Here is a 71,309-nt window from a genome sequence, read left to right as displayed (position 1 = left end):
ATCACACAATCTCTCCTCTCTCTCTCTCTCTCTCTCTCTCTCACACACTCACTATGAATTGAAAATGGGGGACCCTGATGTAAACAGACGAAAGTCTTTCTCTGGTCTGCATCCCCTTAATAATTGTGTGTATTGAGCCGTACTGTATTGTACCCATTCTGCAATCTGTTCAATAACATTTTCATTCATTCATTCATTCATTCACAGACACACAATCTCTACTCTCTCGCTCTTGGTTCAGTTCAAAGCGCCGTATTGAGGTGAGGCTCAAACTCATGCATCGGCGTTACACTGAGAGACACCTCGTCTCAATAACCTGGAGTCAGGCCCGTCCAGCTGCAGAACCCAGGAGCCCGGGTTATGAGTGGCTGCACGCTGTAATCCTATCCTCTTCTCAAAAGGTGTTAGAGCCTTAATGTATAATAGTGGCACCCGCAGGCCACGGCCGGTACTGCCACTGTGTTTTCAATGCATTTCCTGTGAGCGTCTCTGCTCTGTCGCATGTGTCTGCAATCTGCATGTGTCTGCTTTGCATACAGACTCTTTTTTTCAGCATTTTTACAGCTTTTTCTGATCACGCAGGACCGACAGAGGAGAGGGCAAACGGGGGGAGATGTGGGGAAGACATGCGACAAATATCGCCGGGAGCGGGAGGCGAACCCGGGACGGCCGCGTATAGGTGTGCGAGGCACTATGCAGTGTGCCACAAGACTTTCTGAGTGAATGATTGGTTTCTTGGAGGTTGAGGTGGTAGGGGTGGGCAATTCATCTATATATATATATATTAAGGCTGTCAACGTCGTTTAACGTAATTGTGCATTAACGTGCGCGTTAACGCACAATTATTTTAACGCCACTATTTTTTTTAATGCACGATTAACGTTTCTTTTTTTTAATAAAGAAATAAAAAGATTTAACTTTCTTTTTTACTAGACTTCACTCAGGTGTATTATTGATACTCTCATTGATACTATGTTTGTTTGTTTCTGACTCAAAGTGTGTGTGTGTGTGAGAGAGAGAGAGAGAGAGAGAGAGAGAGAGAGAGAGAGAGAGAGAGAGTATTAAAACTTGAAAAAGATCCGTAGATTTAGAACAGATAAAAAATATGCGATTAATCACGAGTTAACTATGGATAATCATGCGATTAATCAGATAAAATATTTTAATCGATTGACAGCACTAATATATATATATATATATAATATTAGTGCTGTCAAACGATTAAAATATTTAACTCGATTAATCGCATGATTGTCCATAGTTAACGCGCGATTAATCGCAAATTAATCACATTTTTATTTTTTATTTATTTTTTACCTTAAACAGATCTTTTTCAAGTTCCAAGTTTTAATACTCTTATCAACATGCGAGTCAACAAATGCTTGCTTTGTGCAGCCATTTAACACAAAAGGATGACCCTCATGCATTGCAAATTTGCATCAAATTCAAAACAGAGTGATGCACAAAATAACTTAAAAGAAAATAATAATTTAAAACAATGAATAAAGTGTGCATGAAATAATAGGGGAAAGAAAACGTTAGGAACTTGTTACATTCACACACACAAGGGCTGATTAATCACACACCCCCCTCTCTCCCTCACACACACTCTCCCAGATCTTTTTCTCTTTTGCCCCTTCCTCATCTCTCTCACCACCCTCTCTCTCTATATCTCACACACACACACACACACACACACACACACACACACACACACTTCAGAAACAAACATAGTATCAATGAGAGCATCAATAATACACCTGAGTGAAGTCTAGAAAAAAAAAAAAAAAAAAAAATTGTTAATCTTGAGTTAAAAAAATTTGTGGCATTAATAGAATCGGGAGTTAACGCGATATTAACGCGATATATTTGACAGCCTTAATATATATATATATATATATATATATATATATATATTAGGGGCTGGGCGGTTCAAATTTAGTTTTCCCACGATCTCGAAAACAAGATAACGGGGATTACGCGATTATTGTGCCACATGCCGTGTTGCTCTAGTGTTGTAAATGCAGCACACCCTTCCTTCACAGCGGTGCCCTGGTCGAGCAGCCCTTATGAGGTGGCAGTATATCTGTTTTCTATCTGTGCAGAAATTACAGTGTGTTGGGTGCGAAGAAACTATGATGTCTTGTTCCTTCTATAGGCTTCTGAGAAGGCTGACCGAGCCGGTCGCACCAGATCATCTGAGTCTAGAGAAGAAGGCTGAACGAGCTGGTCGCACCAGACCATCTGAGTCTAGAGCAGAAGGCTGAATGAGCTGGTCGCACCAGACCATCTGAGGCTAGGGCAGAAGGCAGACCGAGCTGGTCGCACCAGACCATCTGAGGCTAGGGCAGAAGGCTGACCGAGCTGGTCGCACCAGACCATCTGAGGCTAGAAAAGAAGGCAGACCGAGCTGGTCGCACCAGACCATCTGAGGCTAGAGCAGAAGGCTGAACGAGCTGGTCGCACCAGACCATCTGAGGCTAGGGCAGAAGGCAGACCGAGCTGGTCGCACCAGACCATCTGAGGCCAGAAAAGAAGGCAGACCGAGCTGGTCGCACCAGACCATCTGGGTCTAGAGCAGAAGGCTGAACGACCATCTGAGGCCAGAAAAGAAGGCAGACCGAGCTGGTCGCACCAGACCATCTGGGTCTAGAGCAGAAGGCTGAACGAGCTGGTCGCACCAGACCATCTGAGGCTAGGGCAGAAGGCTGAACGAGCTGGTCGCACCAGACCATCTGAGGCTAGGGCAGAAGGCAGACCGAGCTGGTCGCACCAGACCATCTGAGGCTAGAAAAGAAGGCAGACCGAGCTGGTCGCACCAGACCATCAGAGGCTAGAAAATAAGGCAGACCGAGCTGGTCGCACCAGACCATCTGAGGCTAGGGCAGAAGGCAGATCAAGCTGGTCGCACCAGACCATCTGAGGCTAGGGCAGGCGACCAACATAGTGCTTAAAGCGAGTGGAGCATGACTTTGAACAGGTGATTAATCTGGCAGATATGTACCATTTTGATAACTGTGCTCACATGGCTGACTAACAAGAATGCCCACGCTCCCTAAAACTGTGCTATAGCATTCAAATGTACATTAACAAAAATCTCAATCTTGCAAAACAATAAATGTTTTCGATTTTTATTTCTAATCAATTTATTTTGTTTGATACATTTGTTGATTTAAAATGATAAATAGATCTACTAAAGAAAAGACAATATTTTTTTAATATAACATTTGTATCAGATACAAAAGAAGTATCATTATGAGCATTACATCAGCCATCGGCCACCCTGTTCTCTTAATATCGGTATCAGCCGTTGAAAACCCCATATCAGTCAACCACTAACTACCCTAAACTCCTCCCACATCTGAGGCCTGGCCGGTCTTTAAACATGTAAAGTAATGGTAATGTTTTCTTAAGAGGGAAAGTCAGCACCAAGCTCTTCTCTCAGTCAACTCCAGAGACCCAATTAGTGGCCTGTGAACCACTGATGCTGATGCCCTTCATACACACAACATGAGTCTGCACTGTGAGTGTGTGTGGGAGAGAGAGAGAGCGAGAGAGAGGGGGGGAGAGAGAGAGGGAGAGAGAGAGAGAGAGAGAGAGGGAGGGAGGGGGGGAGGGAGTGAGAGAGAGAGAGGGGGGGAGAGAGAGAGGGAGAGAGAGAGAGAGGGGGGGGAGGGAGAGAGAGAGAGGGGGAGATAGAGAGAGAGAGAGTGGGTGCAAACACCCAAAGAGACTTTGGAAACATGGAAAACAACTCAAAACTCCCATACCTACTGGGAGAAATACAAGAATGTGCAAACACAACAGCCAGATTTGTGAGCTGCTGTGACAAGAAAAGGACATCCAACGGAATACAACCACCATAAAGACTGTACAAGAAATTCCTTCTGTAATGTACTGATTTCTTTTGTTTTATCTGTTTAATTGTTTTGTTTTGTTTGGCTTTGGCAATGTAAACGTATGTTCCCCATGTCAATAAAGCCCATTTGAATTTAATTTAATTGAGAGAGAGAGTGTGTGTGTGTGTGTGTGTGTGTGTGTGTGTGTGTGTGTGTGTGTGTGTGTGTGTGTGTGTGTGTGTGTGTGTGTGTGTGGTGTGTGTGCAGTGCACATCCTTACATTTGTGAAAGCATGCATGTGTGGCCGTGTAGGTCAATGGGTAAAGCAAGGCACTAACACTGCCAGGGTTAGGGGTTCTATTCCTTGTGTAGCTAAATGGGTAGAGTTAATGCATTATACCGAATATGAAGGCATACTTTCATGGATCTGTGAAAAGGGGAATATTTGTGTGTGTGTGTGTGTGTGTGTGTGTGTGAGTGTGTGTGTGTGTGTGTGTGTGTGTGTGTGTGTGTGTCACTGTGTGTGCGTGTAGGTGTGTCGTGTGTGTGTGTGTGTGTGTGTGTGTGTGTGTGTGTGTGTGTGTGTGTGTGTGTGTGTGTGTGTGTGTGTGTGACAGGAGAAAGCATTGCATGCACACGCACACATACACGCCAAATGAAACTGTGTCTCTATGACTATTCCCGCCCGTCCTGTGCGGAGATACCGATTATTCAGTATCCGCTCAAATCAGCGCAAACACATCAAGCTGCATCTTCCACAAATCGGAACCGTCCTGCACAGACCCAGGGTCTCCTGAATGTCCACCAAGTAAGACGTGTCGGGAGGGAGGGACAGCCTAGTCCTTTACCGAACGTGTCATGAGGAAACAGAATCCCCCTGCGCCGAGTCGCCAGGTGTGTCTCGAGTAGCTGATGGTTAGTCGATGGTTCGTATAAGTGTTCCAAGTTCATCACCAGTGCCACCATCGCGTCCGCTTGGTCCTGGTTAATACCAGCTGCCAGTTACACAAATAATAATAATAATAATAATAATAATAATAATAATAATAATAATAATAATAATAATAATAATAATAATAATAATAATAATAATAATAATAATAATAATAATAATAATAATAATAGGAGACAACAGTAACTATAGGTCCAGTATCAATCCAGCGAATCAATCTGTGCTCCTTATTATCTGCTAATACACGACAGCGTGTGTATTTTTATTTTTTTTGCATTAATGTGCAAAAGCCCTTCGTCAGAAGAGGAGACTCGAGTCTGCAGACTTGTCGCAAAAACACCACGATCAGAAGAAGCACAACATCAGAAGCACATTCGCAGAAGCGCCACGCAGCAAGTTGGGTCTCTTCATCATCTAGTCTTACCTTTGCCGCCGAGAGCGCCGGAGCACAGACCCAGAATCAGCCAAAACAGCGCTAGTGGCGCCCTGGTCCTCCTGGACATGTTCACGATGCGTCCACGAACTCCGCGTCCTGCAGCTCCTAGATCACTTGTCTTCTTCTGTCCCCGTGTCCCGCGGTGTCCCCTCTAATCACAAAGCAGAGATCCTTCACTTTCTCTGGGCGACGTGTGTTCGAGACCTGCGTGCACTCACTGCCTGAACTGAACTGAGTCTGCACGACGAGAGGAGTCAGTGTACAGTGAGCCCACTGGAGGTGGAGAGAGAGAGAGAGAGAGAGAGAGAGAGAGAGAGAGAGAGAGAGAGAGAGAGAGAGAGAGATTCAGCACGGACTCTGTGTGCCACTGTCGCCCACGTCGCCGAGACGTCTTTTCTTTTTTAATGTCACTGTTTTGTTGCGTCATGGGTGTAGTAGTAGTGTATATAGGTATTCCACACTTCTCAGAAGATCATATGACACCCGAGTTTGGACAGGTTGGAGTGTGGACGCCATGCTGTGGCCACCTAATAATAATAATAATAATAATAATAATAATAATAATAATAAATTGGATTTGAAGAGAGACGCGCCTTTCTCAGACTCAAGGACACTGTACAAGGAGAGAGAAGCTATATAAAAGAAAGGGTATATACAAATATATAGTAACAACAGGAAAAAACAAGTAAGATAAAAAAAGGAAGCAAGGTGCTGTCCAATTGGATGAAGTGGTAACAAGAAAGTTAACAAAATACAAAAACTAAAAACAGAAAACAAAAACAAACAAAACAACAAAAACCACGCAATCTGTGGCTTAAAAGAAAAGAGTCAGGGGGTGGGCTACTTGGGAGCAGGGCCGTGTTGCGTGAAGGCAAGTGTGAACAGGTGTGTTTTTAGGTGGGTTTTGAAGAGGTTTAAACTTTATCATATAGTGAAGACAGCTAGAACCCCTTTTTTCAAAGCCTTGTTTTCCAAACTGGTAATAGAAGGTATTAACAACAACTGTAGCTGTTCTAAAAGCACTGTAAACAACGGTCTGGCGTGGCTTGTTGCTTAAATCATTTGAGTGAGTCAGTGCTGTTTCAGGACAGCAGAAACCCGCCCTCTCTCGACTAAAAACGCACTTTAGTCAATATCTGAAATTACAAAAAAAACGGGAAAAAAACGACTAACCTTTTACTATTATCCACTCTGCTACTTATACCTTGCCTATACTACGAACTAATGTGCTAATATGTCTATACTACTATAAGACTCAAGTTCAACACTGTTTTACCAACAATATGCCACAATGACCCTTAGCTGCCAGAGTTGTACCCTTAGTTCCTGCTGACTTGTTGTACAGAACTTGTAAGTCAATTTGGATAAAAGCGTTCAGCTAAATGACTGAATGTAAATTAGTGCAACTTGTTTATTAAGCTATATAAGCTGACCCAGAATCACACACTGCTGTTCTGCGCCCGAAACTGTAAATGACAGCGACCTGCCCCGGTCACCGGCGTCACCCATCGTTTAATATACATTATAAACTGTAAACTGACATTAACCCTTTGAGGGGAGAGGTTTAAGGCGAGACACCACAGGTGAATAGGCAAATATACAATTTTTTGTTGATTGAGATTTAGTTATATTTTGCTTCCTAAACATGTCTTCTATGAAACTAGTGACAATAAAACGTCAATAACACACATGTAGTTGTTTATTTTACTTCATTTTGCCTTATTGCATCCATAAATGTGCACATATTTAATGGGGAAGTGCCTCATTTGCATATATAAACATAAAATTCAGAAAACTTGCAATATATTTTTTCTTAGTTTATATGTACATAACAAACTGGGAAAGTTTCATAGTGATATCTATTCAAATATTGTTTGCCTATTAGGGGGTACTACACTGTACTACACTGTTTGTAGCCTGTGTGTAGTTCTGTTCAGTTCAATAACATTATTATTATTATTATTATTATTATTATTATTATTATTATTATTATTATTATTATTATTATTATTAAGTTATCAGGCATGTGTTTAGGTTGTCAATTACTAATGGTTTGATTAGGTATTGTGTTTGTAAATATCTGTTAAAAAAAAGTATGGCATTTTACAATACAGAACTTTGAAGGCGTTTTCCCAAAAATGAGTTTTAATGAGTTTTTCCTCATACTCTGAGCCAGAAATCTCCACTTCAGTAGCACTCACATACACCAAACCTTCCAGTTCTATTCATATCTATGTTCTGAAGGTATTTACAGAAGGGTTTGTTGATATCGCATTCATACCCTGATTTATATGACATTTTATTCCTAAAAACATGGCGAAATATGGAATTTTACCATACAAATTTACTGAATGGAGTATTTTCCGATTTATGGAGTGATAAAAAGAGATATCCAAAATCCCCTCTGTAATAACCTTTACTTACTTACTTACTTACTTACTTACTTACTTACTTACTTACTTACTTACTTACTTACGCCTGCTACCCCTTCTGGGGCATAGGCCGTCAACAAGTGATCTCCAAGCATCTCTGTCTTGAGCTGTTCTCTCCAGTTGGTTCCAGGTCATCTTCATGGTCTTGGTGTCTGCCTCCAGGTCTCTGCGCCAGGTGTTTCTCGGGCGGCCCCTTTTCCGCTTGCCCTGCGGGTTCCATGTTATAGGGCTTGTCTGGTGATGGTACTTGCGGGCTTTCGCAGGGTGTGGCCTATCCAGCGCCATCTGCGTTTCTTAATTTATATATCAACAAAATTAAACTATAATTTTGAAAATGGCTTTATCCAATGTTCAGATTTCTGTCCTGGAATTATATGCAAATTAGTGCATATTTAAGTAGATAATGCCTCATTTGCATATTTAAACAGACAATTTCAGAAAACTTGTAATACAAAAAAGTTTCATTGTGATATCTATTAGTAAAAATGTTTACCTTATTCACCATAGTGTCTCGCCTTAAACTGACATTAAACCGTTGAGGGGTGAGGTTTAAACTGACATTAACCCTTTCACTGCCGCACTACCAAACGGTTAACCCTTTCACTGCGACAATACACAGAAGGTTAACCCTTTCACTGCCACACTACAGAAGGTTAACCCTTTACTATCACACTACCGATGGTAACCGTCTGTAGTGTGATAGTAAAGGGTTAACCTTCTGTAGTGTGACAGTGAAAAGGTTAACTCTTTGAGGGGAGAGGTTTACACTGACATTAAACCGTCCATCCAGCTGCTGCTTCTTGTCTCAGTGGTGGATGCTGGTACTACATCCAGCTGCTGCTCCTTGTCTCAGTGGTGGATGCTGGTACTACATCCAGCTGCTGCTCCTTGTCTCAGTGGTGGATGCTGGTACTACATCCAGCTGCTGCTTCTTGTCTCAGTGGTGGATGCTGGTACTACATCCAGCTGCTGCTTCTTGTCTCAGTGGTGGAGGCTGGTACTACATCCAGCTGCTGCTTCTTGTCTCAGTGGTGGAGGCTGGTACATCCAGTTGCTTCATGTCATAGTTACTCCTAACGGGACCAGATTCACTCCTAATTTCCTTTTTACACCTATTTACACAAGAGTTGACGTGGAACCGGGTGGATTGGTTATGGACAGATCTACAATTAGAGAGAGCGGTCAGCCTGGCTGAGAGGAGCAGGGGGAGATTCACACCATCCTCTCTGGGATGAAGTCCATGACCCTTCAGCCATTCCTGAAGAAGTTGACTTCTTGGAGATGGAGACGTGAGGGAGGACTTGGTGTCAGGAGGAGCAGGGATAAGCTCAGCAGAGAGGAGAGGAGAGAGAGAGAGAGAGAGAGAGAGAGAGAGAGAGAGAGAGAGAGAGAGAGAGGGGGGGGGAGAGAGAGAGAGGGGGGGAGAGAGAGAAAGAGAGAGGGGGGGGGGGAGAGAGAGAGAGGGGGGGAGAGAGAGAAAGAGAGAGAGGGGCGGGAGAAAGAGAGAGGGGGGGGGGAGAAAGGGGAGAAAGAGAGACAGAGAGGGGGGAGAGAGAGTGAAAGAAAGAAAGAGAGAGGGGAGAATAGATATGTGAAGTAGAGGGTAAAGAAGGAGGGAGAGGAGGATAAAGAGATTGGATCTCATTCCCGAAAATCTTTCAAAGATATATTCTGGAAGACTTATCTTGGAACCACTGAGACATAATCTATGACAAGTACACTATGAGTCCTGAACGCGCTGGTAATATGTCTTAAGTGGCTGAAAAGGTCGCACAAATTATATTATCTGATATCTGCTTGGAGAATGGCATTCTGTCTTAAACTCTAAAGCGCGTTCCCGTTCAGCTCATTTGCACAAAACAACACCTCCATAGCTCCTTATAAGGCAACTGGTGACGCAGCTGTGTGAAATGGAATGGCGGAAGTGCTTTGCGAGCCGCGTGATTACGAAACCTAGCGTCAGTCAGTGCCAATCAGAGAGCATCTCCGAGAAATGCGGCTAGGTTTCGTAATCACGCTTGCGTATGTATTGGCATCATATACAGCTCGTGGTACACACCTGCCGCAGCGCGCGCGCGCGCACACACAGACACACACACACGAGCGTGCGCGCAGTACTGTATATGAATGAATGAATGACATAATATATATAGCCTACGGCGGGCGTAATGAATGAACGCAGTATGGCTTATTATTCCATAATTAAGCCTATAGGCTACTGTTCATTCGTAGGCGCACACAAGACTTGTTATGGAATATTAATGCAGTCTATTTCCACCGATTAGCTTTAGTTCTTATTTATTTATCCACTGTCATTTCAGTGTTGGTGTATAGGCTATATAGTGTATTTCAATATAAGTTTAATTGGTTAATGATATATTCGAAGGAATGCAGGTTTATAGCTATATCAACCCCCTCCAATGTACAGTAAATGACCAAGTATGGTTTTGTCAATATTCCAATGTACAGTTTTGCTTGTACAGTGTAAGTCTATCCCCCACCCACCCCTCCTACCCAACCTCCTCCAACAATTTCTACGTCAAATGTACTCTCTTTTCTGGACTCTTTTTGTATCACAAACAGTACTGTATTTGCAAATCTGGTATGTCATAAATGTATAGATGTTGCAGTACTGTCTATCTGTGTCATGTGTGTCATATATGTTATGATGAATTGAAAATGGGGGACCCTGATGTAAACAAGACGAAATTCTTTCTCTGGTCTGCATCCCCTTATGTAATTGAGCTGTACTGTACCCATTCTGCAATCTGTTAATAAAGTTTTCAATCAATCAAATCAAACAAAGGTCTGTCCCATTGTATACCAATCAATGGGATACATTGCATGTTGACCTGCATTATTTCAAATGTATATAATTAATCATTAAAACAGATGTGTAACAAATAAGAAATACAAATTCCACAGAAGGCATTAAATTATTATTATTTTCAATCATTTCACAATAATTGCATAATTGTGTTTGAATATCTGAGTAATTATTTGTCCAAATTAGCTGGTTCAGATATGGTTAATCCAGCTGCCCTGTGATCAGATGAATCCATATTATTTATTTTTCCGACATCAAATGCGTAATTTCTTATCGTACAAATATTGTCATATTTATTTTAATTATGATTAAGTAACTAATTCCAAGGAGGCCTGTAGCGTTGATGTGAAGGAATCACTATGAGAACACAGTCTGTCAAGTTATAATAACATTTTAAATTAGTCAATCAATCATGAGATTTGATCGTGGGCTGAGAGCATATTTAAGTGTGCTCCTCAGCACTCTTAAATCTGCTCTCAGCCACGATCAAATAAGATCTCAGGAAAGTTTGGGGACTCCCACTCCCAGCCCTAATATGTCTTAAATGGGCCGAAATCTGGCTAAGACGAAATATTTTGTCGTAACTTCGTTCGGGAATGAGACCCATTGACTTTAGGTGAAAGGAGGGGAGGATAGCAGACCTCAGGGGGAGTAAGAGGATAACACTAATAATATATAGACTAATATATATGATAATGTATAATACTAATATATAGGATAATATATAGACTAATATATAGGATAATATATAGGATAATATATAGACTAATATCTAGGATAATATATAGGCTAATTAGCTAATATCTAGGATAATATATAGGCTAATATCTAGGATAATATATAGACAATATATAGGATAATATATAGGCTAATGTATAGGCTAATATCGTGGATAATATGCTTGGTGATGGTAGGAGGAGGCTTGGTGATGGTAGGAGCAAGCTTGGTGATGGTAGGAGGAGGCTTGGTGAGGATAGGAGGCTTGGTGATGGTAGGAGGAGGCTTGGTGATGGTAGGAGGAGGCTTGGTGATGGTAGCAGGCTTGGTGATGGTAGGAGGAGGCTTGGTGATGGTAGGAGCAGGCTTGGTGATGGTAGAAGGAGGCTTGGTGATGGTAGGAGGAGGCTTGGTTATGGTAGAAGGAGGCTTGGGAGGCTTGGTGATGGTAGGAGGAGGCTTGGTGATGGTAGGAGGAGGCTTGGTGATGGTAGAAGGCTTGGTGATGGTAGAAGGAGGCTTGGTGATGGTAGAAGGCTTGGTGATGGTAGAAGGAGGCTTGGTGATGGTAGGAGGAGGCTTGGTGATGGTAGGAGGAGGCTTGGTGATGGTAGGAGGCTTGGTGATGGTAGGAGGAGGCTTGGTGATGGTAGGAGGAGGCTTGGTGATGGTAGAAGGAGGCTTGGTGATGGTAGGAGCAGGCTTGGTGATGGTAGGAGGAGGCTTGGTGAGGATAGGAGGAGGCTTGGTGATGGTAGGAGCAGGCTTGGTGATGGTAGGAGGAGGCTTGGTGATGGTAGCAGGCTTGGTGATGGTAGCAGGCTTGGTGATGGTAGGAGGAGGCTTGGTGATGGTAGGAGGAGGCTTGGTGATGGTAGCAGGCTTGGTGATGGTAGGAGGAGGCTTGGTGATGATAGGAGGAGGCTTGGTGATGGTAGGAGGAGGCTTGGTGATGGTAGGAGGAGGCTTGGTGATGGTAGGAGGAGGCTTGGTGATGGTAGGAGGAGGCTTGGTGATGGTAGTAGGAGGCTTGGTGATGGTAGGAGGAGGCTTGGTGATGGTAGCAGGCTTGGTGATGGTAGGAGGAGGCTTGGTGATGGTAGGAGGAGGCTTGGTGATGGTAGGAGGAGGCTTGGTGATGGTAGCAGGCTTGGTGATGGTAGGAGCAGGCTTGGTGATGATAGGAGGAGGCTTGGTGATGGTAGGAGGAGGCTTGGTGATGGTAGCAGGCTTGGTGATGGTAGGAGGAGGCTTGGTGATGGTAGTAGGAGGCTTGGTGATGGTAGGAGCAGGCTTGGTGATGGTAGAAGGCTTGGTGATGGTAGGGGCAGGCTTGGTGATGGTAGGGGCAGGCTTGGTGATGGTAGGAGGAGGCTTGGTGATGGTAGGAGGCTTGGTGATGGTAGGAGGAGGCTTGGTGATGGTAGGAGCAGGCTTGGTGATGGTAGCAGGCTTGGTGATGGTAGAAAGAGGCTTGGTGATGGTAAGAGCAGGCTTGGTGATGGTAGGAGGAGGCTTTGTCTCCCCTCTCCCTCTGTCTCCTCTGTCTTCTCTCTCTCTGATATTATATATATTAACAGAGGTTCCCAGGTGTTTTAAGGACATGTCAGACTACAGTCTTCTGTCTTAAAATGTTGTATTGCCTATATTTATTGTAACGTACAATCAGATCTAATTTCATTGCCTATATTCATTTATGTCTACTATTACCCTGCACATACTATTTTGCAGATGCTGGGCATGTATTTGACAAGGAATACACAGAGCTTATTAATGATGATTGTGTTATTGCTGTGAGCCATGAGCCTCAGTTTACCTCTCAGACCTTTTCTGCTGGTGATGTATATGAAGCTTCACACACCATTGATTCCAGCCGCTCAGCTGGAGGATAAATTGGATCGTTTCTTTTCTAAATCTGGCTGCTCCATGTATCACAGAGCAATTAATGCACATATTAAATCTTTCTATCTCAACAAGTGTATTCCAAAATATCTGGAAATCGTCTCATGAGCTTCCATTACATGGAAAGGTGATGATAGAAATGACTTCAATAATTACAGATAAAACCCTGGAACCTCTGCTAACGACAAGGTCTCTCATCTCATCTCATCCTCTCTCAGAAAACCTAAATAAAGTACTAATCGGCCACAGGAAAAAAGGTCCATAATGTACGTTATCGTGGCGGGGTTCTTTCTAGACTCCTCAAAAAACTCCCACAAACAATGGCTTAGTTGGAAAAAGTATCTTGGTGTTTATTCACTGGCCTCCCACGGTGCAGAGGTGACATTATTTTAAAAACAGTGACACAAACGAAATAACAAAACAAAAATAGTAATACACTATACCTACACACCTACAACATGAGTTCCACAATAACTCATAATAATAAACAGAACAGAACAAACAAAACACTTACGGAGCTTCACTGTTACCTACTTTGTAACTGAGCAGGTGAAGACCCATCTGCTTGGCCAAAATGTCCCTCATGTACACCTGGTATAGCCTCACATCAGGCTCCACACAGGTGCCACACATAATTAATTAACAACTTACACAGGTGCTACACATCAATTCATTAACAATTTCCTACACTATACAAATGTTTTCATTAACCTAAACCAAGCAAATAGCAACACCAATAAAAACCACAACCATGATATAATAAATAATATGTATGAATGTACAGTATGTATGTATGTATGATAATATGAATGAATGTATGTATGACATTCTCAGTACAATAACAGAAGGGAATGGTGAATGTTTGGTGTGTGTGTGTATGTGTGTGTCTGTGCGTGTGTGTACAGTATGCACGCTGCTCGCAGTCAGTGACGAAGCCACTCAGTCACAGTTATGTTATAGTCATAAGTGATATATTTACCTGTTGTATAAGTAATATATTTACGTTTTGTATTGGCAAACGTCCAAAAGAAACACCACGACTAAAAGGGATGAACCAATAATGATTGTGGTCGCAGGCAAGTGCTCTCACCACTAGACTGAGCCACCTACCCACCGTGATACAAACATAGCTCTCACCACTAGACTGAACCACCTACCACCATGATACAAACACAGCTCTCACCAATAGACTGAACCACCTACCAGTGCCACCATGATACAAACACAGCTCTCACCAATAGACTGAACCACCTACCACCATGATACAAACACAGCTCTCACCACTAGACTGAGCCACCTACCACCATGATACAAACACAGCTCTCACCACTAGACTGAGCCACCTACCCACCGTGATAGAAACACAGCTCTCACCACTAGACTAAGACACCCACCCACCCTGATACAAACACAGCTCTCACCACTAGACTAAGACACCCACCCTGATACAAACACAGCTCTCACCACTATAGACGAAGACACCCACGCTGATACAAACACAGCTCTCACCACTAGACGAAGACACCCACCCACCCCGATACAAACACAGCTCTCACCACTAGACGAAGACACCCACCCTGATACAAACACAGCTCTCACCACTAGACGAAGACACCCACCCTGATACAAACACAGCAATATTGTGATTATGGTTAGAGTTAATAATAATAATAATAATAATAATAATAATAATAATAATAATAATAATAATAATAATAATAATAATAATAATAATAATAATAATAATAATAATAATAATAATAATAATAATAATAATAATAATAATAATAATAATAATAATAATAATAATAATAATAATAATAATAATAATAATAATAATAATAATAATAATAATAATAATAATAATAATAATAATAATAATACACTTTAAAAAATTAAATAAATTGACTTTATTTATATAGCATCATTCATACAGATTGCAGCTCAAAGTGCTTTACACAAAAAATTAAACAAAAGGATAATAATAATAAATAAATAATAATAATAGCTAAATCAGACAGCAACAACAACAAAAATAACAGTAAAATAAGACATTAAAAATAAATACAATATTTAAGTAAAAATGATAGAAATAAAGAAAAATAAGACAATAAAGATATTAATTAATTTAAAAGCTAGTTTAAAGAGGTACGTTTTGAGCTGTTTTTTAAAAGTGTCAGTAATGTAAGAAGGTGCTAAACCATTTATGGATTTGTATATAAGTAAAATAACTTCACTTTGAATCAAAAGTAAAAATAAATCAATTCTAAAGGATACAGGAAGCCAGTGCAATGTAGCTAAAACAGGTGTAATTATGCTCTATCTTTCTTGTTTTTGTTAAAAGTCTAGCAGCAGAGTTTTGGATTAACTGTAGTTTCTGTATATATTTTTAGGGAGACCAGTTAAAAGAGCATTACAATAATCTAATCAGCTTGAAATACAAGCATGAACCAGCTTCTCTGCATCCTGTTGGGTTAAAAAACAGCCGGACTTTGGCAATATAAAACTTAATAAAAGTTTATAATAAAACTTAAACCAGAGTCTAAATTAACACCTAAGCTTGTTACTTCTGCTTTATTTTGTAGAGACATATATCCTAGCCTATTAAAAATGGCATCCCTTTTGGCTTTAAGGCCAATTCTGTCTTATCCTCATTTGGTTTTAAACAATTATTGCTCATCCATTTATCAACTGCTGACAGACAGGTAGATAGGGAGCCTTATTCGGCTCAACAGAAATGTAGTTGTGTATCAGCATAACGCATGACCTCACCTAGTGGCAGCATGTACAGTGAAAAAAAGAGTGGACCAAGACAGCTTCCTTGTGCAACACCAAAAGTCAAGTCTTGTTTCTAGACACAAAATCTCCTAAACTAACATAGAATCTTCTCTCTGTGAGATATGTTTGAAACCAATTCAGTGCACTATCAGATAATCCAACCCAGTTTTCCTATGATCGAGTGTGTCGGATGCAGCACTCGACTCAAGTCCAAAAGAATCAGAACAGAGACTCTGCCGGCATCAGTATTAATCCTGAGATCATTTGTTATTTTAATAACAAATAGTTTAATGCAACTAATGTCTATAGTTGCTTTGGACATTATAATCCAGATATGATTTCTTCAGTAATGGTTTTACAACGGCAGTTTTGTAAGCATTGGGAAATATTCCAGTCTCAAGAGATGTATTAAAGGCCAACCTCCAGCTTAAACCCTACTGATCAATTATGGGTAGTTTACATCATTGGTATATAATTTCATTATTTATTTTTTTCCATTTGACACCGGATATGCCACTCTGAAAGAGTTAAAAAGGTCCACGCACGAATAACATGCACGCGCGAATCAAAAAAGCTTATCAAACGCCGACGTCACAACAGGACACAGGTGCATATTAATGAGCCGAATCTAATGTTGCTTTTCCACTAAAATAAAGTACTCAGTTTGTCTCCGATGTCTTATGTATGTTTGCAGCACGAAACAAGTGCAATAAAAAAGGATACAGTCACTGTGTATTCTGCCTCATTTATTGATGAAACAAAACCGACATCAACACAATTTGCCACCGAGCGGAGAGTTTAGTCTGACAAAAAGATCGCTGATTAGTTACGCTTGTTGTTGGGGTTAGGGACGAGTGGTAACGTTAGTTAGCCTAATGCTAACGTTAGCAGATAGACACGAGAGGCTAGGTAACGTTAAAACTTGTAGAATAGACACAATGAGGTAACGTTAGCGTTAGCATAATAGACACAACGAGAGTCTGGTTAATGTTGTTATTGATTGAATGAAAACTGTGTTTTACTCTGGCTTGCCAAGCTCATCATAGCCCCTTTCGTGACTGATGCACCGAGTGAATCCACAGTCACTTGCTCCTTAATAGGAAACCAACCTAGATTTACCATGAAGGACTGGTTCTGGCCGAACCGTTCGTTATACAAGTATCACAGAGACATTTCAAATGTACTCACAGTTGCACGAGGGTTTCGGACAGAGATACGGGATGGTTTGAAAGCTCTACGTTGCTAATAAACATTTTAAATATTTTTTATAAACTGCTCAAAACGGCATTATTTCCGGCGTTGGCTGCCTGGTGTGATCACAGCGCATGCGCATCATGCACCCAACGCCGGAAATAATGCTCCGCCTCCTTGCTACTGCCTGTGACTCACAGAGCCCCCTGGTGACCAACACCTGTTGTGACGACATTACACATGCACGTTATGAACCATTGATTAAAATATGCACGTGCGTGGTGATTGTGTTGGGCAGACAAAATGTTTTGATAAAAACACTAAAACTGGGTCAATTTCAATACTTTTTTTTCCAATTCTTCATGAAAGTCACTGTTGGCCTAGTCCACATTGTTTATTGAACAAAAATACAACGTGGAGGTTGACCTTTAACCTGTTAAGCCTTAAGGTCCCCCTATATCATAAATGGATCAATAGAGACCGTATTAGATCCCCAATTATCATATCATGGGGTATCATTGGAAAGCCACACTCATTGGCTACAACCCTGTGCAAAGATTTTAGAGATCGCCAAATGATTGACGGAGTTAGAGCCCCAGGAGTCGGGGGTGGTAATGTGTACTTTTGCGTACTTTGGGGCACGCCTGACATATCGGCATGTAACTCGAGAACCGCTCAACGGATTTTGTCACCTGAAAGGGCAATCGACAGGCAATAAATAGGGCTTTAATTCTATCTATATATTGTATTAAAGGAAATGCACACCCGAGCCACTAGAGGTCGGCAAAGAATCGTCCACATGTGGGCCCTTGGATGTTAAGAGGATAATGTTTTTAAATATTTTTTTTTGTAGCCAAGAGTAAAGACCATAACCCTATCAAAAACAGTAGTCAAAGTGTATATTTTCATTTTTACCGATGTTTTATGCGATTTATCGGAAATACGAATTTATCGTAAAAAACCGCAAGGAAATTACTAAATCCAGATTCAACCCTGCCATTGGAAAGAGGAGCATTTTCCCTATCCATAGATGTATGATTTGGCCATAATAAGGTCAAGGTCAAGTTCAAGGTCAAATATGAATTTATAATTAAAATCGATTATCATTAATTACTGTATCTACAAATCCTTCTGTTTAATCATCTTCCCGCGGTTCATTTGCTTAGATATTTTGTACACATGATCTCAATAAGGTGGTGAATGAGCTCAGTGAGCATTTTCTTGTGCCCCGCAGATTTAACATGATCAAAGATGCAAAAATCATAAATCATTATTTATATTCTCCTTTTCTTCATTACAATTTACTCAGCCTAGTAACAGACACAATATTTCTGACACTGGAAATACATACCCCCAGGTCCCTAGATGTTCCTAGATACCAAGAACATGCAAATTGACCTTACAGAAGTGGAGCAATCTTCCATTTACTTAGGCATGTACCTTTAGGAGAAATACAGCTTACAGCTAGTTTTCGAACTGATTCAGAGAGACTATCGAAGACATTCTTAAAAAAAAGGTTGTGGGAATGGGGTCGAGATTACAGGTTGCATTACATTTTTATGAAGTTCCGCCTCAGAGATGCTGCTAAATGTCTTCAGAGATGGCGGTTTGTTACAAGGTAAACTGTGTATATCATTGGTATGTCTGTCAATGCCAGCCCGGTAGTAGTATTGGTAAAAAACTGAGCAAAATCCTCACATTTTGAAGTAGAAGCAGGCTGAGAATATCGGAGGCTGGTGTGCGATTTAATAATCGGTCAATGGTTGAAAATAATACCCGCAAATCACCGCAAATAGCCTTATTAGTTCCTTAAAATTTTGGTTTTCCTCCATTTTCGTTCAGCTGCTCGACACTCTTTTTTGGTCACGAATATTCCTATTTGGTGATATTTTGTTGCGTGACCTCATTTTTATCTTAACTGGCATAACAATGTTCAGTGCGTTACTCACATTGGTATTAAACACATCAACCATTTAATTGATTGAGAAGTGTAGCGTATATGGCTTAAAGGAGTTTGCAAGATCAGAGAACTTAATTTCTGCTATGCATCTAAAAAAAGATAAATAAAAGATAACTGCAATGCCACCACCCTTTGATTTGCCTTGTTGTTTGAAAGAAATAAAAAATTGTGGGACAGGTTTCGATAAGTGTTGCCGTATCGTCAGTTTTCAACCAGGTTTCTACAATAAATTTAAATTCCTTTCAGATATAAAATCATGGATTAAAAAGGTCTTATTAGAGAGTGACCTTACATATTGACATTCATGCCTGACTTTGTTAGAGTTTCAGGTTTTATTAAAATATTAATGCAATTGTTGCGATTGCAACCGACATTTACTCTTTGATTTCTTATTCTCTGATTAGTAACAATAGATGGGATGAGATTAAAAGGAGGTGGTTCGCCGGTGCAGAGAGCATGGTGTATCAGTGGATTTGTTGAAGTAATATGTGTGGAAAGGAATGAAGGATTTGTGTGTTGTGCTGGTGACAGTTGTCCAAGTCTGAGATGGGGGGTTGATTGGTGTATTTATGTATAATTGTAGGGACACACAGAAAGACAACACAAAACACAAAACATAACAATACATGAGATACATAAGACAATCACAATTCACTTAATTAACAATGATAATCTAAAAACAGTAAAACATTGTAAACATCAGAATATTTTCAGAAAAGGTTATTACATCCATGAGTAAATATTTCATTATTACATTCCTATAGGTATTCAGGTTCAATAGGTTCAGTTCTGGAACTACTGGGATATGGACTAGGAGAGACTACATGGTTGTTGACAGATACTTCAAGCCCCGACTGCAGAGAGTCTGTCAATAAGTACCTTGGAGAGATTGTATTGTGAGATGGATATTTGATGAAAGCAGCTTGGCTCCTTCAACATTTAAGTGCATTCCATCCCTGTTGAACAGATCATGCCTATTATAGAACAGTAGGACATGGAATGTTGTTCCAGACAGTACAGTTTCAACCAGAGGTGAAGCCGGCAAAGGCGGCTGTACCTCATGTCACCTCGTCCTGTACCTGTACCTCATGTCACCTCGTCCTGTACCTGTACCTCATGTCACCTCGTCCTGTACCTCATGTCACCTCGTCCTGTACCTCATGTCACCTCATCCTGTACCTCATGTCACCTCGTCCTGTACCTCATGTCCTGTACCTCATGTCACCTCGTCCTGTACCTCATGTCACCTCGTCCTGTACCTCATGTCACCTCGTCCTGTACCTGTACCTCATGTCACCTCGTCCTGTACCTCATGTCACCTCGTCCTGTACCTGTACCTCATGTCACCTCGTCCTGTACCTGTACCTCATGTCAGCTCGTCCTGTACCTCATGTCACCTCGTCCTGTACCTGTACCTCATGTCACCTCGTCCTGTACCTGTACCTCATGTCACCTCGTCCTGTACCTGTACCTCATGTCAGCTCGTCCTGTACCTCATGTCACCTCGTCCTGTACCTGTACCCCATGTCACCTCGTCCTGTACCTGTACCTCATGTCAGCTCGTCCTGTACCTCATGTCACCTCGTCCTGTACCTGTACCCCATGTCACCTCGTCCTGTACCTCATGTCACCTCGTCCTGTACCCCATGTCACCTCGTCCTGTACCTCATGTCACCTCGTCCTGTACCCCATGTCACCTCGTCCTGTACCCCATGTCACCTCGTCCTGTACCTCATGTCAGCTCGTCCTGTACCTCATGTCAGCTCGTCCTGTACCTCATGTCACCTCGTCCTGTACCCCATGTCACCTCGTCCTGTACCTCATGTCACCTCGTCCTGTACCTCATGTCACCTCGTCCTGTACCTCATGTCACCTCGTCCTGTACCTCATGTCACCTCGTCCTGTACCTCATGCCACCTCGTCCTGTACCTGTACCTCATGCCACCTCGTCCTGTACCTCATGTCACCTCATCCTGTACCTGTACACAGTAAATTTCGCAGAGTAAAGAGAAAAGAGTAAAGAGAACTACACTCACTTTGGCGCTGCTGACTGACGTCACCACAGTGTAGACTCCTGGCTGTATTAGGCGACAGCACTGAACGACAGGCGTTCTACTGGTAAGTGTAGTTAAATTTTTTACGACAAATTAAAAACCTTATAACTAACTTTATTTCAAACAAAAATACTTAGACAATAATGTTAGTAATAGAAGGGAACTCATGTTGTGCAAATGTTCATGAGGCAGAATTATTACAATAGCCGATAATACATTTTCCCAATGATAAATCCCGATACGGGTGGACCGCGCGGGAAACTAAAGTTACGTCAGACTACACCTCTCCTATCTCCCAATGTGAGAGAGTTTGTAAAGCGCTTTGTATAAGAGCTGTTCTATAAATGCAGTCCATTTACCACAACCTTCCACTGTCCTCAACCTTGGGTCGATAGCATTGCCTTGTCTTTGGTTTGTTCATTGTTGCAACTCTGTTTCTCAGCGGACAATACATTTGCTAATCAGCTGAGCTCCCAGATATAATAGCAACATTTTTCACTGTGTCCCTTTCTGTCGTACATTCAGATCGAGACAAGCGGCTTCAGTGGCTCTGACAGTTATTCTTCTGATAGGAGCATGTTTGTCACAGATGGATAAAACCGGCTTCATAAATAATTGTGAGGCAGCCTCCGTCTACGTGCGTTTGACTACATCATCCCAGTGTCTTATTCATGCCCTTCCTCTTCACACAAATCGTTATCAATTCTTTTGTATTTCACTTCGGATCCAGCATTAGCAACCTCTGTTTTCCTTGCCGTGTGTGTGTGTGTGTGTGTGTGTGTGTGTGTGTGTGTGTGTGTGTGCGTGCGTGCGTGCGTGCGTGCGTGCGTGCGTGCGTGCGTGCGTGCGTGCGTGTGTGTGTGTGTGTGATCATTGAACTGGAAGCTATGTTTAAGAGGTGTTTAATGTCTCTCAGGCCGTATATACTATAGGGAATCATTGTTATGTGTGTGTGTGTGTGTGTGTGTGTGTGTGTGTGTGTGTGTGTGTGTGTGTGTGTGTGTGTGTGTGTGTGTGTGTGTGTGTGTGTGTGTGTGTGTGTGTGTGTGTGTGTGTGTGTGTGTGTGTGTGTGTGTGTGTGTGTGTGTGTGTGTGTGTGTGTGTGTGTGTGTGTGTGTGTGTGTGTGTGTGTGTGTGTGTGTGTGTGTGTGTGTGTGTGTGTGCGTATGCGTGTGCGTGTGTGTGTGTGTGTGTGTGTGTGTGTGTGTGTGTGTGTGTGTGTGTGTGTGTGATCATTGAACTGGAAGCTATGTTTATGGGGTGTTTAATGTCTCTCAGGCTGTATATATTATAGGGAATCATTTTGTTACCATTCAATTGTATTTTCAATAGGTTTTGTATTATTCTATAATTGTGAATTTTCTTCTATGTTTTTATGTAGATTTTTCTGTTCTTGGTTTGTAAATACAGCTCAGGAGGCTACATCCCTGTTACACACACACATATAGATACACACACACACACACACACACACACACACACACACACACACACACACACACACACACACACACGCACGCACACACACACACACAAAAAAACACACATGTTCGTTTATGTGAAATATGGGGACATTACATAGACTTACATGCATTGTGTAACTAATCCTAACCTTATCCCTAACCATAACCTAATCATAACCATAACCATAACCTAATTTGTGTTATGAGGACACCCACATTTGTCCCCATAATGTGTTTGGTACCGTGAGTGTGTAAACAGGTCAGTGTCCCCTGTAGTGTATAGCAATACAAGTACACACAAATACACACACACACAAACACACACAAATACACACATACACACATGCACGCACACACACACATAAATACACACATGCAAGCACACACACACACACACAATTACACACATGCACGCACGCACACACAAACACACATAAATACACACATGCACGCACACACACACATGCACGCACACATAAATACACACATGAATACATACTTGCACGCACGCATACAAAATCAAAATACAGCACGAGTGAAGAGGCATCAGACAACATCCGAGATTCCATATCGACATCCAGAGATATTGGTGTTTGTTGTAAAACCACAGGGAGCTGCTTTCACTCTGAGATGCCGACACTTCCTGGTGCGTTCAGCCCATTTCCAAGCTATTACCGGCAGCGGCCCGGAGGCGGAGAAGCCATTTGCTGCCGTAATCAGTTGCTTGTTGCGCTACAGGTCGTCAGATTAGTGTTGGACAAAAGCTCTCGCTCTCTGTCTGACGAGCTGTTGAGCAGCGGTTGAAACGCGGGGGACGGTTGTATGTCACTAGGATATTCACTTCTATTCAAGTCTAAATATCATACTTTTGATTGAAGTATAAACAAACTACTGCCGTGCAGGTTTCAATAAAACAGATAATTCTGAGTCAAAGGTACGTGTTTGTTTTGGTATTTGTTGTGTTTCTACAGATTTATTATCTTTGAAAAATAGTCAGGTTGTTGTAGGTTTGAGTGCTCTGTGTATCTTTGCCCTGCAGCAGTGGCGGCTGGCCACTAGGGGCGCTCGGGCGCCGACCCCCCTGGTTAACCCTGGTTAAAAGAGAGAAGAATAAGAAATATATATTTCTTTTGTTTTTTTGTTTTATAGCCCTATAAATAATATAAACATGTTTAAAATGAATAATATTTACTCATTTTAAGTATGTTTGTGTTTCCAATGCACAATATAACGTTAATATATCAAAAATAAATAATCGTTTTCCTGAACAGGAAGTGACTCACTGTCTGATAGAGAATACGTTCCGTTACCGTAGCCGCATTCTCCTCGCTGCATTTCTCTCGGGCTAGACGCAATATCGCTTTGAGTGCGCGTGCACGCCGTGCACTGTTTCATCGCTGTATCCGTCGCAGCCAATCAGTGCGTAACACGCTGTGCGTTGAAATATGATGTATTATGATGGAACACGGGCGCGTTTTGAAGCGGTCTAAGCAAGAGGCATCTATCATTTCCGTAGCCGCATTTCTCGGAGACGCTCTCTGATTGGCCGACGCGGCAACGACAGTACTTTTCCGTAGCCGCATTTCTCGGTTTTGCTTAAAAGTGAACGCCAGGTAGTTTGCAGGATGTTCGATGCTGTGTGTTGTGATGCAGTCTCGAGTCTGGACAGTGGGCAGTGGATATACATCGACAACAGTCTGGGGGACAGTCAGTGGACATACACTTTATCAAGCCCTCCGGCTGGACCACGTTTCAATTAAACAAAGTGAGTTAATTCTCTCTCTCTCTCTCTCTCTCTCTCTCTCTCTCTCTCTCTCTCTCTCTCTCTCTCTCTATCTCTCTCTCTCTCTCTCTCTCTCTATCTCTCTCTCTCTATCTCTCTCTCTCTCTCTCTCTTAGCCACTCAGCTAACGTTAGCCGCTGTTAGCCACTCAGCTAATGCTAAACTAACTAACTAACGCTCTCTCTCTCTCTCTCTCTCTCTCTCTCTCTCTCTCTCTCTCTCTGGAGTGGAGTTTCATTTGGATTGAAAATAAGTGGATTATTGTTCAATATCGTCTATGTTTGAATGAATGAATGAATGAATGAAAACTTTATTAACAGATTGCAGAATGGGTACAATACAGTACGGCTCAATACACACAATTGTTAAGGGGATGCAGACCAGAGAAAGACGTTTGTCTTGTTTACATCAGGGTCCCCCATTTTCGATTCATATCGATAGTTTAATAGCTAGCCTTGGCTCGTTTAACAATATGCAAAATATGTGTACAGCCCTGTACTCATACTGAAGTTATTCTTGGTATATACTACTACACGTACTAGGTCTGATTGTGTAACGAATCTATTCCACATCGCACTGTGTGTGAGAGAGAGAAAGAGAGAGAAGGAGAGATAGAGGGGGATACTAATTAATTCCCCCCCCCCCCCCCCCCCCCCCCCCCCCCGTGAAGAATTCACGAGCCGCCACTGCCCTGCAGGGAATGTTTGATTGATTGATTGATTGAAAAGTTATTAACAGATTGCAGAATGGGTACAGTACAGTACAGCTCAATACATACAATTGTTAAGAGGATGCAGACCTGAGAAAGACTTTCGTCTTGTTTCCATCAGGGTCCCCCATTTTCAATTCATCATATGACACACATGACATACAGATAGACAGTACTGCTACATCTATACATTTATGACATACCAGATTTTCAAATACAGTACTGTTTGTGATACTAAAAAATCCAGAAGAAGGAGTATATACATTTGACATAGAAACTGTGCATTGGGGGAGGTTGGGTAGGTGGGGTGGGGCTGTACATTGGAGGTGGGGGGGGGGGGGGGTTGGTAGGGGGGGGGGACACACTGTACATTGGAATACTGACATACATTTGACATGGAAACTGTACATTGGAGGAGGTTGGGTAGGTGGGGTGGGGTTGGGTGGGGCTGTACATTGGAATACTGACAAAGCCATGCTTGGTCTTTATTGTACAACTGGGTTAGGACATTTGTAGGGGCCAGTTTTGAATTGCAGTCTCCCGCAGGTGTTCTTTGAGAGTGTTTTTGAAGGTGGGTAGTGATTTACTTTCCTTTACAGCTTTGGGTAGGGCGTTCCACATTGTTGTGGCATAATTGCGAAACGTGTTTAGTCCCTTGTTTGAGCCAAATCTGGGTTTTACATGATTTGTGGGTTCAGTGGGTGGTTACCTGCTGCCTTGCTGTTCAGTGGGTGGTTACCTGCTGCCTTGCTGGAGGAAAGATTCCTATACTCATCATTTGAAAATGGAAACATTAGCGAAAGAAGAAAAACACATTTGACTGAGAAAAATACATTATACAGAATAATAGTACTGTATATTTTGTTTATACTTCAGAAGTATGATATTTAGACTTGATCCACAAAATGAATGGAAGTGAACGAGGAGCTGTCCCTTTAAGTTCAGTAAAAGTACTCTGTTACTTATCTCCAACACCCTGCTACTACTCATTACAGTTTCACTCTCTTTCTGTCGTGTATGGATTTCAGCACAGCGGACAGCTCCCTGGCTTTGGTCGCAGTACCACATGTCTCCACAAAGGGTCAGAGTTTAGCTATGTCTGCTCCGCGGAACTACTAGAGCAGCTGTTCAACCCGTACCCGCGGGGAGGACAATAACTGTGACACATAAAGTTGACAGTTCAACGCAGACCTGCAGGTGAAGAAGAGAGAGAGGTGAACACGTTATTCATTTTAACTGCATGCTCAGCTATTTTTAGACATGGTAATATATATATATATTGTTACAACTGTCTGTCCTTTTACTTAATTCGTCCAATGTCGTTACGGACGTGTGTTGTTTACCTTGCTACGCTAATTAATGCTAGTTGCTCTGCTGTTTTTCATGTGTTTAACATATGCAGCGACTAGCAGCTGGTAACTCTCAGTATTATAGTAACATGGCAAATATGAGCTTATTGAAGCCTTTTAGGACTCAGAGTGGCTGGAGATGTATAGGCTACGGTTGTGTTGCTGTCAGTGCTTCCAGCCAAGCAGGCAGGCGAAACCAGGAGTCCATTCATTCAGAACCACCATGAAAGGATAATTGTGTGAAATAAGATATTGAATATTTTAGATGTTTGCACAACACAACATAGACCCAGGGGTCATTGAAGGGGTTCCGGGGAGTCCCAATAAGAATAGCTGGTTCTAGAAGCACTATTAGATATACACTATATTATATACTGTATACATACAGTGTATATACTATCTATATACACTATATGATATACTATACATAGTGTATACTATCTATACACTATACTATACATAGTGTATATACACTATAGTATACTGTACAGTGTATATACTATACACTATTATATACTATACATATTGTATATACATACACTATATTATATACTATACATAGTGTATATACTATATACACTATATTATATACTATACATATTGTATTATCTATACACTATATTATATACTATACAGTGTTATACTATCTATACACTATATTATATACTATACATATTGTATATAATATACACTATATTATATACTGTACATAGTGTATATACTATCTATACACTATATTATATACTATACATATTGTATATAATATACACTAGTATATTATATACTGTACATAGTGTATATACTATATATACACTATATTATTTACTGTACATAGTAGTACAGTACTATAAATACTATACTATAAATAAATAGTATATACTATCTATATACTCTAGTCTATGTGGAAGGGAATAGCTACATTATTGCAGTTGAATCAGCATTAAGATGAGAGGGAGGTCTACAGACCTGTGTACATTCACAGACCTCTGGACGTGTGGAGGGTGGATAACCACTCACTTCTGAGTGATCAGCCTGTGGTCGACCTGCATGATTTATTTTTATGTTGCATGATCATGTATACATTTATTATATATTATAATTTTTTATGTTTAAATATCAACATTATCTGGCCATCCTCAGTAAATAGTTAAATACTATCAAACTCCTCTGACCGCATCTGGTCTTTCCACACACAGAAAGGGAGAATGGCTTATAGCAGACTTAAGGATTTTAGAATATTTCAGATAATGAAATGAAATGTTTATATCATCAACTATCCAGTTAGTATTTACAGTGTAACGCTTGGCTACTTTAAATCATTGAACGTAGAGAGAGAGAGATGTATTAGGTTTGAGTTTGAGCCTCTTGGTTGCCGTAGTTGAGTGATGTCACACTAGGTAGTAGGAAGAAGTAGGGATGCACCGATCCGATATTGATATCGGAATTATTATTATTATTTTTTATATAATATAATAAGATATAAAATAAGAAATAACAATTCAGTACATTTATATCTATGTGTTAATTTGTTACATTTAGTTTCACTAAGTTAGGAAAGTAATGTTTTAAGTCAAGCCTGATGTTGCCTTGCACAAAATATTGATCCCAGTCTCTTCCACACAGTGAAGCATACAGTTTATTAATTGAACAATGGGTATTTACATTTAGTCATTTAGCTGACTCTTTTATCCAAAGCGACTTACACGTTTTGTACAACAAGACAGCAGGAAGAGTACAACTAGAGCTGCCGCGGTTACCGCAATACCGCGGTATCGCTGTTACGTCACGCCCACCGCAGCGTTTAACTGAATACCGCATCAACGCTGTTTTTTATAATAATACTCTCAACCAAAGCAATGCAAGGGAAACATTTTGATTGACAGTTGAATCTGCCAATTACGTCACACCGCTTGCACCCGCCTCTGCTGTTACCACCAATCGGCAAGCGCCTATTCGGTTTTTACTTCCTGGATGTTAGCCATTGATCACAACAAGGCTAATAACATTAGCTCGCCGCCGGAGTGGACTATCAGAGATCCAGTCCACAGGAGTACTAAACGAGGCATAATGATTTTACTGCAACGAATGTTATAATAAAAGCCCTTCGTTCTATACACTTGTCTGATTGAAAACTTTATTAACAGACCGCAGAATGTGCACAACTCAGCACGCTCTGAGCAAAGGAAGGAACGGAGATATGAATTGAGTAATGCTTGCCTTGCTATGGTCCGGTAAATACGCTGATGTTATTGAACGTGTAACTATATAACGTTAATGCCACAAAACGAATGCCTTTGTTAATCAAGTAGTAACTTTATAATAATAATAAGAAGAAGAAAGGGTCGGGGGGGGGGGGGGGGGGGGGTAACCACCGGGCGCTACCAGCCTACCACCCCTGCCCGCGACACAGAGTGAACGACGGCGCACGACCAGAGGGTAGAGCCATATGGAATCCGCAATCACGGAATCGCGGACGGAATCGCGGAATTGAGCAATAAAAATGGAATCAACTATAAAAAAAAAAATGTTTTTTTTTTTTTTTTTTTTACGTTATGGGACTTGTACAGCACTTTGTTCAACTTTGTCAGTGCTGTAAAGTTTAAACCGTTTTAAATCTTAGACAAACAAAACACTTTGCTTTCATGAAATATTGTAAGCAGTCATTTGAGGCTTCATAAAAGCAGCACAATGAACACAAATCTGTCAGTGCCGAGTCCGACCTCATCTTAAATAACAAACGGCATTGCTTGTTGTAGTTAACAAAGAGAGGCAGAGTTGATTTTGCAAAAATATATATACCTTTTTATTTTTATTTTTTTTAATAATCGAATTTTATTTTCATATTCGAATGAAATAAATGAATGAAGCTTCGAAGTATTTAAGACAGCCCTATTAAATGGACTGTTATATCTTATTAAATTGTGGACATTTATTCATTCCCACTTATTAGACACTATTTCTGATGGTAAAATGAGCGTACAAAGCAAAATACAGAATTCTGAAATATTAAAACGGAAAAAACGGAATTTGGAAAAAAATAAAATGGAATTTGGAAAAAAATAAAACGGATTTCATATGGCTCTACCAGAGGGGAGACTTCGAATCCGTGTTTCACTTTCAATAACGAATGCGTGCTTGCCGAATCCCAAACAATATGCTGCAAAGTCATCCTCTAAAGATAGACATTTAGACTAGAGGCAGGCTATATGCTATAAAGAGTAGATTACAAAAAAAATGAATAAAAAATGCATTCCAACGGTTATATTGCGGCGGTATGAAATATTAAGCAAATTTGTGCGGTAAGGAAAATATCAATACCGCGGCAGCTCTAGGTACAACTCTATCAGCTGAGTAACAATGTTCATCAAAGTGTTGAGTGCTACAGTGTAGGTTAGTATATTAGGACAAGTGCATGACAGTAAGGTTAGTAAGGGTTAGATTTTTTTATTAAATTTGTTCATTTCAGATAATGTTATGGGTATCGAATCGGTACTCTGTATCGGCCGAGTACCAGGGGGCGAAATTAAAGCCCGCCGCCCGCCAGGGGCGCTCAGTTTTTACCTTTGGCGCTTGCCACTGGGGGGTCTGCCCGCCGTGTGGCGTGTAGACGTGTAGTTCATAACGATACTCTTATTTTGAAAATCTGTGCGGGTCTCATTTCCGCTCCAAGCGCAGCTCCAGTCATAATATCGATGGCTCCGGCAGTTAGCAGCATTCAGTTCATATGATACTCTTATTTTGAAAGAAACCGTGGCAACGAGTCATATCCGCCCAGCCCTGCAGCGGGATACTATTGGCTTCTGCTCATATCAACAATCAACAATATCATTATTTTTTGATTCTATTATATGTTGTACCACTGTATTGCACATCGTTGCGGGCAAGACCACCCGCATTTCATTGTATACCTGTATGCTGTGACAATTAAAACTCTTGACTTGACTCTTGACTTGACAGAGGCAGTCTGCTCTCGTCTAGACCGGACCTCCATGAGCTACCGTTACTGTTTAAACAATGACCCAGTCAACCATTCACTTTTAGTTTAATACATGACGAGGCATTGTCTAACGGTATCTAGCTGGCTAGCTACTGATATCAACAAATGCTCCAGCAATAGTCGACTCGAGTGCATAATACCTCCGTTCCCTCGTGTAGCTAGCTCACGTTAGCTAGCTCACGTTAGCTAGCTCACGTTAGCTAGCTCACGTTAGATCTATATGTCCCAGTAAACTAAATTGTCTTAACGTTACCTAGCGGGCTAGCAGTAGCTACAGATAGCTCCTGATATCAATGTCTTATAACATTGATTCAATGCGTATTGTAGCTGAGGGCATGTTGAATGTGATTTGACCAAAGAACCCTAACATTATACCAATAGGGTCCAGCTGCAGCGCCGGAGAATCCTTGCATGCTGAATGTAGAGTATTAGTATAGGGTCCCGCTGCAGCACAGGAGAATCCTTTTTGGAGCTGGAGGCTACTAGAGTACACACAGACAGTGGAGCTGTTTGCAGATATCGAGCATTTTGACTTATTGCGTGGTGGCGATGTCTCGCAGATAATACAACTACAAGTATGATTATATAATATATATTTTATTTAAAAAAAAATTTATATAATATATATATATTTTCTTTTAATCAAAAAAAATTTGGCAGGTAAGAAATATGCTTGGCGGGTAGATTCTTCCCATCTACCCGCCACTGGCCGGTGAGTCAAAAAGTTAATTTCGCTCCCTGCCGAGTACCGATCCGATCGATGCATCCCTAGTAGGAAGTCAACAAACGGAGTTGTAACATGGAGCTCGATGCATGAAGCGGTATATATATACGAACAGCCAATGAAACCGCTGTGAGCGTTTCCAGGGTTAGCGGCTAACGTTAGTTAGCTTAGCTTAGTTAGCGGCTAACGTTAATTAACCCTGGAACCCTGAAACGCTCACAGCAGTTAAGGTTTTACCATGATGTGGACATAACAGGAATGGCGAGGAGGATGCCAAGCATGTTAGATAGACACATTGGACCCATTGCTCGCACTGGTCTGTGTCTTATGAAATTACAATTGCATGTCATTGAAGGTCTGCGCTGGTCTGCGTCTCTAATGAAATGACAATTGCGTGTCATTGAAGGCAGGGGAGGAAATTAGGCCACTTTACTCGTCAAATGCGAGTATTTTTTAGGTTTGGCGAGTGATTCATGAAGACCACTCGCCAGTCTGGCGACTAGTAAACAAAACAAAAAAAAATACATTCTGCAATCACTGCACTGGCAAACGGTGCACGTCTTCAGTCGCTTTAGTTGACAGTGCCACGAGAGCACTGCACAAGACCCGCGGACATATATAATGTTTAATAAAAGTTCCCGTCGTACTGGCCAACCCGCGGCGGACATATATAATGTTGAATAAAAGTCCCGCGATACTAGCCATCAGTCAAGGAAGCACTCAGATAACGTTAAACACAGCAGAAGATGGAAAACAGACAGACTGACCAACAGGGAACTGCATCCAACCCTAGTACAACCCTTGAGTCTAAGGCAAGAACACATTTAACTAACAGAGGTGTATTGTTAGTCTATTGGAACTGTATACAGTGGTTAGCTTCTAATTAGCATTTTAGCTATATAGCTGCTTGCTAGCTAACGTTAGCCCTGTGTGTGTGTGTGTGTGTGCTCAAAGCAGCCAGCCCCATGTCAGCTAGGTGTATCTGTTATGACTATAATGTTTCCAAAAACGCACCGGACTACGACGTAAGGTTATATGTTTTATTGCATGTTCAACCAGTGCACAACAACACACCAACCGAACTGACGATACCACAACACTGACGGTATTTCACAGCCCTGTCGTCCAGCCCACTGTGCCGTCTTAAAGGCACAGTGAACACCCAGATGCATACACAACATTGACGCGGCTTGACAACCGAGGTTCAAAGTTAACTTGATTGATTGATTGATAACTTTATTAACAGATTGCAGAATGGGTACAATACAGTACGGCTCAATACACACAATTGTTAAGGGGATGCAGACCAGAGAAAGACTTTCGTCTTGTTTACATCAGGGTCCCCCATTTTCAATTCATCATAACATGACATACACGACATACAGATAGACAGTACTGCTACATCTATACATTTCACATCTATCTATACACTTCACAACATACTTCAGGTCAGGGTTCGAAATTAACGGGGGCTTGGGGCAAAATGCCCTCGAAAATTGACCAAATGCCCTCGAATATCAGTTAAGGGGGGCAAAAAAAGCCCCAGACAGTTTACTAATTATATATATAATTATATATATGCTCTACAGTGCGAGCATTTCCCTCGTATTGCCCCTAATAATATGTGTGTGTGCAAACCGGAAAAATCATTTACTTGCAGTGTGCGAGACAGACGAGTGATTGTGAAGATTACAAAACAGCTCCGCTGTTAATAGTTCAGATTGAAACTGGACTGAAATTCAGTTTTTGGGTGGAATGTATGTTCCAAGGAGGAGGGAGGCGGGGCCCGCTGCGTGTTACAGGCACTTGAGAGGTGCTGCGAACACAGAGAGAGCGCTCTGCTCTCATCAAGCATTACACTGCTATCTTAACGTTAGCAAGCTAAGCATCTGCATAGCGCGACCTGTGTAACGTTAAGTAACTTGTGTTCGGCGGGGAAAGACCATTCCATTTGTAACACAACTCCAAAAGAATAACATCCAAATCCGATCCCGATGCGCATTGCCTTCATTCCACAGCGCTGAGCGTGCAACGTATTTCATTGATCGATCTGGCCAGAGCCTATACTCACAAACGTTGCGTGTGTGGGGTTTTTCATCAATTTGAAACAAGCCTCTTGACTGTTGGAATTAGGGATGTTAAAAATAAAATATCTAATAATATTATTCAATATTAGACATTCATTGATCCAGAGGCAACCGGTTATTATATCAAGACAACAACACAACTTGCCCTCACTCAGGGACAATAATATTTAATCTATTTAGATAGAGTATGTATGTATTATTTACAGATAATTGAAGGTACCTCAAAACATGAAACCAAGCCATGATGTCACACATCGTGTGCGTGTGTGTGTGTTACTTGAACAATTGTCACTGTGCTCCTAAATTTCTGTGTGCTCCTAAACTTGTATTTAGATTTTATTTATTAACATTTTATTTAGGAGCACATGTGCTCCTTGGGAAAAAGGTTAGCGTAGAGCCCTATATATAGAGACATTAACATTACGTTATCAAACATACGGACGAAGACTGTAAAAAAAAGTGTCAAGAATGTTTTATAATCTTTATGTTAATTTTCATTATAAAAATGTTGTGCCCCCGAAATACAAAAAAAAGCCCCCGAAAAGCAATTAAGGGGGGCAAAAAAAGCCCTTGAAAAAAAATGTTAATTTCTAACCCTGCTTCAGGTTTTTTCTTTCACTGCCCAACCCAGTCCAACCCAGCATCTTTCACTGCCCTGTTCAGCCCAACCCAGTCCAGAACAGATCCCTCTTTCATGTTAATATGTTTTATGCTAATATTGTGAAGAGTAGAGACACTGTTATTAATGTTTTATGCTAATAAATATATTTTAGAGTAGAGACACGGTGTGATTGATTATTACTATGATTGAAAATCAATTTAGACGAAGACATACAAAGAAGTAATTATCACAATTAGCGATTTGTTTTTGGCTGGTAAAAAAAAAATTGGGCTGGTAAAAAAAATCAGCTACTCGCCAGTTGGCTGGTAATCCAAAAAGTTAGTTTCCTCCCCTGATCACTACTGTGTCACACCACCAGCATCACTACTGTGTCACACCACCAGCATCACTACTGTGTCACACCACCAGCATCACTACTGTGTCACACCACCAGCATCACTACTGTGTCACACCACCAGCATCACTACTGTGTCACACCACCAGCATCACTACTGTGTCACACCACCAGCATCACTACTGTGTCACACCACTAGGGATGGGAATCGAGAATCGGAATCGATTGGGAACCGGTTCCTAATTGTCCGATTCCTGGAATCGCATGCCTCCATGACTATCGATTCCTCTTATCGATGCCATGTTTTTCCGACAGTTGCGCATTTAAAAACAATAACGTTAGCGCCACGCATGCAGCCATAGCAGACTATTTGATTCCTTGACTAGGAAAACCTAAAGGGCTCGATATTGCGACCGTTTTGTGTGTGCAGTGAAAACTGAAAGTGCTTTGCATCCTAGTCATTAATTTACATGGTAAAGTAACGTTAGCCACTATCTAGCTAAATAGCCATGCTCATTGCAGAGAGAGAACACTGAGCTGGCCTTTATTTATACAGGTAGGTTATTGCTAACAAATTGTCTTTTGCAATAACGACCTGTTGAATGCAACTACAGTTCAATAGGTTAAATTAGTTCTCAAATACATTTTATTTAAGTGTAGGCCTATAGTTAATTAATTTGTTTACAGTTTTTGTATTTTTCTGACAATAAATGATAAATGACAATCAGAAATGTCAAGTTGCATGTTGTTATTTTAACCAGCTTAGTTCTGTTGCATTTACAATTTATTTATTTAAATTATAAATGTAGCAGGAATCGATAAGGGAATCGATAAAGAATCGGATCGATAAGCAGAATCGACAACGGAATCGTATCGATAAAATCTTATCAATTTCCATCCCTACACACCACCAGCATCACTACTGTGTCACACCACCAGCATCACTACTGTGTCACACCACCAGCATCACTACTGTGTCACACCACCAGCATCACTACTGTGTCACACCAGGATCACTACTGTGTCACACCACCAGCATCACTACTGTGTCACACCACCACCATCACTACTGTGTCACACCACCACCAAACTCAGCAAGACCGACGGCTTCTCAGTTACAGTGGGTGACAATATTGTCACAAGGAAAGATGAAATTACCTACCTGGGTTCCATCCTAGAGGCTAATCTCTCCTGTGACAAAATGGCATCCAATGTAATAAAAAAAGTCAACCAACGAACTCGATTCTTGTACCGGATCTCCTCTCTGGTAAACAAGAATACCCTGAAGACTCTGGCAGGAGCACTCATTCAGGGGTACTACGACTATGCTTGCACCTCATGGTACCAAAGCACCTCAAAGGCGCTAAAAACAAAATTACAAACATCTCAAAACAAACTGGTCAGACTACTGCTTGACCTTACTCCTAGAACCCACCTCACCCCTGCCCACTTTGACAACCTAGGATGGCTTAGAGTAGACGACAGAGTACAGCAACTTGCAATGGGCCTGGTCTACAAGATACACTACACGACCAAGGTACCCATGTACATGTCAAAATACTTCCCAAAGGTCAGTGAATACCACGATCACAACACCAGAGGGAGCTCCACAAATCATGTTAAACCCAGATTCGGCTCAAATAAGGGACTAAACACGTTTCGCAATTATGCCACATCAATGTGGAACGCCCTACCCAAAGCTGTCACCTACGGGAGACTGCAATTCAACACTGGCCCCTGTAAATATCCTAACCCAACCCCCTCCAATGTACAGTCATTTACCTAGTATGGTTTTGTCAATAGTCCAATGTACAATTTTGTTTGTTTGTACAGTGTCCCTCCCCCCCCTCAATGTACAGTTTTGCTTGTATATACAGTGTGCCCCCCCCCCCCCCCCCCCAACCACCTCCAATGTAGATTACCCAGTATGGTTGTCAATATCCCAATGTACAGTTTCTACGTCAAATGTATATACTCCCTTTTCCTGACTCCTTCTGTATCACAAACAGTACTGTATTTGCAAATCTGGTATGTCATAAATGTATAGATGTAGCAGTACTGACTATCTGTATGTCATGTATGTCATATATGTCCTGATGAATTGAAAATGGGGGACCCTGATGTAAACAAGACGAAAGTCTTTCTCTGGTCTGCATCCCCTTAACAATTGTGTGTATTGAGCTGTACTGTATTGTACCCATTCTGCAATCTGTTAATAAAGTTTTCAATCAATCAATCAATCAGTCTACAAGGTCCGGATTCTACATGGTCCGGCAATGTAGACCTTGTAGACTCCACTACAGACCAATTATCAGTGAATGTTCATGCATTTTTAAGAAGGGCAACTTCCACAAAAAAACAAAGAACTCACCAAAACATCTCAGTAGCACCTTATCTAAATGTTATATTTCATATATGGAGATTCATATTTATTTATGTATTGCATGCATTTCTACATTTTATTTCCTATTTTGTTTATTCATCCCAGTATCTTTCTTTCTTATGTGTGGAATTCTACAAGGTGCGCGCACACACACACACACACACACACCTACACACACACCTACACACACACACACACACACACACACACACACACACACACACACACTTACATTTAGTCATTTAGCTGACGCTTTTATCCAAAGCGACTTACAAGTTCTGTACGACAAGACAGCAAGAAGGGTACAACTCTATCAGCTGAGTAACAATGTTCATCAAAGTGTTGCGTGTTACAGTGTAGGTTAGTTTATTAGGACAAGTGCATGACAGTAAGGTTAGTCACGGTTAGATTTTTTTTTTTTTTTTATCATTTCAGATAATGGTTGAAGAAGTGAGTCTTTAGTCGACGGCGAAAGATTGGACGGGATTCGGCTGTCCTAACTGGGATGGGTAGTTCCACACACACACACACACACACACACACACACACACACACACACACACACACACACACACACACACACACACACCTACACACACACAAATCGAAGTAAATTTTTTTTTTTTTTTTTTACTTCGATTTTTTTTTTAATGTTCGAAGCTTGTGCCATCGAATCGAACGTTCGAAGCTTCGAAGCATTTAAGACAGCCCTACTACTGTGTCACACCACCAGCATCACTACTGTGTCACACCACCAGCATCACTACTGTGTCACACCACCATCACTACTGTGTCACACCACCAGCATCACTACTGTGTCACACCACCATCACTACTGTGTCACACCACCAGCATCACTACTGTGTCACACCACCAGCATCACTACTGTGTCACACCACCAGTATCACTACTGTGTCACACCACCAGCATCACTACTGTGTCACACCACCAGCATCACTACTGTGTCACACCACCAGCATCACTACTGTGTCACACCACCAGCATCACCACTGTGTCACACCATCATCACTACTGTGTCACACAACCAGCATCACCACTGTGTCACACCACCAGCATCACTACTGTGTCACACCACCAGCATCACTACTGTGTCACACCACCAGCATCACTACTGTGTCACACCACCAGCATCACCACTGTGTCACACCATCATCACTACTGTGTCACACCACCAGCATCACCACTGTGTCACACCACCAGCATCACTACTGTGTCACACCACCAGCATCACTACTGTGTCACACCAGCATCACACCAGCATCACACGGTCCTCCCGTGCTATAAGCACTGAGCACACACGGCCTCTGTGTCACACACAGCATCACTCCTAATCTACGACATGGTGTGAATTGATGTAATCCTAATCCCCTCGGTCCACGCTGCTCTGACCCGCGTAAAAACAGATAATCTGCATCGGTCAGCCGACTTAAACGTCAGAGGGGGAAGGTTCATTCAGAGGCCCCTCTCACTGTGACATCACAAGGCTGACGCGGTGGAATCTCCCTGCTGTTATTAGGGATCAATATCAATATCTTGAAAATATATATATATACAGTATATAACCTTCGTACTGTCTTTTACTATTATGCACTTTGCTACTAAGTAATCTACCATGCCTATATTACTACCTACTATGCTAATATGTCTTTACTACTATGCACTCAAGCCTACAATCTTACTGCCACTTAGCTGACAGTTGTACCCTTCCTGCTGACTTGTTGTTCAGAACTTGTTAAAAACCTCAGCTAAATGACTAAATGTAGATGTGGACAGGCATTTAAAGGCTTATCAATAATGATTGTAATCAGAAGGTTCCCGGTTTGATTCCGGCTCCTCCCAAGCAGTGTGTCGAAGTGTCCTTGAGCAAGACTCTTAACCCTAAACTGCTCCCGATGAGCAGGTCGGCCATTTATTAGTAAATAAATAAGTAAGAACGCAAATCCAATTTGTTAAGTATATTGAAAATGGAAGGGAAAGAAAAACATTGGATCGATGGACCGAATCAGTGCATTTGACTCCAACAGAACCATCAGCTACAGTGAATAACTGAAACATCCCTAGTTTAGATTTACATTAGATACGTTTCAAATATATTTGTCATCATACAGCACTACAGTACAACAAAAATAAGTTTGGCATCCAACCAGAGTGCAAATGTGACAGTAAAGTGCAATAGTAATATACAATGTACAAGTCGTTAAACTGGGTATAAAATATATAAATGAGTACTACTGAGTAATGGTGCTAATCATATGTATGTACAGAGTTGTAGTATTAATATGTACAGTGATACAGGTATCAAGACACTATGGTAGTAAGTCATACTGGCCAGCAGCGTAAATCTAGTAAGAGTAGGTAAGGGATATACATAGATATAGTATCTACAGGTATGTAAAAAGGATTATATGCAGGTATGTACAGAATATATATATATATATACGGTATATACAGCATTATTGTACATAAGTAGGTATATAGAAGGATTATATGCAGGTATATTCAGACATGGATATATATATATATATATATATGCTGTAAATATAAATTATATATATACTGTATGGTAGGGCTGTCCCCGACTAAGGATTTGGATGGTCGACTAGGATTGGCCAAAATTTGCCGTTAGTCGACTATTGGTCAAAAAAAAATATATATATATTTTAAATTATTTTATTTATTTTTTATTTTTTGTTATCATTCCATTTGGGCTGTGGGGGGTGCTTAATGTCTGAAGGAGTCGACTGAAGGCTTCTTGTCCTCTGCAAAAGCATGCAATTGGTCCACTGATGGATACATCTTGATATTTGTCTAGTCTAGTGTGTTCATTAGATGGGTGAAATCCTCTTTCAGTGCCTCTGTGCCTGTTTTCATAGGCAGTTAGCCTCTGGTATGCATGCCATTAGCGTTAGCCACGCTTCTAGGCCTCTTTTCTTTTGAAAAGAATGATACAAAAAAATTAATACTTTTTTTTTAAAATTATATTCGACTAAGAGGTTGGCCAGTCGACTACGGCTCCTTTCGACCGATTAGTCGACTAATCGATTAATAGGGGTCAGCCCTACTGTATGGTATATACAGCACCATTGTACATGCTATCATACAGAGTTATATGGGTAGACCTACTATAGTATGAGGTAGTTACTTGCTGATGAGCCTACTGTGTTGGTTGATAACTGCTGCTGGTACTGGATACGGGCTGTTTATGATATTAGTTGATGAATATCATGCATATTAAATGTTACATGTTAACATGTTTCATATCTCCCTGTCTTCCAGATGCTCCTCTGAGCAGTGAAGGAGGCAGAGGATGAACACGCTGTAAGAAGTGAAGGAGGCAGAGGATGAACACGCTGTAAGAAGTGAAGGAGGCAGAGGATGAACACGCTGTAAGAAGTGAAGGAGGCAGAGGATGAACACGCTGTAAGAAGTGAAGGAGGCAGATGATGAACACGCTGTAAGAAGTGAAGGAGGCAGAGGATGAACACGCTGTAAGAAGTGAAGGAGGCAGAGGATGAACACACTGTAAGAAGTTCAACCAGTGCCATGTTTGCTTTCATTGTTTTTGTTCCGATCTATATGAATTAGGGTTGCAAATTGTAAGCACGTTCCTTACTTGATTAATTGTAACTAAAAATACACAATTTACTAGGGATGTTCGATGTTGGCTTTTTTACTGATATCCGATATACCGATATTGTCCAACTCTTAATTTCCGATACCGATATCAACCGATACCGATATATGCGGGGTCCCCCCCCCCCCCTAAAAACTGAATAATTCCTTGTTGTGGAATTAACACAACATTATGCATACTTTTCACAATAAATAAAATAAGAATTTGTTCTTACTTGCTTGCCTGGGTAAATAAAGGTTAAATAAATGTAAAAAAAAAAATGTAATACCGATAATTTTCGATATTACACTTTAACACTAGCACAGCCGACAAGGGGTCAAATGACCCCTAGGCATTTTCAATAAATGTATCCTCGTCACTCGGTCGAGCTCCAGCTCTGTCACTCAATGACTTTTCCTAAAAGTACCCGTTTTATCTGGCACGGTTTCTGAAATTTCAAAATGACTTCAGGAAAATGTCATTAGAACGTTATTCCACATAATGGGCCGTTGGAACAGACGAAAGTCACAGCACTTTGTGAGCATCTAGCGCAGGGGTGGCCAACCCATGGCTCGCGAGCTGCATGTGGCTCTTTGCCAATTATGTCACTCAAACCTACATTTCATTGTGGTAAACCTCATATTTTTATATTCAGAGGTAATTATATAGTTTACACTGTATATTTTTCTCATATTTCTCATATAAGCTGTCGGGTCATCTGACCCATTCCCGGCGGGAATCAGTGACATTTTCTCCATGGCTGTGCTAGTGTTAATGCCAATATCGGTAGGCCGATAATATCGGACATCCCTACAATTGACCAAACAATAACAAATGTATTTGTTTCCTCAATCAAAAGGTTAGTCAAAATATTCTACCACTAGGGGCAGCAAAGTGACCATGTGCTCAGTTAGACTTTGACCACGCCCCCTCTCCCGCGCAGGTTCTCAGACCACGGTGTGAAGGGTTAAACCAACATGGCCGCTCGCCGTGTCCCCCTGGTGCTGTTAGCCTGCGGCTCCTTCAACCCCATCACCAACCAGCACATGAGGCTGTTTGAGCTGGCCAGAGACCACCTGCACAGCACAGGTGAGTTGAGGCGTCCAATGTGATCACAGCTTTAGGTTATATTTTCAAGTAAAAAAAATTTTTTTTGGCTGTTGTTGTTGAATCAACTAAATTGGAATGCTGTAAATAAAATGTATATATATAATTGTATATAATTTAACGCCCGATGGGCTGCCGCACGTCGCAACACACTTTACAGGGTACATTCCTCAGAAATCGCGAAAATGTCTCGCATTTCAGATAATGGGTCAAAATAGAAATATTGCATTTTTGACTGCTTTGAAATCTTCTTTATCTTATTCCTTATTTGCAAAACGTAATACAACTTGTAAATGAGTTAATTAGGGCGGCTACGTGGTGCAGTGGGCAAGGCGCTCACCACGAATACTGGAGACTGGGCTCAAACAGGTACACCTCCCTGTTCGAGCCCAGCGCTCCACATTGCTTTCAGTTTAGCTGGTCGTCCGCACTAATACACATTGGCAGTATTAGGGGGAGGGAAACTGATGGGTGGGGATCGGGCGTTGTGGACAGCGACTCCTACAGGTCGGTTGGTGCGCCTGCACAGTAGAATCAGGAAGCGACGGGGGTGGGGCCCCTCCAAAGCCCAGACCCCTGACGCTGAAAGATCGAGCCGCGCAGGTGGAAAGATGCGACTGCTGTTGCCTCGAGTATCGGAGGGGACTCGTGCTATGTATGACTTAGTACACATTGCAGCCGGCTTGTGGGAGGCATGAAACAGCGTTCAAAGACAGGGGAGGGTTGAATAGGATGATAAGAAAATTGGGATGGGAGAAAAATAGAAAATGGGAGAAAAAAAAGTGGATAAAAAAAAAATGTAAATGAGTTAATTATTGTTAGATTGTCCGACAGTATGTATTCAGAAACATTGGCAAAAGACTACATTTGCCGGGACTGGAGCTCAGCGGAGCCTCTGAGGGGGTGTGGTCTGGTGTGTGAGGCTGAGCGCTGTTCAACAGGGTACTTGAGAGGTGCGAAAGCAGACAGACAGAGAGCTCTGCTTTCATCAAGCATGCATAGTGTAACATTAAGTTACACTGCTATCTTAACGTTAGCAAGCTAAGCATGCATAGCGCGACCTGTGTAACGTTAAGTAACTTGTGTTCCGCGGGGAAAGACCGTTCCATTTGTAACACAACTTCAAAGAATAACATCCAAATCCGATCCCGACGCGCATTTCCTTCATTCCACAGCGCTGAGCTCGCAACGTATTTCATTGATACTCTGGCCAGAGCCTATACTAAATTTTTCGGACTTTTCAGAGTTTTTGAAATGTTTCCGACCTTTCAGAGTTTTTGAAATATTTCGGACTTTTCAGAGTTTTTAAAAATGTTCAGACTTTTCAGAGTTTTTTAAATTTTTTGGACTTTTCAGTTTTAAAAAAATGTCTGACTTTTCCGAGTTTTAAAAAAAAATCAGACTTTTCAGAGTTTTTGAAATTTTCCGGACTTTTCCGGGTTTTTGAAATGTTTTGGACTTCCGAGTTTTTGAAATTTTTCAGACTTTTCAGATTTTTTGGAATTTTTCGGACTTTTCCGAGTTTTAAAAAAAATTCAGACTTTTCAGAGTTTTAAAAAAAATTTACTTTTCCGAGTTTTTGAAATTTTCCGGACTTTTCCGGGTTTTTGAAATGTTTGGACTTTTTCGAGTTTTTGAAATTTTTCTGACTTTTCCGAGTTTTTGAAATGTTTCTGACTTTTCCGAGTTTTAAATATGTTTAAGGACTAAGGGGATGTGGCCTAAGGGGGCGTGGTATAAAGATCGGGGGAGTGGTCAACATCGACCAATGAAAGAGGATATCCCTACCGAGTCCAATGGCACAACCCGCAAGTCTCGACGACAAACGGTTCAAGAGATACACTGAGGGGGTGTGGCCTAAGTGGGCGTGGTCTAAGTATCGGGGGAGTGGTCAACATCGACCAATGAAAGAGGATATCCCTACCGAGTCCAATGGCACAACCCGCAAGTCTCTACGACAAACGGTTCAAGAGATACACTGAGGGGGTGTGGCCTAAGGGGGCGTGGTCTAAGGATCGGGGGAGTGGTCAACATCGACCAAAGAAAGGATATCCCTACCGAGTCCAATGGGTCAACATAGACCAATGAAGGAGCACATCCCTACTGAGTAAAATGACACAACCCGCAAGACAGAGGGCGCTGTCAAGCAATTCAGTACTGCAACACAGAGGGCGATTAAGGGTTAAGTCCATGAGAGGTCATTGGCAGGTCAGCTGTAGCCATGGGCCATGAGCCACACACCTGTTAGGCTGATGCAATCATGCATCAGCTGATGCAATCACGAATGACTATGCACTTTCACTTTGAATGTATTTCAATGAGGGCAGACGCATGACTGCATTGTCACGATGATTAAAAGCAAACGATAAGAGCTGAAGCGTTGTGAAGCGCACATGAGCACTTCAAGGAGTAGGTGAAGGGTTGTGTGCGATATTGTGGCATTCCGTCGACAATTGTGGCCTTGGTGGCGATCGGAACAGAAGGGGGGAAAAGCTCAAAAATCATCGTATTTTTAGAGTGCGAACACATTGGTGTCTATGGGGAGGAGAACCTTCAAACAAATGGTCATCAGTTGAGATAGAAATGTCCAATTCCATTTATTTTTCTTTTATGAGCGAACCGATGTGTTGATTTTTTTTTTCGACGTTCAAAATTGAGATCACTGTCGCAATTTACCCAAGGTAGTGGACAAAAATTTATTTCAGCTCCTCCACTCTAACTTGCAATGCATTTCCAATGGGACCGAAATGTTCCCGTTTAAAGTCGATTCGTAGCCAAACGGTGCGGTGAAACTTTCCGAAAAGCAATAGCGCTGTTGCCATAGTCAAGCCGGTCGTTTTGATACCTTTCACGTGTATGGGGCGCGAACGCTCTGGCAGGAGTTGTGTTTGCAAAATCGGTGGAATAAAGAATAAAGAATAGTATAGATTACTATAGTGTGGGTGGCAACCTGGCTTCGCCAGGTCACCCACACTAATTATGGCTATGGGTCTAAAACACCCCTCGCTTATCAATGACTTGCTTGCAGTCAACATGTACGAAACGGATTGTTTTTTCATTGGTACATTTCCGTTTTATACCGTTTTGAATACGAGTATAGTTTTGGAGATTTTGGAGAATTCCAGAGAAATTGCGCAATAATAGCCCTTTACTGGAATACACAAAACACGGTGTCATTTTTTGGCTGATTTATGAATCGTTTTCAAATAAACGCTAGATTATCTATAGTATAGAGAAGCGGGCTGAAAAATCGATTATCCATGCCGTGGATACGGCTAACGTTACGCACACACACAGACACACACACGCTGCGATGGCGGAGAAAAAAACATCTGATTACCCCAAGACTGGTAAAATAGAGTCCTTACCTCACATCAGATGTTCTGCAAAAAGATTCATTCAATTCCTGATCGCCATTCCAAATATTGATTGCGTTTATTGATCCAACGTTATAGCACCAAAACACATAATCCACGCTTCTCTGAGTGTCCTCAGTCCATCTGGTATAACGATACTGCATGCCCGAGAAGTAAAACCTGGACCGGCCTTATTGATGCACAGTCCCACCCAATCCAATCCAATGATGTGCAATACCATCCGGGAGACGATAGGGGGCGGTATTTTCCCTTTTCGAGCTCAGACCCATTCCCAATGATAACGTCAGGCTGGATGGATGAAAAATTAATGGATATTGCTAATAAAAGAAATAACGATTAAAACCTGAGTTTTCTTGGGTTCTCTCAGGTCTTGGCACTCAACGCATGGCGAGTTAACCCGACTAATCTCGTGGTTGGCACTGAATGGGTTAATATTCACTTTCTCCTTTTTAGTTGATGCAAGTAAAATAAATCCAATGCCAAAAGGTAAAACATTTGACACACTTTTCTTTGCAATTTTTTGCAATGATTCTTCGAGCAATCAACGCCACCAAAAGATGTCACAAAACATTACACCAACACTTTCAAATATCATCCCAAATAAGAACAAAATTCTGATATTCTGTCTTGGCCAAACTGCCCATTCCTAAATCTAAGATGATTTATGAAAACCAAACAGCAGTTGGTTTCAATTGAAAGGACAGAGCAGAACCCCTGCTTATGACAGACAATATAACCAATGACGATTATTCTCTCTCCTGATAGGTCAGTACCAGGTGGTGGGCGGGATTGTGTCACCGGTGAGTGACGGATATGGCAAGCAAGGCCTCGTATTGGCCAAGCACCGAGTTGCCATGGCGAAGCTGGCGCTGCAGAGCTCTGATTGGGTGAGGGTTGAGGAATGGGAGAGCCAGCAGCCGGACTGGACAGAGACGGTGGTCACCATGAGGTGTGGAACATGTTCACTGTGTCACTAATATGTCACTGACAATACACAGAAGAAGTGACCACGCCCCCCATGTCACTGACAATACACAGAAGAAGTGGCCACGCCCCCCATGTCACTGACAATACACAGAAGAAGTGGCCACGCCCCCCATGTCACTAACAATACACAGAAGAAGTGACCACGCCCCCCATGTCACTGACAATACACAGAAGAAGTGGCCACGCCCCCCATGTCACTAACAATACACATAAGAAGTGGCCACGCCCCCTATGTCACTGACAATACACAGAAGAAGTGGCCACACCCCCCATGTCACTAACAATACACAGAAGAAGTGGCCACGCCCCCTATGTCACTGACAATACACAGAAGAAGTGGCCACACCCCCCATGTCACTAACAATACACAGAAGAAGTGGCCACGCCCCCTATGTCACTAACAATACACAGAATAAGTGGCCACGCCCCCTATGTCACTAACAATACACAGAATAAGTGGCCACGCCCCCTATGTCACTAACAATATACAGAAGAAGTGACCACGCCCCCATGTCACTAACAATATACAGAAGTGACCACGCCCCCTATGTCACTAACAATACACAGAATAAGTGGCCACGCCCCCTATATCACTAACAATACACAGAAGAAGTGGCCACGCCCCCTATGTCACTAACAATACACAGAATAAGTGGCCACGCCCCCTATGTCACTAACAATACACAGAAGAAGTGGCCACGCCCCCTATGTCACTAACAATACACAGAAGAAGTGGCCACGCCCCCTATGTCACTAACAATATACAGAAGAAGTGACCACGCCCCCATGTCACTAACACATACACATAAGAAGTGGCCACGCCCCCTATGTCACTGACAATACACAGAAGAAGTGGGCACGCCCCCTATGTCACTAAAAATACACAGAAGAAGTGGCCACGCCCCCTATGTCACTAACAATACACAGAAGAAGTGGCCACACCCCCCATGTCACTAACAATACACAGAAGAAGTGGCCACGCCCCCTATGTCACTAACAATACACAGAATAAGTGGCCACGCCCCCTATGTCACTAACAATACACAGAATAAGTGGCCACGCCCCCTATGTCACTAACAATATACAGAAGAAGTGACCACGCCCCCATGTCACTAACACATACACATAAGAAGTGGCCACGCCCCCTATGTCACTGACAATACACAGAAGAAGTGGCCACGCCCCCTATGTCACTAAAAATACACAGAAGAAGTGGCCACGCCCCCTATGTCACTAACAATATACAGAAGAAGTGACCACGCCCCCATGTCACTAACACATACACATAAGAAGTGGCCATGCCCCCTATGTCACTGACAATACACAGAAGAAGTGGCCACACCCCCCATGTCACTAACAATACACAGAAGAAGTGGCCACGCCCCCTATGTCACTGACAATACACAGCAGAAGTGGCCACAGCCCTTACGTCACTGACAATATACAGAAGAAGTAGGGCTGCACGATTTTGGGAAATAATCGAATTGCGATTATTCTGACAAATATTGCGATTGCGATAAAATTTGCAAAAAAAAATTGCACAAGCAGCCCAACAGAGGTTTATTGTAAAATGCGGCATGAAATGATACTCACATGAAACGTCTTTAGGGTTGCTTTAAAGTCAAGCTTCAGTTTAATATTCATCTTGTAATACATTGTTACTCAGCTGATAGAGTTGTGCCCTTCCTGATGACTTGTCGTACAGAACTTGTAAGTCGCTTTGGATAAAAGCGTCAGCTAAATGACTAAATGTAAATGTAATAGATTTAAAACATGTGATGGAGCATTACTGAATACCCCCAGATGTTTTTTTTCACACAACCATCTAGGACATCTCCAAAGCACTGAAGCCTTGTCCATTGATTCAGTTCCATAGCTTTGGCAACATTTTATCCATTATCAGTGGTGATGCACTGATAATGTCTGATCCTCTTCATTCAGACCCCAGTTGGACAATGACTCTCTTAGTCCATGGGTAATATTCTCTCCCGTGTGGTCAACAAAGTCGTTATTTATGAAGTGCACGGTGAGACTGAGATATGGCTTGGTCGTCCTGCTCGGTTGTTGTTGCATAGTACTCCATTTTTCAGCTCCGTCTCAAGTTTTTTTCGACATTCCACATACAGTTCTGGGATGGCCACATGACTAAAGTACGTATGGGAGGAAATCTCATATCTTTTATCCAGCGTTTTGGATGAGTTTTTTAAACCCTTCGTTGCTCAGTGTTAATAGACACCATGTCTTTTGCGAGGTAGTGCGTTATGGCTAGGGTGACCACCTGTCCCGCGTTTCGCTCTGCTGTCAGTGTGGCGTGCAGGTGCGTGATGACGCGGTTTTATGTAGACAGTGGCTATCAGTGAAGTGGAGAAGAAAGACTGCCGAAAACGATACAAGTTTAGCTAGCTAAACAAAGCGAGAAAATGGAGGCAACTCCTGAGACTTTGCTCATACAACAGATACTGGGAGAAGAAATATACATGGCTGAGATCTGTTTCAGACGATCCCCAAAAGGGCGAGTGCAGGATTTGCCCTCTGAGCTTCACCATCACTGGTCTGGGAGGGACCTGATTTCAATGTTTACTAAGAGAAGTGAGACTCATTGGCCTTGGCTCATTTTCTGTGAAGAGCATATAAAAGAACACGTTTTCATTGGGTGCACAGTTTGCACTATACACTGGACCCGAACGTGTGGGAATTGTAGGTGAAAACAAGTAAACATGGTAAATATGAAGCAAAAAGGTTCACTGTGTACCTTCACTGTCTGCCCCCACCTTGTTTCATTCATACTATTTTAAATTTGTTATCACACAAAACAAATAGCACTTGTATTTATAAATGTGATCTGGCAGAGATAAATGGCTAATATTAACCATACTGTTTATGCTGTATTGGTTGTAATTGAGATACTGTAACAGTTAACATTATGTTAAGTATTAAGTATTTTTACATAAATGGTTATGGCTTTATTGTTTTAAAATTCCAATAATGTTGTGGGTTCACCAGACACACACATATTGGGTGAGTAACCAAAACGCGTACACCACACAAGTATGAATTCAAACAAATAAAGAACTGGCTATTCATCTACTAATCCTATGGAATATTGAATTATTAACACTCCACTGCTAATAATGCTCAGGAAAGGATGGCTGAAAAGCCTTAGCTCCTGCTCTTTCTATTAATGCAGTGATTGTATCAGCTTGGATACCAAGATTGATGGTTAATGATGAAAGTGTGATTTAAATAAAGATGTTGGTGACATAGTGGTGGCTGAGAAGGTGAAGCATCTACAGTTTAACACTAGCACAGCCATGGAGAAAATGCTACTGATTCCTGCCGGGAACGGGTCAGATGACCTGACAGCTTATATGAGAAATATGAGAAAAATAAACAGTGTAAACTATATAATTACCTCTGAATATAAAAATATGAGGTTTACCACAATGAAATGTAGGTTTGAGTGACATAAAAAAAAATTAAATTAAAAAAATATTATAATTATTTTTCTTTTTTTTTTGGATGGAAGAGTCACACATTGACGGGCAAAGAGCCACATGCGGCTCGCGAGCCACGGGTTGGCCACCCCTGTGCTAGATGCTCGCAAAGTGCTGTGACTTTCGTCTGTTCCAACGGCCCATTATGTGGAATAACGTTCTAATTACATTTTCCTGAAGTCATTTTGAAATTTCAGAAACCGTGCCAGATAAAACGGGTACTTTTAGGAAAAGTCATTGAGTGGGCGGCCGAGTGGCACAGTGGGCAAGGCGCTCGCCACTAACGCAGGAGATGCTGGTATCGAGCCCAGCTCTCGGCGTTGCTACCGGCTTGGCCGGTCGTTCATACTACCACAATTGGCAGTGGTAGAGGGTGGGAAAGCCGGTGGGTGGGGATTGGATGTTGTGGACAGCGACTCCTACAGGTCGGTTGGTGCGCCTGTACAGCAGAATCAGGAAGTATCGGGGACAGCGCGAGCCTCCCACGCGTTACTCCTCGCCACTGAGAGATCGCGCTGTTCAGGTGAAAAGATGCGACAGCTGCCTCCTCGTGTACCGGAGGGGACACGTGATGCAAGGCTTGGTCCTCACTGCAGCCGACCAGTGGGAGGCATAGTCTAGCAACGTTTGAGACAGGGGAGGGGAGAATTGAAGGGAGAATTGGCGGGGCGAAATTGGGATGAAAAAAAAAATAAAAAAAAATGAAAAAGTGAACAAATTAAAATAAAGGAAAAGTCATTGAGTGACAGAGCTGGAGCTCGACCGAGTGACGAGGATACATTTATTGAAAATGCCTAGGGGTCATTTGACCCCTTGTCGACTGTGCTAGTGTTAATAAGATTAATAACAAAATGTGCTATATATAGCCTACCGTCGGCGTCGAATATGAAATAAAGGCATTTAAATGATAATATAATTTTTTTTAATCATATATTTCCCCCCCTCACATATACGTGTCCCGCATTGTCCCGCAAAAGCAGTGCTGCTGTCCTGCGACTGAACAATTTTGACCAGGTCACCCTAGTTATGGCATTCTTTATCTCACAGTGCCTTCGTGAGCCCTTTTCATGCGGCGTAACAGCCGCAAACGACTCTGAAACAATTGTTTGCTTAACGTTAGACTGGGCTTGACGACTTTCATTTAACTTGTTAATGTTTCTGGCCGTGCACTCGTCATATGCTGATACAGGATTGTGGTGTTGCCTCGCAAAGTAGCGACTGTTCCATGACAAATTATGCACGATACCTGCTTTTGTTGCACATCTGTCGCCTTGAACCCGAAATACTTCCATACAACTGAAGTGCTACTTTTCCTTGAATCTAAATTGTCCAACGTTGTTTCTGTCTCTGTTGAAGCCATTCATCCGCACCATGAAAGTTGTTGCTAGCTAGTAGGCAGTAACGTCTTCACACATTGGCGTGTCACGTGCTGTTGTTGTTGGGCGTATACTAGCTACCTTGGGCTAGTGAGCATGACTGACAGTCACGCAAGAAAAAACTTTGAATCAGTCTCCCAAATCGCAGGCTTTGCGATTTGCTAATTGCATCATTTCAAATTGCGATTTTGATTAAAAAACTATTAATCGTTCAGCCCTAAGAAGAAGTGGCCACGCCCCCTATGTCACTGACAATATACAGAAGCACAAATTAATGGAGGCAGTTACGGATCTGTTGGCCGAAAACACCCCTCACAGAGTTTTAAGCTAGGCTAGTGGTCCATATCCGTTTCCATTCATTTGTGCTAAGCTAGGCTAGCTTGCAGCTCGATAGCTTTCTATTGAACGCACAGAGGAGATTGGTATCTATCTTGTCTGACTCTGAAGAAGACTGTGAGCACATTTCCCATAATATTGGCGTGTTCCTTTAAATGATGGCGCCTGTGTAAAAGTCCCACCCACTTAAGAAACAGGAAGTGTTCCATTTTCATCCCATTGGCTGCTTCTAATTTGTCGTCTTTCCTTATTAGCGTATCTCTGGCGCCTCCTCATCATTCTTGCCTCAACAACTGATTCCTCTTTTGTTGTGGTCATCATAGCCACAACCATTAGCTATGTCCGGCCTGGCTGGGGCTAGCCATCTGACATACTGAAACTTGTTGTCTTTGTGGATGACACAAAGGGGGATGACCTTCAGCAGCTTTTAGAAGTGGCAAACAAAGAAATGGACAAATTAAAAGGTTGGTTCGACACAAATAAGTTATCACTCAATTTGAAGAAAAAAAAAACGTCATGATATTTGGAAATTGTAAAATAAACACTGATCCTCAACTGGAAATTGATCATGTAAAAATTGAGAGAGTATATACAAACAAATACAACGTTTCTAGGGGTTTTAATAGACCACAAACTCAGCTGGAAACTCCATATAAAATATTTGTGTTCAAAGTTAGCGAGAAGTATTGGTATACTGGGCAAGACTAGATATATCCTGAATCAGAAAACTCTATATACATTATATTGCACACTCATTGTACCATATCTATCATATTGTGTTGAAACTTGGGGAAATACTTATAAAAGCAACTTACAAAATATATGCACACTGCAAAAAAGAGACATACGGATAGTACATCATGGTAGATATTTAGATCACACAAATAGTCTGTTTGTAAAGAGTCAAACATTAAAATTCCTGGACTTAATCAAATTCAAATCTGCACAAATTATGTTTCTGGCAATAAAAAACGAATTACCATGCAACATTCAAAAAATGTTCATGGCTAGAGAGAGTGTTTATAATTTTAGAGGGACACTAGCTTTAAAACAACTCTTAAAAGTATGTGCATTGCAGTTTGTGGGGTATCACTCTGGAATGGTCTGGAGGTGAGTATAAAATTAAGCAATAATATCAATACATTTTAAGGTAGCTATAAACAAGCACTTATGGACACATATAAGAGAGAGGAGCTTGAGCAGTAATGTGACTGCCTAATACATATTTCTTCTCATTTGGATAATTGGATATATAAAAAACTGTACTTTTATTAAATTTTTCATTATTTGTTATATTATTTTTTATTTGTATTAAATTATAATGTAAAATATTGTAAGGAAGGGGGAGGGCTTGATCAGTTTTTTACTTCCCCTGTTCCTTCTCGGACACTTATTGCACAGAGCAAGACAAATAAAATTAAACAAATAAAATCAAATAAAAAAAGCCATGGTCTAGCATGGTATGGTATGGTTGGGTTTGTGTCTCCATTAGCTATGTTCATCCTGGATGGGGCTAGCCATGGTATGGTTGGGTTTGTGTCTCCAAACCCTGGCTAGTGGAGACAAGGCCAGACAGGCCACAGCACGACTAAACCCTGGCTAGTGGAGACAAGGCCAGACAGGCCACAATACGACTAAACCCTGGCTAGTGGAGACAAGGCCAGACAGGCCACAGTATGACTAAACCCTGGCTAGTGGAGACAAGGCCAGACAGGCCACAGTATGACTAAACCCTGGCTAGTGGAGACAAGGCCAGACAGGCCACAATACGACTAAACCCTGGCTAGTGGAGACAAGGCCAGACAGGCCACAATACGACTAAACCCTGGCTAGTGGAGACAAGGCCAGACAGGCCACAATACGACTAAACCCTGGCTAGTGGAGAAAAGGCCAGACAGGCCACAATACGACTAAACCCTGGCTAGTGGAGACAAGGCCAGACAGGCCACAGCACGACTAAACCCTGGCTAGTGGAGACAAGGCCAGACAGGCCACAGCTCAACTAAACCCTGGCTAGTGGAGACAAGGCCAGACAGGCCACAGCTCAACTAAACCCTGGCTAGTGGAGACAAGGCCAGACAGGCCACAGCACGACTAAACCCTGGCTAGTGGAGACAAGGCATTGGCCTTGTACAGGGATTTTAGTCCCGTAAACCAAGAGAAAGACAGAGAAATATGCATGAATCTACAGGATTATGAGCCTTTACATGACGGGTCACAAGTCACCTCTAAGCACCTCATTCATCACTACAACGACAACGTCCTCTTAATAACCCCAGTCAATAACAAGCCTGCCCAACGACTGCTGCTGCCAATGTCATTGTTCCGCTTCAGACATTCATCAAACATTTACCTCAAACACACACTTTGTTCCACTTCTATTTGGGCCATTAGACTTGGTATTTATAGGAATAAATCGCTTGTGGTTTGATCATTTTCTATGATCTCAAGTTTTGTTGGCCATCTTTTGGTGTTCATCCACCAAAGATAAGATGAGATGAGATAAGATATCCCTTTATTGATCCGCTTGGGGAGATCCGGGCGTCCGGGGGGAGGGGAGGTACAGGTATGGCAGGGCTCCAGACTAACTTTTTCATTTAGGTGCACCAGCACATAATTTAGGTGCACCCAAAAAATTTCACTGCACCTTTTGTCGCTGCAATAATACATTTTAAGCATTACCTTTACCGTTACCTTTTTTGTCAGTTCCCATACACATTAGTAAATTCTTAAGATGTTATGTAAATGATTGTAAACAGGAATAAGACGGGTACAAGCACCGCAAAATGTTTCTTTACAAAAAAACTATCTATAGTTCTCTTAATTTTAATGTGCATGTTTATCCACATCTGTCTGTACATATAATCTGCATATATCTATATCACTGTACATTAGTACCACAACTCTGTACATACATCTTATTAGCACTATTACATTTACATTACTCAGTAGTCAGTAGTACTCATTTATATATTGGGGTTAATGGGAAAATTGGAACACCAGCACACACACTGTGACCCAGGTCACACTGACACACACACACACCAGCACACACACTGTGACCCAGGTCACACTGACACACACACACACACCAGCACACACACTGTGACCCAGGTCACACTGACACACACACACACCAGCACACACACTGTGACCCAGGTCACACTGACACACACACACACACCAGCACACACACTGTGACCCAGGTCACACTGACACACACACACACACCAGCACACACACTGTGACCCAGGTCACACTGACACACACACACACACCAGCACACACACTGTGACCCAGGTCACACTGACACACACACACACACACCAGCACACACACTGTGACCCAGGTCACACTGACACACACACTGTGACCCAGGTCACACTGACACACACACCAGCACACACACTGTGACCCAGGTCACACTGACACACACACACACCAGCACACACACTGTGACCCAGGTCACACTGACACACACACACCAGCACACACACTGTGACCCAGGTCACACTGACACTCACACACACCAGCACACACACTGTGACCCAGGTCACCCTAACACTCACACACACACTGTGTCCCAGGTCACCCTAATACTCACACACACACTGTGACCCAGGTCACCCTAACACTCACACACTGTGACCCAGGTCACCCTAACACTCACACACACACTGTGACCCAGGTCACCCTAATACTCACTCACACACTGTGACCCAGGTCACCCTAACACTCACACACACACTGTGACCCAGGTCACCCTAACACTCACACACACACTGTGACCCAGGTCACCCTAATACTCACTCACACACTGTGACCCAGGTCACCCTAACACTCACACACACACTGTGACCCAGGTCACCCTAACACTCACACACACACTGTGACCCAGGTCACCCTAATACTCACTCACACACTGTGACCCAGGTCACCCTAACACTCACACACACACTGTGACCCAGGTCACCCTAATACTCACACACACACCAGCACACACACTGTGACCCGGGTCACACTGACACACACACTGTAGATTACATTCAAATGTATTGTCATCATACAGCACAACTCAGTGTTGTAGTGCTCGAGTCTGAGTCCTGGACTGATTTTCAGGACTCGTGACTCGATTTGGACTTGAGCACTGATGACTCAGACTTGGACTCGAGCATTGACCACATTCGGACTCGGAAGGTGCAGACGAGGACTCAGACTTGTTAATTGATAAATACAGTTATTTAACAAAAAATCTTAATTGTAATACTCCCTAATCATTTGGCATAAGATATTGATGGCTAGTGCATTTGTTTGGCTATTGTGTCACAAAGTAAATAAACTCCCTTTGAAATGGTGACCGCCTTGTCATTTATGTTTAATGTAGACCTTTTTCATTTGTATGTCAGCTCTTCGACTGCCAGAGTGGAGTGGACCTTGATGACTCGGACTCGGACTAGGGTAATGGGGACTTGACTCTGACTCGACTCAGGCTCTTCTTTGGTGACTCGGACTTGGATTCAAACACTGGAGACTCGGACTCGAGATTTAGTGACTCGACTACAACACTGGCACAAGTACAGTACAACAAAAATAAGTTTGGCATCCAACCAGAGTGCAAATGTAATTGTAAATTGCAATAGTAATGAGTGATTAAACAGGGTATAAAATATATAAATTAGTACTACTGAGTAATGTAAATGTAATAGTGCTAATAAGATGTATGTACAGAGTTGTGGTATTAATGTACAGTGATATAGATACATGCAGATTATATGTACAGACAGATGTGGATAAACATGCACATAGTTGCACATGCGAACACAGACTTGCACACGCATACATACTTAATGCAGACTTGCACAGAAATGCATATGCCACAATGTGCTAGAACACCAGTAAGACGCTTTACTTCAAAACAGTGGACTGTTTCATTCATGTTTTCCTCTCATGTTTCCTCTCTGACAGCCCCTCCTCAGACTAGTCTCTCACCTGTTATATATATTTATTTACCTGGTGTGATTTTCTTTATTAAAGGAACATGCCAACATTGCGGGAAATGTGCTTACCGTCTTCTCCAGAGTCAGACAAGAAGATAGAAGATACCAATCTCCTCTCTGTGCGTTCAGTAGAAAGCTAGCCGACTACGAGCCTAGCTTAGCTCAAATTAATGGACCACTAGCCTAGCTTAAAACTCCGGGAGAGGTGTTTTTGGGCTAGGCTAACTGGTCCATATCCACTTCCATTCATTTGTGCTGAGCTATAGTGCCTGATAGCTTTCTACTGAACGCACAGAGAGGAGATTGGTATCTATCTTCTTGTCTGACTCTGGAGAAGGCGGTAAGAACATTTCCCGCAATGTTGCTGTGTTCTTTTAAAGAGGATCCCACTGGCTGCAGTCTGTGGCCCTTCAAATATGTGAATGTGAATATTGTGTGTTCTCTCTCTCTCTGTGTGTCTCTCTCTCTCTTTGTCTCTCTCTCTCTGTGTCTCTCTCTCTGTCTCTCCCTCTCTCTGTGTGTGTGTGTCTCTATCTCTATCTCCCTCTCTCCCCACCCCCTCTCCTCTCTAGGTACCACTATGGGCAGATACTAAAGCAGTTTGACCAAAGTTCTGGGAAGGATTGTGACTCGAAGGCAAACCCACTCACAAGTAAGAGTCACTCACACGTGTATGTAGTTTAGAGCAGTGGTTCTCAACCAGGGGTCCGGGGCCCCCCACAGGCCATGAGAGAGTTCCAGGAGGTCCCCAGAAAAACAGGCCAATCTGATGAGATGAGCTGAGATTAGCCACATTTTTTATTTTATTTGATTGAAGTTTATTTCAAATATGCAACATAACAAACAAACATCAAGTGCATATATAGCCTTAAGCCGTTCAAATGATAAATGTATATGAAAAATAACAAAGAACAAAGAAAAAAGTCAAACACGTTTTTTTCTATATATTTTTTACATTTACATATTTGAAAAGGAGTGGGAAGAAGCATACACTTATTTAATCCCACCCCTATTTACTTATCAGAACATACTATATTTTATTTACTAATTCATACATTACTAGACTTATATTGAAACATTTACTTAGTTAACAATAAAAAAAATTAATAATACCTTATTAATATTTGCCAAACTATGTTACCCTGTAAAGTTCCTCTAGCCATTTTTTATACATATATACAACTATATACCTACATATGCACATATATACATACATACACATACACACTGCCAGTTATCAAACCCCTTCTTCATCTCTGTACCTCTGTAAAACCATTTGACTGTATTTTATTTTAAACTGTTTTATGTTTTCATTGTTTTGACATTGCTTTAACTCCACAATCAGACCGTTCCATAATTTTACTCCACATATTGAAATACAAAGACTCTTCATGGTCATTAGAAAACTGTATCTTTTGAAATGAAATGTTCCCCTTAAATTGTAACCCCCATCTTGCACTTTGAACAGTCTTTGAATATTTCCTGGGAGTTTATAATTTTTTGCTTTTTACATTATTTGTGCAGTTTGATAGATTACAATATCAGTCAATTTTAATAATTTTGACTGTAAGAAAAGTGAATGAGTATGTTCCAGATATCCAACCTTGTGAATGATGCGCACAGCTCTTTTCTGTAGGATGGTTAATGGGTGTAATGAGCATTCATAATTATTTCCCCAGACTTCAACGCAGTAAGTTAAATATGCCTAATTAAGTTCATCATTAGTGAAGCTGTTTACAATATAATATAGAATAGAACATGCTATGCAAACTAGTTTGGTTCCAGCTCAAATATAATTCAGTTAATGTCTCACATTTCTTTATTTATAATCATTTTTACAGATAGCTGAGGGTGGAAGTGTGGGACTACATTAAAATATATAATAGTAGTGAACAATAGTGAGTGGCAGGATTCAATAGTCCCACACTTGATTAGTTATCCAGCAATTGGCAGCAGTCCGTGCCCACGGCTGTGGAGCCTGATGGCTACTGGCATGAAGGACTGGACTAGGTGGTTTGTGGTGTATTGGGGGGGATAAGTCTATGGCTGTTTAGCTAGGACACATAATGTCATAACATGTCATGTTCTAGCAGTACTTTGACCAGCATGCCTTGTCAACAAGGTACTGTAGCAATTAATCATGTAACGCCCTCTAGTTTGAGTAGTGAATTAATCGGATTAGGGATATTTTTGTGAATGGCATGTTGGTTCATTAAGCTTGACCCTGTTGGTGCTACCTTTCTTCTGCATGGTGTGAATACGTCCTTAGTCCACTAATAGTGTAAGAGTTCCTGAACACACTGTGCTGTTGCACATCTTGATTGTATATATATTTTTTTTCTTTTTATTGATCTTTTTTCCCTCTCCTTTTTCCTCCGATTTTCTCCCATCCCAATGTTAGTCGTTATGCCAATTCCCAATCCCCTTCCTGGTCGCTGCGCACTTACCCCCCACAGTCGGTCTGGGAGAGTGGAGGCTATCACGTGCTTCCTCCGACACACGTCTAGCCAATCAACCGCTTCTTTTCACCTGGCAGCGCGGACTCTCACTGTCTGAGAGGGTGTAACGTGTGGAAGGATCACACTACCCCCCTTAGATCCTATCCGCACTGAGCAGGCGCCCCGACCGAACTGTAGGAGTCGCTGTTTACAACGACCCGGACCCACCCCGCCAGCTTTCCCACCCTCTAATACTGCCAATTGTATTAGTGTGAACGGCCAGCCAAGCTGGTGACAACGCCGGAGCTGTGAGCTGGATTCGAACAGGCGAATTCAGCGTCTCCGGCGTTTGGTGACGAACGCAATCTCCGATACGCCACCTGACCTCCCTTTGATTGTATATTTGTAATAGTAGATGTATAATAAAACAATGATCATTGTTTACTAAACAATCATCATATTAACCTGATGACCATATTATCCTATCTGATCTGGTGACCTATCTGACCCGGTGACCTATCTGACCTGAGATAGTTCTAAGTTCTCGTAGCTACTGTCTACATTGTATATAGTCCTGTATACTGTCCATATGTTACTTACTGTTTATATTAGATCTTGTTTTTTATATACACCGTGGGAAGGGGGAAACGCAATTAAATTTCTCTGTATGTCTTGCACATTAAAGGGGCTATGTATTGCTATTCCTAGCACTATTTGGGCAACTTTACACAATTCCTGTTAGTCTATTGAAGACATTTGTAAGGTTTTTTTCAAAAAAAATGCATTGTTTTATATTTCTAATCAAGTACTCAAAACCATCATTTTTCAGCCTCAAGAAATCAGGCTGTTATGGCCTGGCTCCGCCCATAAGCACTTTGAGTGACAGTGCCACACAGTCTGCACTGGTAGAGGGAGGGAGGGAGGGGGGGGAAGAGAGAGAGAGAGAGCGAGAGAGGGAGGGGGTGGGAGAGAGAGAGAGAGAGAAAAAAAAGACAGTCCGCCGGCAGCTTGTGGTTTTTTTTTTCTTTCTTTCAATCTCCCGTTTGCGTGTGTGGCGCGCTGCAGGTCCCCCCCCCCCCCCCAAGTGCTCTCTATCTCTCTCCCTCTCTCTCTCCCTCTCTCTTCCTTTCTCTCCCTCCGCCGGCAGCTTGTGGTTTTTTTTTTTCTTTCTTTCAATCTCCCGTTTGCGTGTGTGGCGCGCTGCAGGTCCCCCCCCCCCAAGTGCTCTCTATGTCTCTCCCTCTCTCTTCCTTTCTCTCCCTCTCGAGTATGAGGAAATGGTTTCGCTGTGTACAGTCAGTCTAGGTAGAATGGGGGCGGGCATTAGCTCCAACCACAGAGCCAATTGCATCACTGTGCGCTACCCAGCGGCCATATGACGCGTATTGGCCGTTCAAAAAAAATATGACCTGATTTACTAGACGAGGAAAGGGGCTGGGCTGAATCTGAGCAATCCGCCAATATGGTATTTAGACCCTAAAACACATTGATACGAACTCCTATTACTATAATACAATGCTAGAGACTGAAAAATGACATTTATAATACATAGCCCCCCTTTAAGAGAGGTGACAATAAAGCTGACTTTGACTTTGACTTCCCTCCGGTCCAGGTGCGTCTCCTGGGCTGAAGCTGCTGTGTGGAGCAGACTTCCTGGACACCTTCCAGGTCCCGGGCCTGTGGCTGGAGGAGCACGTGGAGGAGGTGGCGGGACGCTTCGGCCTGGTCTGCGTCAGCCGGGGGGGGCTGCAGCCGGAACAGGCCGTCCACGAGTCGGACACGCTGTCCCGTCACGGACAGAACATCTTCCTGGTGAGGGACTAGAGCCAAAGACTAGAACCAAAGACTAGAGCCAAAGACTAGAACCAAAGACTAGAACCAAAGACTAGAACCAAAGACTAGTACCAAAGACTAGAGCCAAAGACTAGTCAAGTCAAGAGTTTTATTTGTCACGGCATACAAGTATACAATGAAATGTGGGTGGTCTTGCCCGCAACGATGTGCAATACAGTAGTACAACATATAATAGAATCCAATAAAACAACATTGTGCAATAAACAGGTAACATAGTGGGGCATCTCGGTATTTGTACATAGTTATTTACAGAGCATGGAGGACATGCTAGGTCCTTTGGTAGTGCAATACACTGTTACTGTTGCTATACTATTTTTAAAGTGACCTTTCCTTTGTGGCCATAAGTGTGGGCGTGTGCATCATGAGTGTGTGCTTGCTCATGTTAAAGTGGCTGCTAGTGTGCGAGCGTGTACAGCGTGCGTGTCGTGTGTGTGCTCATGTGCGCTTGTGTGTGGAGAGTTCAGTGTTCTGTGGCACTCAGTGTTCAGTGTTCAAGGCTCTGATGGCCTGGGGGAAGAAGCTGAGCCGAAGCCTCTCTGTCCTAGTAGCTGTGGTTCGCAGGCGTCTGCCTGACCTCAGCAGCTGGAACAGGCTGTTATTGGGGTGGTGAGGGTCTTTCATTATTCTGCAGGCTCTGGATTTGCACCTCTTGTTGTATAGAACCTGCAGGGGAGGTAGTGCAATACCCGTGGTACGCTCGGCTGAGCGCACCACTCTCTGTAGGGCCTTCTTGTCCTGTGCCGTGCTGTTTCCATACCAGGCAGTGATGTTTCCAGTCAAGATGCTCTCTACAGCTCCGGAGTAGAAGGACTGGAGTATCTTCCCAGATACTCTGAACTTCCTTAACTGTCTCAGGTGGTAGAGGCGCTGCTTCGCCTTTTTTACGACTGTGTCTATGTGTGTTGACCATGTCAGATCCTCTGAGATGTGGACCCCCAGGTACTTAAAGCTGCTCACCCTGTCCACGGTAGCCCCGTTTATCCTCAGTGGTGTGTGTGTCTCCTGCTGTCCTCTCCTATAATCCACGATCAGCTCCTTGGTTTTACCAATGTTCAGGAGCAGGCTGTTGTCCTGGCACCAGCGTTCCAGTACCTCAACCTCCTCCCGGTAGGCCTTCTCGTCGTTGTCCGAGATCAGCCCCACCACCACCGTGTCGTCTGCAAACTTCACTATGGAGTTGGAGCTGAACTTGGCCACACAGTCGTGTGTGTAGAGTGAGTACAGCAGGGGGCTCAGAACACAGCCCTGGGGGGACCCGATGCTCAGGGTGATGGTGTTGGAGGTCTGACCCCCACCCTGACTGCCTGGGGTCTTTCACTCAGAAAGTCCAGTACCCAGGCGCTCAGAGCGGAGCTCAGACCCAGCTCGATCAGCTTGTCCACCAGTCTGGTGGGGACTATGGTGTTGAACGCTGAGCTGTAGTCAATGAACAACAGTCTCACATAGCCCCCCTTCTGGCGGTCAAGGTGAGAGAGGGTGCTGTGCAGTACCTGGGAGACCGCGTCGTCAGTGGACCTGTTTGTCCTGTATGCAAATTAAATAGGGTCCATATCACTGGGGAGGGAGGCACAAATGTGTTCCTTGACCAGCCTCTCGAAACATTTCATGACCACAGAGGTGAGTGCCACCGGTCTGTAGTCATTGAGACATGTTGGGGAGGGTTTCTTCGGTACAGGGATGATGAAGCAGGCAGGGACCACTGACTCCGCCAGGGATTGATTAAATATGGCGGTGAACACAGGGGCTAGCTGGTTGGCACAGGACTTAAGTATGCGTCCTGTTATACCATCTGGGCCAGCCGCTTTCCTGGTGTTCACCTGCATAAGTACCAAAGACTAGAACCAAAGACTAGAGCCGAAGACTAGTACCAAAGACTAGAACCAAAGACTAGAACCAAAGACTAGAGCCAAAGACTAGTACCAAAGACTAGAACAAAAGACTAGAACCTAAGACTAGGACCAAAGACTAGAGTCAGACAGTTCTCAAAGTTCACTAGTCGTTAGTTATCCAGCAATTGGCAGCAGTCCGTGCCCACGGTTGTGGAGCCTGATGGCTACTGGCATGAAGGACTGGACTAGGTGGTTTGTGGTGTGTTGGGGGGGTAAGTCTATGGCTGTTTAGCTAGGACACATAATGTCATAACATGTCATGTTCTAGCAGTACTTTGACCAGCATGCCTTGTCAACAAGGTAGCAATTAAGCATGTAAGCCCTCTAGTTTGAATAGTGAATTAACCCTTTCACTGCCACACTACAGAAGGTTAACCCTTTCACTACCACACTACAGAAGGTTAACCTTTCACTACCACACTAAAGAAGGTTAACCTTTCACTACCACACTACAGAAGGTTAACCTTTCACTACCACACTACAGGAGATTAACCTTTCACTACCACAGTACAGAAGGTTAACCTTTCACTACCACACTACAGACAGTTAACGGTTGTGAAAGGGTTAACCCTTTGTCGTGTGGCAGTGAAAGGGTTAACCTTCTGTATTGTCACAGTGAAAGGGTTAACCATTTGGCAGTGTGGTAGTGAAAGGGTTAATCGGATTAGGTATGTTTTTGTGAATGGCCTGTTGGTTCTGTCACGGACAGAGCATCTTCTTGGGGGAGACTGCAGCAGCCGCTGACCCCCTCTCGTCTCCTCCAGGTGCGGGAGTGGGTGAGGAACGAGACCAGCGCCACGGAGGTCCGCAGGGCTCTGAGACGGGGGCTGAGTGTCAAGTATCTGCTGCCAGACTCTGTGATCGACTACATCCACCTGCACCAGCTCTACACAGAGGACAGCGAGAGGACAAACACAGGCTCTGTGCTCAGGCCACTCGTCAAACAGGCAGGGGCGCCTCTGAAGAGTTTAGATGACTGACTGACTGGCTGACTGGCTGCTTGATTGACTGACTGGAGATTGGCTGACTGACTAACTGTAGACTGACTGACTGACTGACTGACTGACTGACTGACTGACTGACTGACTGACTGACTGACTGACTGCAACAAATTGTCATTGAATTGAGTCAAATATAGTAATGACTTTAAATGAGTATTAATCCCAGAGTTTGGGAAGCCATTGGAGCTGTAGGGTTGTAGACGTGCCAAGATGTAATATTTGACTGCAAAAAGACAGGCAGGTTTTGCCCACGACCGGTTTTTATGCGTGTTTTCTATCCGGACATGGATCTACAGCACAGTGTGGTGCTATTAGAATCATTAGAATGGTTGCTACAGTAACAATCCAACTGTTGCTCAGTAGCACTTTATTAATTCATGCTTGCAGTAGAGTTACTGAAAAGCTGCAGGGTTTTACATCAGATAAGATCATAGTCATGGACTACAAAGGCGAGATGAAACATGTTTACATGTGAGATTACTGTAGTGGTAGACCCTGCTCTTCACATGTGAGATTAAATGGTGCATTTATATAGCAGCTTTTATCCAAAGCGCTTTACAATTTTGTTCCTCACATTTTACCCATCCACACACCGATGGCAAAGGTGACCATGCAAGGTGCCTACCTGCTCATCGGGAGCGGTTGGGGGGTTTAGCGTCTTGCTCAAAAACACGCCGGCCAGGGAGGAGCCGGAATCTAACCGGGAACCTTCCGATTACCAGACGACCTGCTCTACCTCCTGAGCCATTGACTTCTGCAGCGTATTCATCTTGAATCGTATCCAGTCGTGTTGTTGTTGTTAAACGTGATGTTTGTGCTCTGGTGCAGTGGTTCTCAACGTGAGGGTCTGGGGACCTGCCAGGGACCAGTGAGGGGCTTCCAGGGGGTCCCAGGAAAATTATGACTATGACTATTATGATTATAGATTTGACTCTTTCCACTGTTGCAGTATAGACAGTAATGGAATTCTGTACTTAATCACAACTAAATGGACTGCATTTATATAACAGCTTTTATCCAAAGTGCTTTACAATGTGTGCCTCTTCAGGGGCAGTTAGGGGTTAAGTGTCTTTGCTCAAGGACACTTCAACACGCTGCAGGGAGGAGCCGGAATCGGACCGAGAACATTGAGATTACCAGACAACCTGCTCTACCTTCTTAGGCTCTGTCGTTCCGGACAATCAAGATCTTCTCCGATGGGTTTCCCTGAGCCCCTTCAAAATGGGGAGGGGGGTTGAGAGTCACTGCCCCAGAGCCATTTATTACCAAATATGTAATGATAATAAATATCTCTACACTGCCCTATAGTGTGAATGACCATTAATAATTATTATTGCTATTGTGGTGATTTTCTTTTTCTTATTAATATGAGATGTTAATTACATGTATATCGTGTAGGCCAGTGGTTCTCAAACTGTGGTACGCGTACCACTAGTGGTACTTGGTGGTACTGCTGGTGGTACTTGAAAACATTTCCAAAAAAGCTAAAAAAAAAAAAAAAAAAAAAATGTTTTGCAGTCAGGCCACTGAACTTAGATTGATTGATTGATTGATTGATTGAAAACTTTATTAACAGATTGCAGAATGGGTACAGTACAGTACAGCTCAATACATACAATTGTTAAGGGGATGCAGACCAGAGAAAGACTTTCGTCTTGTTTACATCAGGGTCCCCCATTTTCAATTCATCGTAACATATATGACATACATGACATACAGATAGACAGTACTGCTACATCTATACATTTATGACATACCAGATTTGCAATTACAGTACTGTTTGTGATACAAAAAGAGTCCAGAAAAAAAGAGTATATACATTTGACGTAGAAACTACATTGGATTGGGTAGGTGGGGGTGGGGGGGGACTGTACATTGGAGGTGGTTGGGTGGGGGGGGGGGGTTGGGTAGGAGGGGTGGGTGGGGGACACTGTACAACTGTACAAACAAAACTGTACATTGGATTATTGACAAGACCATACTTGGTAATTTACTGTACATTGGAGGGGGTTGTGTTCGGACATTTACAGGGGCCAGTTTCGAGTTGCAGTCTCCCTTAGGTGTTTTTTGAGAGTGTTTTTGAAAGTGGGTAGTGATTCACATTCCTTTACAGCTTTGGGTAGGGCGTTCCACATTGATGTGGCATAATTGCGAAACGTGTTTAGTCCCTTGTTCGAGCCGAATCTGGGTTTAACTTGTGAAGCTCCCTCTGGTGTTGTGATCGTGGTATTCACTGACCTTTGGGAAGTATTTTGTCATGTACATGGGTACCTTGGTCGTGTAGTGTATCTTGTAGACCAGGCCCATTGCAAGTTGCTGTACTCGGTCGTCTACTCTAAGCCATCCTAGGTTGTCAAAGTGGGCAGGGGTGAGGTGGGTTCTAGGAGTAAGGTCAAGCAGTAGTCTGACCAGTTTGTTTTGAGATGTTTGTAATTTTGTTTTTAGCGCCTTTGAGGTGCTTTGGTACCATGAGGTGCAAGCATAGTCGTAGTACCCTTGAATGAGTGCTCCTGCTAGAGTCTTCAGGGTATTCTTGTTTACCAGTGAGGAGATCCGGTACAAGAATCGAGTTCGTTGGTTGACTTTTTTTATTACATTGGATGCCATTTTGTCACAGGAAAGATTTGCCTCTAGGATGGAACCCAGGTAGGTAATATCTTCTTTCCTTGTGACAATATTGTCACCCACTGTAACTGAGAAGCCGTCGGTCTTGCTGAGTTTGTTATTTGAACCGAAGAGAATGGACTCTGTTTTGCCCATGTGTAATGATAGTTTGTTATCAGCGAGCCATATGCAGATTTTGCCTAGTTCTGAGCTGAGGGTTTTTTCAACCTGTAACTTGTTCTTGTCAGAGACCAGCAGGGCTGAGTCGTCCGCAAACAGGAACAAGTTGCAGTCACAAGCTGACGACATGTCATTTGCATAAATTAGGAACAGTAGCGGACCTAGTATGTTTCCTTGTGGAACACCACAGCTTACTGTGAGGGGGGGGGATAGGGTACCGTTTACCTCCACCATCTGCTCTCTCCCCTCCAGGTAGGATTGCATCCAGCTCACTGATAGACTATCAAAACCAATTGCTTTTAGCTTGTCAATCAGAATGGTGTGATTGACAGTGTCGAAGGCCTTTTGTAGGTCCAGCATGACCATGCCGCAGTATTTGCCCGCGTCCACCTCTTGTTTGATGTGGTCGTTTAAATAGAAAAGGCATGTGTCAGTGGAGTGGGATGTTCTGAAGCCAGATTGGAATTCGTAGATTAGATTTTTTTCCGCAAGGTATTTTTCGACCTGTTCGTATAAAAAAATTTCCATGACTTTCGAGATGGAGGTAAGGATAGAAACAGGGCGGTAGTTGCCTGGGTCTAATTTACTGCCTTTTTTGTGCAGAGGGGTCACTCTCGCAATTTTGAAGTCCTTGGGGACGTGTCCCTGTTTTATGGAGAGGTTTATTATGTGTGTGATGACTGGGGTGATGGCGGCTGCTGAGTCTCTGAGGAATTTGGAGGGGATGTTGTCATGAAGCAAGCCAGTGTTTCTGGTTGCGGCAGCGCGATAGTTAGATAATCTATAATCTATGATCATAACCATTTATTTTTAGATTTCTTGTAATGTCAGATAAAAAATGAAATACTCCCACTTTTCTGAAAAGAGTTGGTGTTAAATCTGACATTACAAAAAATCCATCAAAATATGTGTTTCTGCTAAACTGGCATTTAAAGGGTAAACATTCAAAAATGTATTGAATATGTGTTTTCTTTTCTTTTTTACAATAATTTGTGATGCCCATCACAAACACTGGCATTTAAAGGGTAAAAATTTAAAAATTCCTGCACCACAATGCAGGAAATTAAGTTTTTGTAACAAAATAATTGTGTGTGTGTGTGTGTGTGTGTGTGTGTGTGTGTGTGTGTGTGTGTGTGTGTGTGTGTGTGTGTGTGTGTGTGTGTGTGTGTGTGTGTGTGTGTGTGTGTGTGTGTGTGTGTGTGTGTGTGTGTGTGTGTGTGTGTGTGTGAGAGAGAGAGAATGACGGACAATTGCTTGCTGTGTTAGAGAGGGAGAGAGAGAGAGAGAGAGATAGAGAGAGAATTAAGTACATTTGCTGAAATAGTTGTTCTTAATTTTCCCACTTGCTATGTGAGAATGTTAGTTATTATGTTCTCAATGCCCCTTGCATTGTATGAGTTGTGTGGAAGCGTTTGCTAGTTCTAGTGCTATCCCTTTGTACATTGTGGCTGTGTCTGACAAAAGTTAACAATAATTATTACATGGCGTTTTCACATTCGCCGAAATGCTTGCTTGTGATTGGTCAATAGCCCCCCGACAGCGGTCATTATCAGACAATAATGACCGCTGTGGGACAATAATGACCGCTGTGCGCAGCTGTTCGCAATCAAGCCCACTGACACACACTGTTTCAGTGCAATTAGACACTGCCGGTGTTCTGCTGCCGGCGATGACAGGGGGCGGAGCCAGAACGCAGCCAGAACCAGTGTTGCGAGTCGATGTAAAATGAATTAGGTATATTGTTAGTAAGTTAGCCATGTAATAAGCGGGATAATGTATAGCTATACTATACTCGATCATTGTCGCAAAATAATTGACCTTCACTGACGTTTAAAACACCTCGCCGAGGCGGCTCGGTATTTTAAACTCTGTCGGTCAATTATTTTGCGACAATGACCTCGTAGCTATACATTATCCCTTACATAATGGTATTAGGAATACATTTGCCTCCTGCGTGAACTGTGCATAGCTGAATAGACTGTATTTTAACGCCGGTCATATGGTGGTACTTGGAGAGCCAGCTACGTTCTCAGGTGGTACTTGGTGTAAAAAGTTTGAGAACCACTGGTGTAGGCATATAGTATAGATAGATATAGATTAGGGATGTTCGATATTGGCTTTTTTACCTATACCGATATTGTCCAACTCTTAATTTCCGATACCGATATCAACCAATATCAACCGATACCGATATATGCCGATATAATTTCAGGTAATTAACATTACATATCTCTTGTCGTGGAATTAACACAACATTATGCATACTTTTGACAATAAAAAAAAATCTGAATGTGTTCTTACTTGCTTGCCTGGGTAAATAAAGGTTAAATAAATGAAAACAATTAATAAAAAAAAAAGATTTTGAAAACCGATACCGATAATTTCCGATATCACATTTTAATGCCAATATCGGCCGATAATATCGGTAGGCCGATAATATCGGACATCCCTAATATAGATAGTGAGATATGACGTGTTATATGCATATGCGCAAATCGTTCGGGTTGCTCGCCTGAAACCTATATTATTTCCAAATCAAAAGGTATATACTATATAGATGTTTCTTCACAAAATCATCAAGGGAGGGGTGTCGTTTCACGAAGCTGCGATCGTTACAAAAAGCATGTTTTAGGTTCGGTAAAAAATCAACGCTGTGATCAATACAAAAGCATGTTTTAGGTTGGGTAAAATATACCTAAAATAGACCTTACCTTAGTCAGAAGGTACTCCAAAATTTATAATCCGTGTAGTTCCATCGCGATCGCCATTACTCGTGTGCATTGGGTCTGGCTATAATACGGGAAACAATAGGTTTCAGGCGAGCAGATCGGCGACAGATAGCAGCTGTGTGCTGATTCACTTTGAGGGGGAAGGGATTCCTGCAGCCGGAGGTACCTCAGTACTGAAAGACACCTTAGAGACCCAGTTCAAAAGGTAGGCGATACTGCCACCTGTCGGGATTCGGTCGCCATTGCAATTATAACATAGGCAGCAGTGCCAGGGAGACACAGGCAGGTCCGCGTGAGTGTTTAGAATGGGAAAATTGAAAGAAAAAAAAAGTTTGTAGAAATAAAAAGTTACAATTTTAGAGCTTGTTTTTGTACTCGATGAGAGTTTTCCTAGGCCTGTTTTTGAACTGTACAATGTTCTTGCTCACTTTTGTTTCTTCATCTAAGCCATTCCACAGGATTACACCACAAACTGAAACACAAACCTTTAAGAGTAGTGTCATAGAGACATCTGTCTCTATGTCTATATATCTATATATCTCTATCTCTATGTATATCTACCTATCTATCTATCTATCTATTGTCAAATAACTATATACTGTACTCTACACTACTGTATCTACTGTTTTAACCCTTCTGCCTTGTTAGGTAACTGACAGAGTTGGCACATCAGTGCATGAAAAGATTGCATCACGTTCAAGGTCATAAAAAACGTAATTTGTAATATTTCGTTCCAATTCTTTTTTTATGAATACCACTATGAACCTAACTCAACATATCTATCAAAGATTCCAAAGATTTCCGAATTGTAACCCCTTATATTCCCGTTTGTGTTATGGTTAGGGTTAGGGTTGGGGTTAGGGATAGGGGTCGTTTTGTCCTCTAATATTGGTAACTTTTTTTTTAGAGGTTTTCAAAATATAATCTTCTAAAATTCTGTAAATATATGGAAAATAAGCAAACGGACCCAATTTCATGACATAATCATCAACACAGCTACCGTTGTACACACACACACAAAAAAAAGGCTAAATACAGGAAATAGTTGCTAAGGAGGCACAAGGGTTAAAGCTGTCGAGGTTCCATGGTAACCGACATTCCATTTGCAGGCCGACCTTGAGAGTTCTCTCTCTCTGTCGAGGGAGGGCCAGGGACTCCTACATTTTGCTGTATATGATAGACTCACTGGACAGATGGGAGTTCTGGTAGAACTGCTGGACATAACTGGACACACCAGTTTGGCACAACCCCCCTCTTTCTCAAGAGGATCCGAGCACGGTTGGATGCCCGACAGATCCCCAGTGGTGGATTGATATCTTACTCACAATCTAAACTCTTTATTTCTCTTTGTTCACCAAGTCGGGGGATGCGATGCGGGGGGTAGAGTTCAACATATTTGGCTACGTTCACACTGCAGGCAAAAGTGGCCCAAATCTGACTTTTTTGCTATGTGACTCAGATCTGGGGGGTTTTCACGACAGCATACTGCGTAGCAGACCTACGTGGCCGATCCGGGTTCGCCTCCCGCTCCCGGACGGATTTTGCCGCATGTCCTCCCCCACATCTTCTCCCGTTCTCCCTCTCCTCTGTCGGTCAAGTCTGACCATAAAAGCTGTAAAAACGCTAAAATAAATCTTTAAAAAAAGATTAACATGTTTTTATTTTATTAATTTTAATGTTTTTATCTTTTAAACCTTTTATTTTTTCCTTTTGTTGTGAAGCACCTTGCGATCTCATTGAGTTTAAAGTGTGCTATATAAATGAAATGTATTATTATAGGCAATCCAGATTAAAGGTATAACCACACCTCTATGATAAAAACAGATGGAACAATACACTTTTAAAATGTTTATTTCACAAACACCTCCAAAGAAAATATGTTGGTTATTTTCATGCTATATGTTAACCTCTTAACAGGCGCCCCCAAAATTGGCCATTTTCGTTTTTGAGGACTGCATACTTTTTTTTCAAACCAAAATGCTACACTTTATACTTATACCACATGCATGAGCCTGGTCTCTTTTGAAAGATGACATTCTGAAGTGTCTGATACAATAAGGAAAACTCACCTTTAGTGGTAATGAAATAGAGTAACATAGGTCTGAACTTGAGTTGTAGAAAAACTTGTTACTCAAGTTTTTCTGTAGTAGTTAGTAGTCCAGAAGTAGTATTTCCCCAGAAATTCGGATGGCTTAAAAAACTTGCGAGATCCATAGCCTGAAGTCTTATGTAGTACATGTCCAAATTTCACAAAGATCCGTTCAGAAATGAGTGATTAGGAGTGATTTAGGTAAACTGTGTACAAAAGAAAAGCTCTGTTTTCTCAGACTTCAATTCATTCAGCGGTTTTTCTCTTCCTGTTTTCGCTCGTAACTTTTCACCTAGATCCCTGATTCGGACATCCCCAGGTCGGGTATCATTGGAAAGCCACACTCATTGGCTACAACCCTATCCAATAATTTTCGAGATCGCCAAATGATTGACGGAACTAGAGCCCCAAGAGTCGGGAGTAGTATTTGCGCAATACCTCAAATATCGGCATGTAACTCGGGAACCGCTTAATGGATTATGTTACCTGGAAGGGCTATCGACAGGCAACAAAATTTGGGGCTTTAATTCGATATATATATTGTATTACAAAATATGCACACCGAGCCGCTAGAGGTCGCCAAATTGCAGGTGGGCAAATCGTCCTCAAGAGGGCCCACATGTGGTACGTTGCATAAGCTACACTTGATTTAAGATACCACTCCCTGTGGTATGAATG

General features: G+C 42.3%; 1 protein-coding gene across 2 annotated transcripts; it reads left to right on the top strand.

Annotated features, from left to right (window-relative positions):
• The first annotated feature begins 26,217 nt into the window (after positions 1 to 26,217).
• On the top strand, positions 26,218 to 64,307 carry nmnat3 (nicotinamide nucleotide adenylyltransferase 3). Of its 2 annotated transcripts, none has more exons than XM_084328133.1 (7): positions 26,218 to 26,257; positions 39,837 to 40,082; positions 41,117 to 41,262; positions 45,423 to 45,606; positions 56,420 to 56,499; positions 59,898 to 60,097; positions 62,793 to 64,307. In XM_084328133.1, exons 3-7 carry the CDS (start codon positions 41,151 to 41,153, stop codon positions 63,006 to 63,008), a joined length of 792 nt encoding a protein of 263 aa, XP_084184259.1. In that variant the 5' UTR covers positions 26,218 to 26,257; positions 39,837 to 40,082; positions 41,117 to 41,150; the 3' UTR covers positions 63,009 to 64,307. The 2 variants fall into 2 exon arrangements, with proteins under 2 accessions (XP_084184259.1, XP_084184260.1); XM_084328134.1 differs by lacking the exon at positions 26,218 to 26,257 and adding an exon at positions 36,981 to 37,048.
• The last annotated feature ends 7,002 nt before the right edge of the window (positions 64,308 to 71,309 follow it).

This window comes from Notolepis coatsorum (assembly GCF_963971535.1).
Source record: "Notolepis coatsorum genome assembly, chromosome: 13".
NCBI classification, from domain to species: Eukaryota; Metazoa; Chordata; class Actinopteri; order Aulopiformes; family Paralepididae; genus Notolepis; species Notolepis coatsorum.
This window is presented reverse-complemented; position numbering and strand designations above follow the sequence as displayed.

Coding starts and splice junctions, on each gene's coding strand:
- nmnat3 (XM_084328133.1), top strand. CDS start 41,151: ATGGCCGCTCGCCGTGTCCCCCTGGTGCTGTTAGCCTGCGGCTCCTTC. Junction 45,607..56,419: donor GAGACGGTGGTCACCATGAG/GTGTGGAACATG, acceptor TCTCCTCTCTAG/GTACCACTATGGGCAGATAC. Junction 60,098..62,792: donor ACGGACAGAACATCTTCCTG/GTGAGGGACTAG, acceptor CGTCTCCTCCAG/GTGCGGGAGTGGGTGAGGAA.